Consider the following 57678-nt stretch of genomic DNA (forward strand, 5'->3'; position numbering starts at 1 on the left):
TATATATATATATATATCTTGACATTTCATCCTATGCAGTTTGTCACTGTTCCCTCTAAGTAAACTTCTTCTAGCTACTCTGTTGATAATAACAATTTTTAATAGTTTCCAATATCTTATTTTCTTCTATGGATACAAATCAATTGAACTTATTGGGTCCCTTAAAGAGAAATTTCCTCCCCCTCCCACCCCCTGGCTCTCTTAATTACCTTATGATAATTTTCTTTAATGCTGTGTTTGGGCAGCAAACTCTGTTTACGTCTATTTTTCTTCATGAATGCTTGGAAATCTTCAATTTTATTAAATTAACATACTTCCCTCTGCAAGAATATAGTCAGTTTTTCTGGATAGTTGATTCTTGTTTGTAGTCCCAGTTCTCTTGCTTTCTGGAATATTATATTCCATGCCATGTGGTCCTTCAGTGTAGATGCAGCCAGATCCTGTGTCATCCTACCTGTGATTTCCTGGTATCTGAATGACTTCTTAGCATCTTGTAATATTTTTTAGTTAGTCTGGTAGTTTTTGAATTTGGCTATAATATTCCTGGAAGTTGTCAGTTTTGGATTAAATTTGGAGGTGATCTGTGGATTCTTTTAATTTTCACTTTTCCCTCTTGTTCGAGAATGTCAGGGGAGTTTTCTTGGATAATTTCCTGTAGGATGATGTCTAGGCTTTTCCTTTTGTCATGATGTTCCAGTAGACCAATAATTCTTAAATTATCTCTTCAAGCTCTGTTTTCCAGATCTCTGGTTGTGTCAATGAGGTGTGTTTCATATTCTCCTCAAATTTTTCATTTTTAAAATTTTGTTTTATGTATTCTCGCTACCTTGTGAAGTCATTTCCTTCTAGTTGTTGAATTCTATTTTTTAAAGATTGAATTTCATCCCTGTCTTTTTGGTCATCCTTCTCCTTCTGGTCTGATTTTCTTTGTAGATCATCTTTCGCCTTCTTTGCTTCATTTTCGAGCTAGTCAATTTTGGTTTAAGACCTTATTTTCTTGTTTTAGTTCATGTATTTCCTTTTCCAATTGTCTTCAGACTCTCTTGATTGTTTTTTGAGTTCCTGAAGTACGTGAGTTAATTGAATTTTGAGGTAGTCCAAAGCCTATGTGCAATTAGCTGGAGCTTCCTGATAATGTATTTCATTTGCTCTTGTGTGTGCTGGTGTGTTCCCTTCCTGGAAAGAAACTGTCAATTGTAATTTCTTTTCTCTTTTTCTGTTGTTGACTCATATTTTTTCCTTCTCTATTCTTCTAGCTGTTTAAGTTAAGCTGATGGATTTAATGAGCTTTGATGAAAGATCTTCACCTAGATGGCAATGCAGGTTTGTGTTACTCTTATTACAGTCTCTGATGGAGGGGTATTGGAGTTTCTCTGCCCTCTGAAGACTTCTTGTCTCTCCAATTGATGGAATTAAGCATGGGCTGGGTTAATCTGTAGTGTTTCATGTGCCCTGAGGCTAAAACCTTGAGAGGAAAAGGGGAGGGCAAGATGGAGTGTTTTCACTGAGTTGTCCAGCAGTAGGGTCCCCAGGCTCTTTCCTGTTGTTAGATTTGGTTTTCTGTCCTCTTGAAGTGCTTTGCTTTTTATCTCAGTGTTGTAAAACACATAGGTCTGATGTTTTGCTCCATCTATGCCGCCATCTTTCAAGCAGTTTTGCTGTGTTTCTCTGCCTTTCTCCTATAGCCACCTCCCTGGCATCTGTGTTCAACTCCTTGAGTCCAGTGCCAGCAAGGCCCTATATCTGGGCTGGTGTGTTTGCCTGCCCGGAGATTTCAGGGGCTGCTGAAGACTCTGCATAGCCCATGGGGAAGGGGTCCTGGGATCCCCCTTCTATACCCTCAGACCCAAAAGTTCAAGAATTCAAGACTTTTTCTTGGGGTACCTTTTGAACTGTCCAGCAGTATGATCCCCCTGCTCTGTCCTGTTGTTAGATTTGGTTTTCTTTCTTCTTGAAGAGCTTTGTTTTTTATCTTTGTGTGGAAATGGTGTGGAGGGCTGAAGATTTGCTCCTTATAAGCTGCCATCTTCCCAGAATTACTCATGACCTCCTCTTAAGAGTTGATCTGTGGTGGCAGCTGGGTAGCTCAGTGGATTGAGAGCTAGGGCTAGAGACAGGAATTCCTGGGTTCAAATCTGGCCTCAGAAACTTTGAGAAATGGTATAGACTTGGAGGAAACAACGATCAAAAGGAGCGCACTTAGTCATTATGCTCTTCATTTAAAAATAAAGAAAGGGGGAATTGTTAGGAGCCAAGACTATAAAATAAAAATAGTAACCCTTCAAGAACGATATGGATTATGAGCCCCGCATGGGCGGAGGCATAGCTGCAAAACGTCCTCCAGACTTTCCACATAACTGCGTGTTCTTTTTCCATGTTCCTGCTTCGTAACTACTTGTTCCTTTCTCCTTTCATCCCGACCGCCAACCCCCTCACCCTGAACATATATATTCTTGTCCTTTACCAGCAATAAACGGGCCATGTTCCATTAGACTTCCTTGTCTTCTTGCGTGCATGGTTCCCCTCCCTCCCCCTATGGTCTCTCAGGTGGCTGTTTCCCGAACACCCCATAGTTGAATCCGGCTGGTTCCGGATAAATAGGTAAATTAATATAGGTAGAATTGTCATCTATAGTGCAGAGTGTCTACACTACACTACAGCAAATGTTTCATCCTTGACATGCAGCCCCATACTTCTCTGTATATGGCTGTATGTGGCCGCCTGTTATAAAAATGGCTACGCATACCAGTGCTGACACACGTGTCATAGGTTTGCCATCACCAATATGAGGTATGAGACATTAGTCTATATGTAATTCATACCGTACTATTTCCAGTTGAATGCCAGTTGAATAATTTTGACAATATTAAATTTAGAAGTTTTGTACAAACAAAATCAACATAGCACAAGGTCTCAAGTATTGCCAGTTTTGTGCTGTGTCTTGTGTTCTCATTGTGTCTGTGCATGCAGATACTCACCAAATGTTGATTGTAGGAAATTTCTTTTCTCAATTTGACTGTAAGATCTCTTTTTTCTTGATGCTATGTAATGTGAATGCATTTTTCCTAATGTGTGAAGTTAATTTGTGTTTGCGTTTATGCTGCACCAGTCTTATGTAATTCTTTCCTGACTATCGTCTTCTTGCAATATTCATGCTTTTTCACAGTTCTTTAGTGTCCAATTCCTTTTGCAGGCATCTCCTTAGTTGATCTTCTCTTGTAATCTTTTCCCCTTCTCTGTCATGCTGTTGGATGCTTATCTGTTTTCTAACTTTTTGACTGAAGGGTCTTTCTTCTGACTCTGGAATTGTTGTGATTTTGTTGTTTTATTATTTGTGTATTAGATTCTGTTATCTACAATTTTCTTATGTTTGTGTTTCATGGTCATTATTTTGATCTAGTTGTTCTTGTTATTTTGGGTGTTCTCTGTTTTGTTTCTGTTTCTTCACATGTGATGTGTAGTACCAAGAATCTTTGTCTTGGACTTTGATTGTGGTTGGGGAAGTGAGTAGGACCTCATTTGGTCCAGTCCATCTGACATCCAGTGCTGACCTTCTGTCAAAGTTCTTTATGTATACAGTATTTCAAGGCTTTATGTCATGGATTTTCAAATCCATGGGTACTCTCCTTTCCAAGATTCGCAGCTCATGCAACTCTTCTCAGTCTCTGTTGTAATGCAGATACATTTGTATAATTGACAATCTGCTCCCAACATTGATGTATATGCCAGTTTAAAAGATTTTCCTGCCCATACTCCATAGCAATAAAGCATTTCAATGGGTGAGACATGCAAATCAGTTCTTGTTTTAGTTCTGAACAGACCTTTCTTTTTAGTGATTTGATATCTTTATTATATCTTTCCACTTGCCCTGCACTTTCTGGGTGGTAATCAGAGTGGAATGATCCTTGTATTCCCAAATTTTTGTAAACTTCTTGTAAGATTTTGTGAGTGAAGTGAGAACTTTTTTTCTGAATCTATTCTTGTTGGAATTGAATATCTTGGGATGATTTCTTTCAATAGGGTCTTTATGACCAATGCAACATTGTTTTTCTTGGCAGGATAAACCTCAGGTCTTCTGGTCAAATGATCAATTATGACCAGATAGTATTTGAAAACTTTCTCACACAGCATGTTTTTATAATCAATCTGCAAACATTCAAATAGTATAAGCCAATGGTCTGCCCCAAAAACCCTTGCTCTGAAAATTCCCTTGTTTGAATTGCTGGAGATCTTACATTTCTAACAGATCCTTATGGCACATGAGGTGATTTCTGGGTCAGTCCAAAATTCCTTATTGAGTTAATGATGGCCTATGTGCCATAATGCTTCTTTTCATGGACTGAATTGCACACTGGGTAGTAGAGAGCCTTTGGCAGGATGCGTTTGCCTGACTCTGTGAACCATATTCCTCCCACTTGTTTGGCACCTAGATTTCGTTCCCATTCCTGAACTTCCCTGGGATTATAAACTTGTTTTAGAGTGTCTTCATCCATTAGGATGAAGTTCAGAATGTGGTTGGGACCAAATCTGGCTCCAAATTTTGCTGTAATATCTGTCCTATGTTCCCTAATGAAATTTTGTCTGTACCCAGTGTGTGGCCCCAGCAATGCATGACTGCCACTTCTCTAGGAAGATGTACTGCTTCGAGAAGCTGCAGAATGATGTCCCTGTATGCTATTGTCTTCCCTCCAGATGTTATGAAATGTCTTTGCCTCCCTATTTCTCCAGTGGCATGAAGGACAGTGAATGCATATTTGCTATCTGTGAATATGTTAACTTTTTTGTCCTTTCCTATTTGCAGGGCTCTCCAGAGCTCTTAACTCTATCCCTTGAGTGCTTATTGTATTGGCTAAAGAATAATACAAGCATACCACAAAGTAGCTGTCTGTGTCACTACTGCAGCTCCCACAAACTTTTTCCCTTGGTGCATGTATGTTGAACCATCAGTATAGAGTTCCATGTCTGGATTTGAAATTGGTGTATCTTTGAAATCTGTCATTGTCTTTTGTACTTTTTCTAAGGTGTCTTTGCAATCATGCAGTGGTTCTCCTGTCATTGGCAATCGTGAGATCAAAGTGGCTGGATTTAGTGACTGGCAATGCTTTAGAGTGATGTTCTCATTGCTCAAGAGTATGATTTTATACTGAGACAGACATTGTGAAGTGAATGCTTGCAAGTTGCTATTTTTGATAATGCTCTCTATTTGATATGGGGAATATACAATCAACTTGCTTCCTAATACCAAATCAGGTGGCTTTAAAAAAAAATCATTAATGCTGTAGCTGCGACCGCTCAAAGGCAATGTGTCATTCTTTTGGCAAAGACATCTCACTGGGAACTATAGTATGCCACTAGTCTGAATGTTTGTCCTAGGGTTTGTACTAACATTCCTGATGCTGTGCCTTTGTCCTCATGAACAAACAGGTGAAACTCTTTTGCATAGTCAGGGATTCTGTGGGTAGTCACTGTGACAAATGCATTTTTGAGCTTTGCTATTGCATTTCAATATTCTCTTGTGAGTTTCAAAGGCTCTGAGACAGAGTTCCTGGTCAAGTCAGTAAGACATCTGGATATTTGACTGTATCCAGGGATCCACTGCCTGCAGGAGTCTGTCACTCCCCAAAATGCATGCAGCTACCTCTTTATTGTTGGTAAAGTCAGCTTTTGGTTATCCTCAACCTTCTTTTGGAAAATTTTCTTTTGCCCTTTTCCAAGATGAACCCTAGGTATTTCACTCTTGGTATTACTAATTGAAATTTGGATCTTGACACTTTGTGACCTCTTTTGCATAGCTCTTGCAAAAGGGTAACACTGTCTCTTTGGCACACTTTTCCATTTGGGCTAGCCAACAAAATGTCATTGACATAGTAGAGCAGTTTGCTATCTCTAAATTTTATGCTCTCCAAGTCTCCTTTTAGGATTTGGCACAAGATTGAGCCAGCATCATAGAATCCTTTTGGCAATCTTCCCTAAGTGACTTGTGATTTTTTCCAGGTGAATGCAAAGATATTTTGGCTTTCTTTTGATATCAGAATGGTATAATATGAAGTATAGAAATAGATAACCAAAAACCAGCTTACATTGCTTGGAATCTCTGATATTATCTCATCTGGGCTTGGTATTACTGCATGACATTTCTTCACAAAGTTGTTTACAGCCCTCAGGTCCTGGATTAGTCTCCATTGGACTCTACCCTCTGAGTCCAGTTTGCTTTTCTTTATAACTATAATAGGGGTGTTTAAATCTGATATAGTTGGGACCAGAATTTTCTGCTCTAGAAGACTATTATTGGAGTTATGCCCTGGATTTCTTCCTTGCTTAGCCTGTACTCTGGTATTCTTGGTGGTATCCCTTTTTTGATTTCTATCTTTATAGGGTTAGCTGATTTCAAAATCCCTACATCATTGGAATGCTTTGCCCATGCTTCTTGTGGCACTGTATTTGGGATTTCAAAGATGGATCCTTCCATCTGAGCTTGATCATTGTCTGCTCTTTGCCCTAAGAACAGCAATGGGTGATGTTTGAGTGATGGCTTTGGCTAATGCAGATAGATTTTCCCTGATTGATCATACTGGATAGTTGCCCCAATTTTACCTAAAAAATCTCACCCTAAAAAATTTGAGGGGCATTCTGGGATTAAGAGGAATGTATGCTTGGTGCTAAGAGGTCCAAAATTTACCATTTTTGTTCTAAGTTTGGGTACCCTCTCTATTTGGCCTGTTTGCACGTTTTACTTGGATTGACCCTATGATCTTGCTATCTTTTGGATATGTTTTAAGGACACTTTGTGTTGCACCAGTATCAATCAGAGCATGATAAATTTCATTCCCCACTTTGATTGTTATTTGGGGTTTTGTTGTTTTGTGGTTTTTGATTCACTTGGACCATGGGTGCAGTTCTTTCTGTAATTCCCCAGTCTTCCTCTTGTGACATACTAATCCCAGTTTGTTTTCCACCTAGACTTTTTTATTCCCCTGTTATTTCAGTATGGCTTGAGTTCACTTCTCCTAGGCTTGTTTTGCTCTTGCCTGCATTTCTGTCTGACCACTGTTCTGTGTGATAGTGTGGATGGTTCCATGTTCTTGTTGCCAGGTGTTGTCATGATTGGATTTGATGTTATTCCATGGCTTTGTTATTAATTATAGGAAAAGTAAAGTCTTATTGGCTTCCTTGAACATTCTTTCCTGTGTTTTTTTGAAGTTTGATTCAAGGAAAGCTTGCATTTTGTTAAAGGTTTCATTCCAATCTGTTACTGTTAATTTGTATATTGCATTGACAAGATTGACTGGAATTTGGGTTTGTGATGGATGCATGATGTTATGGTTTTCATTAGTAGACAACAGAATTTTTGTATTGTTGTTTACTTCTGCTTCTGTTTCTCTGTTTGTTTGTTTTTTCCTTTTCTTCCTCCATTCTCTCTTGTTTTTGCATGAGTCTGATTGGATGCTTGCTTTTAGTTTTCTTTTAAGCTTTTAGGTCGTTCTATAGGCTCTTTTGTGTGCTTTGCAAGATTGATTGATTGGAACACGTGGCACTGAGTTTTTCCCTGGAGATGCTTTAGGTATAAACTCTTTGCTTCTTGGGTTTAACTTGGAAGTCTTTGTTATTTCCCAGTGACTCATTTCCTACTATAACTTTTCCCTGTACCAGTTCTTTTGGGGGCTTGCTTGTTTGCATGCCTAAAGTTCTTAATGCTTGTCTTTCCTTTCCAGCATCACATGTGATGATCTGTTTTGTATTATCTGTTTGCTTAGCAGTTCGTGTTTTAAGGTGATTAGAACACCCTAATGACCTTGTTTCTGTAACTTGTGGTTTTTTTCTTCTTGGATATTGCTCTTGTGATATGTTTTCCATTTCTATGATTTGATTTTGCATGTCTGTAAATTGTTTGTCAATGTGTTTTGAAGATTTAAGGTTTAAGTTTGCCTCTTCTTGTTCTTTGCATTGATTAGTTTCATTTTTTTGCTTGTTAGGTTAGCCCTTGTGTTTTCTTCCCATTCTTTTGTGAGTGCATTTATGTTTGTTTGTGTTTTGCTTCCATCATTATCTGTTATCCCATAGATTCTATTTTTAATTTACTCAATGTCTCTGTCCATCTGTATCTCCTCTTCTATCAGTTTTTCAGATTTATTCTTTGCTCTGCCATCCCCACCATCAATTTGTATGTCCCTCAGTTTCTCTTTTTGGTTTCCTTTTGCATTTGTCCTTTTTTACCCTTTTCCTATGGTTTTGAGTGCTAACACTGTTTCTTGGCTTCATAAGCTAACTTGGGTTCCAGAATAGTGAGGCCTGGCTACTTGTGAAATATACTTTTCCATTGTTTTGAGATTGGGAGTAACATTTGTATTTCATGAATTCCCACAATTGTGATCACACATCTATTATTCTTTCTTGCATAAGTGTTATTGTTGCTATTTTTGTTGTTATTGTATTTTGAATTTGTGTATGTGTTAGTATAGTTCTTTCTTCTCTTATTATTATTGTTATCAAAATTGATTTGTGACTTGTAATAACATTTCTGGACCATGTGACCAAATTTCCCACGCAAAAAACAATATCTATTGTTTGAGATTTGTCTTTGTTGGAATTGGTTTCTGGTGTTGTTTCTGGCTTGTAGGGTGGCTAAGTTTTTTATTTCTTCGATTTCTTTTTATCTTATTGTTGACTTAGCTTCCTTGAGTTGTCTTTTTAGGTCTTCAATGGTGTCATCTTTGCTTTCCCCTGCTTGTTGGTCCTCCCTCTCATTTGAACCATGCACATAGGAAGCTGTCTTTCAAAAGTCTTCCAAAGACAGACTTTCCCACCCAGGGAAATTCAGGTTTAAGTATGTATGAATTGGAAGATTGCTTCCCTTGATGAATTGTCTCCAGATGTGCTGGAGGTTAGGTTCTGACAAGTCCCTAAATCTGAATGCAGTCTCCCCAGTTTCAACCAGCCTATTAAGATAAGTGCTGGGATGCTCCACTGCCTCCTGCTTAAGTCTTTTGAATTTTCCCCAGGAATAGGGTGTTTTTCCATGAATTACCATCGCCTCTGCCAATCCTCCCTGCATCTTTTTAGGAATGATACTACCCTGGATTCAAAAGTTCCAGATCTGCAAATTCTGTGGGCCATGAGGTTAAATTAGGGTCTTCTCTGGTCTCCTGTATAAACTGTTTTAATTGGGATGGTGTGAAAAGCTCTGCAAGAAGAGTTTCAATGTCCCTAAAAGATGGCTCGTACAAGTAAAGGGCACACTTGAAGTCTTTGACCAATTTATGGGGATTTGAATAATACTCAGACATTCATTGTTTTAAGCTATCAAGATTTTCACTTATAAATGGTTTATGGCTTTTTATATGGACAATTCCAAAATCTGGAGAATTGCTCTTATGTACAGGGGAAAGATTGGGGTCACTGCCTCAGCTCCTAATATATTTTCTTTGCTTGTGGAATTGCTATCAACTCCTTGCTTGCTTGAACCCTCTTTCTCTGCTAATTGCATCACTGCTTCTATCTCTTACCTTTTCCCCCCATTAAGGTGTTTCTGTATTTCCTGCTCAATCATCTTTGTTAGCTTTTCTTTTAATGTTATCCGTGTTATCTTGTCTACAGGCTTGTGTTGCATAATCTGTCCCACTATTTTTTTTCACTGTCTAATAGAATTGCAGGAAAGATGCAATTACTGCCATGCCAGTGGGCAAGTAAGCACACTGGTTTTCCACTTCTATTTTCAACCATGGTATGCATCTATCATATGTATTATTTTTAGAATATGGGATATTGTTTGTACCCACAGATTATAAATCATAGCCCAGAATGAGTACAGGAGCAGGGAACAGCTAAGCAGAATAAAAACAGTGCTGCAATCTCCAATGCCAGATTTTGTTGGTATCTCTTTAAATCTCTCTACTTGACTTGTTTCTCAAGGGAGGTTTGTCCTTTGCGTCTTCCTGTACTATGCCACACAGAAGATGGCTGCCTTCTGTTTCTCTATAAGGTTTTTCTTGTTTGTCTTATTAAAATTGTTTTCCCTAGGTTCTGTAACCCTTGGCTCACCACTTGTAAAATGGGTGTGTGTTTAGGAGGATTGGGGGTGTAGCTGTGGACCAGCAAGTAAAGTGTGAATGACCCCTCCTCCCTCACAGACCCCCTATTACTGGGAGACAAAATGGTATCCCCTTGGAAAATGGGGGATCCTGGAAGGGCATGCTGGTATTGAGTGAGTTGAAGGAATGGTGACCCCTCAAGGAGAAGTGAGTGACACCCCAATTGGATGTTGCTGTCAGTTGGGGTACACAAAAACTTCCTTCTTCTCCCAGAAGGAGGTCAGGCTCGAAATGGAGTTCAGCCTCCATGTGCCTCTGCACTTCCTCCCAATCAAGTCTCCCTGCAACAGAAGGAATGCAGATCTGATCTTGAAGTTTTGGGCATTTAATCAGAAACAATAAGGCTATAGGGACAAAGGTAGGGTACCAGCAGGAAAGGAGGGGGTCCAGGTAATCCCTAAACCAAAGTCCTTCACTCTGGTGGGTCCTCACCAAGGCTCAGATCTGAAGGTGAGACAAGGTATCCCCCAACCAAAGCTTCACCTTCCCAAACTCCACTAATGATTTTCCTATAAGGTATATTGGCCATTAATCTAGGAGAGATACTGCTGGGGAAAGCTCAAGGCACGTGGGTTTCAGGGAACATCTCCCCTAAAGGAAGTTCAGTAACCTCAAACCCAGTAAATCTCTGTTGATCTGTTGAATTGCCAGGAAGACAAGATGTCACAGGTGCAGGTCTCCTTCATAAACCAGGGAAAACCCAATGGCCACTTCTGGGCATCTCAGAGCCAGATCTCACCACGCCTCGGCTCCAACTCCTAAAAGCTCCTGGTCAGGGTTTCCTCTCCCAGAGGTCTCTGTTCTTTCAAGGTCACTTGAATAATTGTCAATCCCCAATTAAAGAATAACCTCAAGTTAAAATGACTTTTATGGAAGTTTATTTACAAAATTTACAAAATATAGGAGAGAGTGGAAGTAGAGAGACGAGAAGAAGGTAGAGTAAGAGATTTGTATTCAAATCTGGGCTTTACTCGGGCAGAGCTCCAGAGGCCCAGACAGAGAGCCTAAAAGTTAATCCACAAAGGATTTAGCCACAAGGGCTTCTCCGAATCAAGGGAGCCTCCAAGAGGCTAATACCTCCTGGGAGGTTAAAGGAATTAGCCTTCTTCAGTCACCACGTGTAGTTCTAAGAGCGAGATTAAGAGCAGTCTCACCAAGGTCTCTGGGTCCCAGGTCCAGTACTCCATGTCCCAGTCACGAACCCCAAGCCCCCTGAGTTCACTCAAATCTCTTTTGAAAGAGGCCTCTTTTGCGTCACTTCCTGTATCTTCCTCTTAGTTTATGTGTCCAATCACAACAGATTCTTTTCTTAGGACTTCCCAGGAGGTAGTCAGTAAATTCTGATTTGTCACTCACTCTAGCATATGTGGGTTACAGACCTTCCAACTTGTGAGTTAGGTGGAGAAGTTTTCACCTTTGGTGACTAAATCTAAAGATGGCAGGGTAGATTTAATCTAATTATCACAGGAAGCAATAATATTATAAAATGAACAACATTGAAAGACTTAAGAACCCTGATTAATGCAATGTCCACCTAAGATTCCAGATAACTCATGATAAAAAAGGTACTTGTTCCTAAATAAGAGGTGAGGGAATCAAGGCACAGAGTGAAACACACAGTTTTACATGGCCAGGGATGAAATTTGTTTTACAGAACTATGTGTATTTGTTAAAAAGGGTTGTGGATTTTTTTCCATTTTGACACAGAAAGAAGAAGCAAGTGAATGCAAATAAGTGCTTGTTATTTGAATAAATAATTTTTTAAATAAAAAGAAAAGGTGGCTTATTGATATTGGTAGCATGAAGACAGTTTCTTTAAGAAAAAATGATAACAATGTATTACTCCTGGGGAGAGTTGGTGGAGAAGAGAAGAGGTCAGGAAGAAGGGACCCTAGGTAGGGTCTGGTCCTATTTCTAAGTACTCACAAGAGTGGCATAGCCTGGGGGAAGAGAGGGTGGGAATTGTAATAAATGTAAGGAGTGAGCTCCCCATCCTTAGAGGTCTTCTATGGCAGAAAGGATGGATTACATTAGAATGCAGATGTGTGACAATTAGATTAAGTCTACACTGCCCATCTTTAGATTTAATCACCAAAGGTGAGAGAACCTTCCAATTCTGGGAGGTCCTAACCCACGTGTGCTAGAGTGAGTAACAAATCAGAATCAACTGACCGCCCCCTACCCTTTCTATGAGAGTTGTCTATTGTGATTGGACACGCAGGCTAAGGGAAGGCACTAGAAGTGACGCATATGTGACCCCTTTACAAAGAGGGAGTTGAGTGAGTAAAGGGTCTTCTGATTTGGTGAAGGGGACCTGAGGGAGCTTTGCTGGTTCGTGACTGAGACTGTTCCATGTGGTGAGTTTAAAGACTGAATCTTCCTGAACTTCTATCAAGAAACTTCCTTTTATATACTCTGTGAATAAAGTTTGCTCCATTCGCCTCCAGGGCCTCAAGCCCTTTAACCCTTGACTGAGGGTTAAGATCTACCTGGACTAATCAGTGGGATAGATTCTTATTTCTGTGCTTCCTTTCTCTCTCTTCTCATGTAAATAAATTTCCATAAAAGCCAATTTTGATTTGAGATTACTCTTAATTGAGGATTGATAATAGTTCAATCCTCTGGCGACCATCTTCAATATATTGAACCCATAAAACTTCTTTTTTACCCTTACAGAATGCTAAAGTTCAGGGAGCCTATTATTTCTCTCTCCACTACCCCTTCAAAAATCCTCTGTTAAAAAGTTAGCTCAGCCAGCCAGCTCAGTGCTAGAGGAAAAGAAGGAAAAGGGGAACATACCTCTTCCATTTCCCTGACCAGGTTCTTACCTCTTCAAGGTTGGAGGGGTCTGGGTCACAGCTCTCCTGTCCCTTTTCCTTGCTCCTCTCAAAAACTGAACCTACAAGGAAGAGATGCTTTTACATGCTTAAAGAGAGTGAACAAGGAAAGAATTGAGGAATAAATATTCTGGAATATGAACTCAAAACTATAATTGAACATATCATGATGAATCTCTTTCAATCTTCCTATAAATAGTACCTCAAGCCATTTTTTGGTAGGGATATGTATATGAAGACTTGGGGAGACCATGCTAATTTGGACATTTCTCTTTCTCTTCCTCTATCTCAATTGGAATACTTTGATTTAAAAAATGTTATGTTAAATAAAATTGCTTCTGGAAGACTGTGGGCTAAAATTCTAGCACAATATGAATATTTTCCTTCAGTAGAAGAATTTTACTTTACAATAATGTAAGTTTAAAGGTAGAAAGGATGAGACAACAAGCATTTCTAAAATGGATAATTGTGTACGCTGTGCTTGACTCTGGAAGAGACACAAAGGTTGGATTAAAATCTCAGTTCTTGTCCTCAAGTAGTTTAAATTTGAATAGGGAATCCCATGCCAACACAACTGAAATACTCAGAACTGTCCTTCCAGAGTTACAAAGATATGTCCCAGGGAGAAAGTCACTCAGTCAATAAAGAAATGTTTAATAAATGAATGAATGCAGAATCATTTTAAATGCCTACTATGTGCAAAGCATTGTTCTAAGCACTGGATGGACAAATAAAGAACTTCATTAAAGGAGCTCATGTTCTAATTGGAGAAGAGAAGACATCTAGACACATAGGAAGTGTATTTCTAAGTATACACACATGCAATGTAATGTGTATAAATACCTGTATTCTATATAAGTTGAATATTCCTGTTCATGTACATGCCAGCTCCAGGTATCATGTGCAAAAAGCCACCAGCAAGATGCTAAAGAAGCAAAGATTTTTTTTAAGCCTCTGTTCTCAAGGAGCTTTTAACGGTGTAGGAGGTAAGTAAGAGAGCAAATTTCATGATTAGCTTTAAGAAGAAAGGAAGAGAATTTGGATAAATGCCCTGGGAAGGAAAAGATTCTGAGATAAGGATCTTGGGAGTATTTACTGGAAATTAGCTATCATTCTGGATCTGTCTTTGACTGAGCTAGGAAAGAGGAAGGATCTTTGCTCTGGCATTTTTACTAGTACTCATAATCTTGTGGAAAGGTTAGTAATTCCTGTGTTGGAGTATTTGTGTTGGAGTATACTGCTATTCCCCGAAATACAGAGACCATCTGCCTGAGATCCATCTGTTAGAAATCCAGTTGACTAAGGTAAAAGCTAGGCTTTGGTCATCTAAGACTCTAGAAGTTGGGTTGAGCCTAGATTTTTAATAGTGTTAGGATTGTGCCTTCCAGTTATCCTTACTCCAAATATCCAATAAAGTTGTTTTTCTGTAGTCCAAAGGTTTTGTGCTTTACTGGCCTAGATAGTTCCCTAGGTAAGTGGTTATCATCTCCTATCCATCTAGGAAGGATTTTTATTTCAACAGATTTAGGGGATACGATGTATACAAGAGTAACAGAAAAAGGAAGGCAGATAAGAAGCCTTCAGAGGGCAGGGAAGCTCAACGTCCAACACCTTTCCCCCACTGACTGCAATGAGTACCATTGTAAGAATCCTGCTGACTCACATCCCATGGTGAAGGCTGCAATCACTACAGAGTACATTGATAACAGCATGAGAAGCACAGCTTCTGCTGCCAGCTGGGGAAGATCTGACCTCAGGGTCAGTAATACTCCATCTGCCTAATCTAGTCAATCAGCAGAGCAGAGAAGAATCCACTTCACGACAGACTTGCATGTAGGTCTTCCTGATTCTAACCCAGGAATTTATTATAACAATTACGCATACTTTTGCCTAATAAAAGGCTATATTGAAATTGTTTTTACCAGGGAGGGAAGAAAGAATAAACTTCCTTATTTTTAATGGTGGAGAAACTGAAGCACAAGATGCTAGGCACCATGGAGCTTAAAAGTCAGAAGAAACCTTTAGATTTATTTAATATGAGAAACTAAGGTTCAGAAAGAGGCTAAAGTGAAAGACAGCAGAGAAGGCAGAAGTTCATACACTCAGAGGAGTCACATTCTACTATAAGGTCAAATGGAAAGTCCCAAATGCCCCCCCCCCCCCAAGGGTGCAGTGGAAACATGGATGGCTGGGTCTCAAGGTATGTAATAGGGTCCATAAGCAGGTGATTTTCAGTGGGGCTGGAAAGTAGAGGCATCAACCTGGAGAGGCTGAGGAGGCATCAGCAAAACAAGATGGCCTGGTAGTTCTCAGTGCCTGGAAAAGCAGCCCCTTCAATGCTGTCCCTCAGTTACTACTTTGTTCAAACACAACCTTTGGGAGAGGCGTCTTTTCCCCCCATTATTTCCCATCTTCTCATCTGCACCCCTTTTCCTCTCTCTGCCATCACTGAAGCTGCTGCTCTCCACCTCTGCTTTGCCACTGACATCACAAACCAGCCCTCTGCCTGGCTAACAATGGCCCCTAACTGTATGACTCAAAGTCTGTAGACATTGCTCTGGAAAAGCCAGACCAGACTAGACAGGGAGAGGAGGAAGGTGGCCCCTGACCTCCACGTGCGTTCATGGGTACCGAAGATGCAGGGGCTCCTTGAGGCTCAGACCCAGAAGAGAAACAAAAACAGACAACAGAGTCCAAGTTCAAGCTGCAGTGGAAGCCAAAGCTGGAGCCGCAGTCGAAGCCAGAGCCAAAGCTGCAGCCACACCCAAAGCCAAAGCCAAAGCTGGAGCCTCAGTCCAAGTGCCAGTCCGAGCCTTAGTCCACCCGGGACTCCTAACAAGATAGCACACTCACGTAATCATCACTCCTCATCCCATGCCCAACCCCACACTCACTCCCACTATTCCCGTCATTTCAACTGTCATCACTCCAACAGATGTCCTAAAAGAAGGAAGGTAACAGGGGTAGCAAAAAGAAAGGCCAAGAAAGGCGGGTCACCATACAGAAGGAAAAAACGAGCAGGTACTGGAGGGGCTGGTCCTTCCCTATATCCCCTCTTTGTCTCCCACCCCTCCACCCCATACCAAAGGGGGCTCAGCACTCTCTTCAGTAGGGTGTAAAGGATGTAGGGGGAAGATGGAAAATAACCCATCTTACTGGGTCTTAGACTATTTGGAGGAGAGCAGGGGAAGATGAGGCAGGAAAGATCAGCTGGTGCCAGATTGCAGGGGAGCCTTGAATGTCCCACGCCTTGAACAGGTAGAAGTTTTTTGATTAGACAGCATGACCCTCAATAGCAAAATCTCTAGTCTTGAAGTTCAAAAGAGTTGGGTTCAAAACTGTCCTAAAACATTTAGTAGCTGGGTAACTCTGGAAAAATCAGTTGACCTCTCCTGGTTCCAATTTTTTCATCTGTAAAATGGGAATGATAAGGCACATTTCACAGGATAGCTGTGAGGATCGATCCAATGAGAGGTTACATTGTTCGCAAACCTTTGCACCCCTGGAAATGTTGGTGGTTATTACTCCAAGGACAATAGCAAGGCCCTGTGAATTTTAGCAGATGATCTCAAAGGTCATTTTAGCACAATGCTCTGATCTTACTGATGAGGAAACTGAGACTCAGAGAGATCAAACAACATGTCTGAAGGCATAAAGGGAGTAAATTCCAGAGCCAGGACACTAGACCAGGCCTCTGCTGTCAAACATCTGTGCCCAGGAACAAGTCCACCTGTCCTCCCTTGGAAAAGCCCTTTGTGTAGTCAATTTTCCTGGGGCAGTGGGAGGAGGATTCTTTTTCTAAACCTGATTTTTGGAGCACTGAACTGTGCCAAGGGAGCCAGGCCCGTGTGCCCCTTGATGCCATATCCATATCCCAGGAAGAAGCCATATTCAGGAAACTCAAACAGTATCTGGCATATGTGTACACTGACTACCACCTGAGGGCAATGTAGAGGCACAGCAGACCAGAGAGAACTAGAATTACAGTATTGAAGGAACCAATCACTGAATGGATGAACCTTCCCTCTTAAATATTTCTCCAGTCTCTACTTGGATACTTCCAAATATGGAGAACTCTCTACTTCATAAAACAACTCAAACTGGACAGTTTATGGTTAGGAAGTTCGAGCTCTGAGTTTGAGTCATTGGGATTTTCTCTAACCTTTGCCTCTTGTTTTCCCTTCTGGGGCCAAAAAGAGCTAGTCTGATGGCCTCTTCCCCTGGATAGTTCCCCCACTCCTTTGTCATTTCAAGGCTTCATTTCATAAAGCCTGATGATTTCATGCCCCCTCCCATTCTGGGCCTCTCCTCAAGATGTGAAGCCTAGGGCTGGGCACAGGATTCCCTTGGAGAAGGAACAGAGTGGAGGAAATCTGTGGCTTCCATCCTGGGGACTGTGGGCACCCCCAGCAGCAGCCTGAGTTCCCCTCTGAAGATATGCCTGCAAAGCGGAGCCCAAGATCATTGTAACAGAGCAGAAGGGCTTAGATGAGGAGCCCAGGGACAGACTCCCAGGGCTTGTCTGAGAACCAGCTCTGCTACACCAAAGACAGCTGGCATCATATTCTGGCCCAGCAATGCTCAAAGACAGCCTGACAAGGTATGGAGAGAAGTGGGAAATATTTCCCTGTTAAGGAAGTTATGAATCTATAAATGAATGGAGCAAGATGGAGGTGGGGGCCAGAGTGGGTGGATTGGGCTCCCTCATTCCCTGAGTCTGGCCAGAGCTGAGCTTTCTCTGTACAAAGCTTCGGTCTGAAGAACAGAGCTCTGTAGAAAGTAGCCACTGGACTAGGGGTCGGCAACCTATGGCTCTCGAGCCATATCTGGCTCTTTTGAGGGCCAGATATGGCTCTTTCTGCAGGAGCCATAAAGTCAATTTTTTTTAGGTGCTATTACAGAAGTGCGCACTGTTACAGGAGCGTGCACTGTGAGCACTGTACGGCTGTCATGAATTACATTTTAAAAAATGTGGCATTTATGGCTGTCACGGCCAAAAAGGTTGCCAACCCCTGCACTGGACTGTCCTCAGTACCCAGGTTACATATTAATTGTTGCCTATTGGCCCTTCTTCCCTCTTGCCTGGAGAAGGGTTGGGAACCCTTTCCCAGGAGAGCAGCTCCTCCAGAAATGAGGTTCTCTCGTTCTATGGGCAGATACTCCCCAAAGGCAGCTTTGCTTCCAGCCCTTTCACTCTCCTCCAGCAGGAGAGTTTGGCTGTTAGCTGGCACAGGGGGCTGAGAAGGGTCATTTGTGAGGATGGGTCTCACGTCCTTCAGGCAAGGAAGAACCCAGGGCTCAGCTGCACAGAATCCAGAGACTCAGTCAGGAGACCTCAAGCAAGAGTCATCTAGTGGGCTCCTTCCTGCCTGCAGACTCACAGGACTCCCTCCCAAGGCAGCTCATGCCAGCCTGATTAACCAGCAATAAATAAATCTGAAATTGGAATGAGTCCAATGGCCTCTCTTTCCAGTCTTTGAGATTGGTCCTGTTTTGGGTCCAAGGTCTCCCTTGGGGAAGGTGGGTTCTCAGAGTCTCTCCCAGGACGTCTATCAGCAAGGACAGCCAAGACCAGGAAAGGGCAGAGTCTCATCTAAGGGTCCGGAGCAAATCCCTACCTGGGTGGGTGAAGACTTGGCCCCCATGGTGGCTGTTGGTTCCCAAGGGGCAATGACCCATGCTGGTTGGGATAGATGTCCCTGGGCTTCAGTTCTGCTCTAGGATAGCCTGATGGTCTGAACTGGATGGGGGGTCTCTCCCTGTGTCCTCCAGGTAGCACCAGCAGGACACAAATGGCTCTACTTGGATCCCATCAACCTGCTGCCTCCTAGCCAGAGGGAAGAAGATGCTCCTTGGGAAGATGCACCCACACCACACCTCTCTGGAGAGATCAGGAAATACACAAGGAGCCAGCCTAAGCTTCACAGATCAGAGGGGAGAGAAAAGAGGGGGCTCACCACAAAGTTACCCTCAATGGTGCTGCAACACATGGCCCCAAAGGCCCCAGACCCAAAGTTCCTGCCAACCTGGAATCCCCGTAGAAGCCTTTTCTATAGATAGAGCAGGGAGCTGTGCCCCTCCCCTTGATTAAACACTTCAAAAGTCCCATAGCTGAGCCTGGGCAGAGCCTGAGGCAGAGGAGGGCAGAGAGCTGATTTTGGGGTCAGAAGATCTGCCTTGGAATCCCTCACTTTGTGTCCCCCCTGTGTGACCCTGGCCGGGTCCCCTCTCTCTTTGAGGCTCTTTCTTCCTTTGCCAAACTAGATGGTTGTACCAGATCACGTCTAAGGTCGCCAAATCCAGGGATCTCAGGATTTCATCTTCCCTTCGTGGGGCAGAGATGTCCCTCTATCTGCACCCGACCCAGAATTCCTCATCCTGCCATCTACACCTCACTGATCTCCAGCCTTGCCTCTGTGCCCTGCTCCTTGGCTGCTTCATTCACACTTCCTCTCTGGGTGGGCAGCCAATGGTCACTTGACCACTCTGAGTGTCGGGTTCCTCCTTTTCCTGGAAGATGCTGGCTGGCCTGGCAGACTCAGGGCTGGCTGGAGGCAGAAGCTTTTCATTTCTTAATAGATTTTTCCTCTTTTGGTCCTCTGTTCAGGGTCTGCCTTAATGCCTGTGGAATCCATTGAGCTGGTGCCTCCCTCTTCTTCTTTGCCTCCCGCCTTCCTTGGAGGCCCAGTTAAGCTCCCACCTTCAGCCTAAGCCTTTCCTTCTCTCCCTCAAGGCTGCTGCCTTCCCTCTGCCATTGTCTCCAGGTTATCCTCCCCTGAGCTCCTTGTACAGAGCAGGCTCCCTGCGGGCTCCTTCCTTAGATGGGGAGCTCCTGGAGAGCAGGGAAGCTCCCTCTCCTTGTGGCCTCGCCCTTAGTGGGCCCTTACAAGGGGGCTTGATGGCTGACTAAGTGAATCAAAGGCTCCAGAGTTCAGAGACCTTCCTGACTCTCCCAATTTCAGGCCAAGTCCCATTCCTGGCTCTCTCAGGTGGCCCTAAAGCCTGGCCCTGAGGCCTCCTTCCTCCCCAAGGGGACAGACTGCTTACCCTGCTTTACTGTGCTAAACGCGTGACAAGGATTGTCCCCTTTGCTTCTCACAACCACTTGGGAGGCAGATCCTGTTATCATTCCCGTCTTACAGTGGAAGAAACTGAGGCAGAGAGAGTTTAAGGTCAGGGCACTGTGGCCTGGCTTGAGAGGGGAGGGCAGGGAGGCTCAGCAGTGAGGGTCCTAGAAGCCCCACACAGGGTGCAAGCACATGGCCTTTGCCCCTGCTCTTTCTGGGGTGCAAACAGTCCTCTGGGAGGGAAAGAGGGGAGGGGGGCAGCCTAAGGGGACTGTGGGTAATCCTGAGTGACCAGCCTTCCCCTGGGCACAAAAGCACTCCATGGACAGAGGGAGGGCTGGGCCTGCCTGGGAGAGGCAGGAAGTCAGAGATGCTGGGAGAGGCAGAAGGAGGAGGAGAGGGGAGGGGGGGACAAAGTCAGAGGCCAAGTCCCTGCCCTGCGGGGCCCCTGTGATCCTGGCAGAGAGAAGAGCTCCAGCCCCGAAGAGAAAGATCCCAGTTCTGTGGAGCAGAGCAAGCAGCTGCCACAGAGACAGAGCCAGGCTCTGGGACAGCCACACAGCCTGCAGCCTGAAGACCAGCAGGGACAGCTCCAGGGAGAGCCCCTCAGAGGAGACGCCTTTCTGTGGCGGAGAGCAGAGATTCCCGGGAAGGAGAGAGGTGGTGACACTCGGTGGGCAGCACAGACCAATGGAGAGGCCCTCAGAAGCCTCCCAGAGTCGGGGCAGCACCTGGAAGGGGCTCCTGATCATCACAGGTGAGGCACCTGCTGTGCTGGGGCCCAGAGGAGGAGGGGGAGCCTGGGAGCTTCTGGGCCACCTAGAGACAAGGGGAGCCACACAAGGACCAGCAGGGAGGCCATTCTGAGAACATGCTTTCTGCAGATGTGGCCAGGGAGGTATAGCAGAAAGTAAGAAGCCCCCCAGAACCTGGTAAACTCTGAAGAGGCCAAGGCTGTTTGCAGCTAGAGAAGGCAGTTCTGTTTCCTTGCTGTGTGACCCTGGATAGTCACTTTCCTCTCTTAGCTAATGTTTGCCTAGAGCATCACCTTCCTCTTAGCCAGGCTGGGGATCAAAACTTTGGGCCTTCAAATGCCCCCAGAGCTTAGTTGGAAATGCCCTCCCTGGGCTGGAGCCAGAAGATCCCGGGTCCAAGGCTACCTTTGCTATTTGCTGCTTAATACCCATCCTGTCTGTTATTTGTTTGCACCTCAATTCTTATTCTGTGAATTGGTCGAATTTGATTCATGGATCTGGAAGGTCCTGTCCAGCTGAGTCCTGATTCCCCTCTTTGGACGCACCAGTTTAGGGATTCGTTTCTGCCTTTGGTGTCAGCCACCCCCTGGCAGGGCTTTTCTTTTTTCTTTTCTTTTTTAAAATAATTTTTATTTTTTAGAAAAGTTAACATGATTACATGATTCATGCTCTTACTTTCCCCTTCACCCTCTCCACCTCCCCCCCCCCCCAATAGCCGATGTGCATTTCTACTGGTTTTAACATGTGTCATCCGTCAAGACCTATTTCTAAATTGTTGATAGTTGCATTGGTGTGGTCGTTTCAATTCTACATCCTCAGTCATGTCAGCCTGGCAGGGCCTTTCTGAATCAGGTCCCTTGGAGGGAGCCTAAAAAGGTTCCCAGGCCACCATCGGAGATCCTCTGCAGAGGCTGGGCCAGACAGATGGATGTGTGGTCATAGAAATTCCCAGACAGACTCTGGGGCAGGCTTGGCAGCCCCACCCTTAGCCTGGGGACAGCTGTGTGATCCGGGTCTCCCAGGAGGGCCGGCAGATGCTGCTGACTTCTGCCTCCTTCCTCCCCTCAGCCTCCATCCTCAGCTGCTGGATCCAGCCAACGTCTGCTGATGATTTCACTGTTGGTACCAGACCTGCCCTATGGGATAGAAGGTGACAATATCACCCTGATTATCCAGGGGTACACAGGGACGGTTGAATCCTATAAATGGCACTATAAGCCATCAACACAGGATCGCTACAAGAATTATTTAATCTCATACTTTGGCAGTAGTGCTCTTGAAAATGGGTGAACGATACTGGCTCCCTGGCCATCCCTCACCTCATTCCCCAGGACATTCATTACTACCTTGTAGTGATCATCAATAAATCTTCCAATATACATACAGGAGAAGCTGCAGTGATTGTGTATGGTAAGTGCTGCCCTGGCCAGGGGCCCTGCAGTTGCTCTAACAGCCTCTCTCTGTCTGGGGTCTGGTTCCTCCTCACATCCTTAGCCAGGGAGCGGGAAGAAGCCCCAGCATGACCCTCTCCCACAGGAAGGAGCCTGAGGAGCTGAGACTCCCCAAACTCTGGGCTTACTGCTTAGCAGCCACAGAGAGCCCAGGAGAGCTCAGAGGGCCCTGGCTGCAGAGGTAGCTGCTTTCTTCCTCCCGCCTCCCCCAGGGCACACTGGGAAACTTGGGTGAGGCCCCGAGGGCTCCCCTTGGGACTGAGGCCAACAACCTGTTCCCTAAGTTCACCTGCACCCAGACCTCTAAAAGTCCAGGAGGCCGGGGCAGCCCGGTGGGGCAGGGACAATCCCAGACGCCCCATGGCCTGCCCTGCCAGGCTCAGAGGGCAGCTCCAGACCACCTACTCCACAAGAGCCAGAGGACTGGCTGCTTTGGGGCCTGGGACCCCCTAGAGGCCAGTTGCCAGCCTGAGGCTCCCAGTGCTGTGAGAGGGACCCCAGAGGGAGAACACGTGTATGCCCTCCATTTTCTAGAGGAAAGGCCAAGCCAGGGGGCCCGGGCTTCTCTGAAGGGACAGACTGGGCAGAGGGTCACAGCTCCCACGGAGGGCTCAGCTGGAGGAAGAGACAAATGCCATGCAATTCGGGGAGCAAAGAGGTCAGTTAGGGCTCCAGAGGGGCAGCTTTTCTCCTTCAGAAAGCTGGCCACACTAGCTAACATTTCTGCAGTGCCTGAAGGCGGGCAAAGTACCTTCTGAAACAGATTTCATTTGATTCTCACAAAGACTCTGTGCTGTAGGTGCCATTTTTTATCATGGAGGAAAAGGGAGACCCAAAGGGATTAGGGGACTTGGCCAGAGGCCCAGAGCTAGGAAAGAGCTGAGGCAGAATTCAAATTCAGGCCTTCCTGACCTCCAAGTCCCAACATTTCACCCAGGCGTCACCAAATGCCTCCCCCCACTGAGGATTACCTCAGGAGATAGTGACAGCCCCAGCACTGGGAATCTTTAAGCAGAGACTAGCTGGCCATTGACCCAGAATGCTCCAGTGGGGATCTCTAGCCAGCTCTGGGTTGGAAAAAGGTAACCTCTGAGGCCCAGAAGCAAAGACTCCCAGAGGCCCCAGGGTGAGTCTTGCAGCCCTGAAGGGGGCATGGTCTGGGGAGCTCAGCGGGGTGGTGACCGGCTGTCTGGTCCATCCAGGGTTTTCTTTCATGGTTTGCCCATGGGAATTGTCCTGGGTATCTTCTGTGGTAGGAGCCAGTGTTTGGGGAGGGCCCTGCTGCTCATCCCCAGCTGCGTTCTGTCATTGCCCTCCTGAGCAGAGGAGATTGGGGGAGGAAGGACCTAGGAACATTCACAGGTCTAAGTCAAGAGCTCAGGGACAGTATCTGTGATGAGTGAGCTCCCAGGGAAATCTTCCCGCCATCTTCTCTTCCTCCTCTTCTCCAACTTGGTGATTCCTTTTGCCTGGCATTTTGGCCAGTGAAAGCACCAAGCGTGGGAAGCAGCCTCAGAGAGATTCCAGGAAAGCCCTGAGTTACAGGGGGTCTGACTGTGCTTTCTGCCTTGATCTTTCTAGCATTTATCCTTTAAATAATACATATTTCTCTGGTTTGATCATATGCAATTGTGGCTTTAAAAGGTGTGTTATAGAGTGAATGACGAAGGAATTCAGGCACAGGAAGTCTGGAGATCAAGTCCTGTCTCTGCCACTAGATCCGTAGCATTGGGCTAGTCACTTCAGGTCTGAACTTGGAGCAACTTTCTGAGGGGACAGAGCCATCTTGGAGTCAGGGGCCCCAAGTTCAAAGCCTGCTCTGCTTTGTTGTGTGATCACAGAGACGTCACAAGCCTAGGCCTTGACTGTCTCCTATGACAAGGGCATTAGGCTAGATCAGGACTTCTTAGATTTGGGGGATCCAGAAATGCAAATGGGGAAACGTAGCTTTCTTTCCACCAACTTCTTGTTTCCTCTAGAATCCTTTGTGTTTCATTTTGTGAATAAAAATAATGACCCAGAGAAGGCTTTGTCCATGGCCACTGGCTGCCCAAGGGGTCCATGAGACCAAAAAGGTGAAGAGCCAGCATAGTCCCTGAGGTCCATGTCAGCTCTGAGTCTGTTACCCTCTGATCCTAGGAGCCATGATCCAAGACCTGGAGGTGACAGGCCAGGGCCATGTCCCAGAGGCAGATGGATGTAAACTTTGGTCAGAGACTATGACATTGGTGGGAAGGAGTGGTCTTCCTCATAGGAAGGCTTCATGGTTAGGATGGCTCAAGGAGGTGGTGGAGGGGATTTTGAACATCAGTTAAAAGTCTCAGACTTTGATTGAGATGGGAAATATGAGTGAGTCCTTTAAGATCTTTTTATTTTCACAAGAGTATGAAGGGGGACGTTTGGAGGGTTACAATGGAATTGGTCATGCAATGATGATTGAATCTTGATTTAGCCTGGAAAAAGGACCTTAGGTATCTTGGAGTTCACACCCCTCATTTTACAGATGAGGAGATTGAGACATAGATAAGGAAAGAGACTTGGCCAAGGTCACATAGGTAGGAAGTGGCTGAGCCAGAATTTGAACTCAGGGTCTTTTGACCCCATATCCAGGGCTCTTTCCAATTTTCCCCAGAATATGTAATGGGTGATGTCTTCTCTACAGGTGACATGGTTCTTGCTCCACTTTCTCTGATCCATTCTCCATAGCTCCTTTCATCCCTGCTCAAGGCATCAGAGCATTACCTCAAGGTCTTGTCATCACTCTCTCTTCCTCCAGTCAAAGGCACTTAAGGGGGACCTACCTTCTACTAAAAATGTAATGGCTCACATAACATACACAATACTTGAGGTTTTATGAAGTGCTTTTATAGATGATCTCATTTGATCCAACAAAATGAGGGAGAGATTATCATTCCCATTTTACTGATGAGGAACCTGAGACACAAATAGGGACTTGCTAGTATGTCACACAGCCAGTAACATTTTGAGATAGGATTGAACTCAAGTCTTTCTCACTCTAAGTCCAACACTAGTCACTATGTCCAGGCATTGGATCCATTGGGTTTGCCAAGGCACCTTCCAAAAAGTCCTACCCATGGCCTTCTTGCCCAGGATCATGCTCACTGTTTCTTCATATTATCTCCCAACTTCAAAAAGTGGCTAGCTGACCTCAGATTTGTCACCTTCCTGACCAAGTCCCACTTGGCTTTACTGGATACAAGTGGGGAGGCTCACTCTTCCTCACCCTAAACTTCCCAACAGGGACCCAGGGAGGCAGTGCAAGCTTTACCAAAATAACAAGAAAGGTCCACAAATCTGAAATCTTTCTATTTCTAGTTTATCCATTCCACTTTGGAAATGAATCCTAAGAAAGCTGGCCAAGGATGACTCAAGAAGGAAGTCTGGTGAGCCTACTGGATGTGCCCCAGGGATCGTTCTGGGACAAACACCTCTCTCAGTGGCAAGGCCTCTACTGGCCAACTAGAAATAAGGGAAGGGCTCTCCTTGGGCCATCAAAGCTCAGTGAAAATTAGTCCCTATTAGCTTAGCTTCCCAGCATAAAACCATATCTGAGCTTGAAGATCACCTTCAACATTCTCATTCTCACTGTGTAGGGTAGGAAACTCATAATGGAAAGGGGAGAGACCAAATCAGGGACTTCCAGAATCTTCTGTAAATGGGTATGAACTGCCTCCTGGGGGGAAAACTCAGTCCTAGGCATGAGAGATGTTATTGTGGGTTCAAAATCTCTAGACTTGAACCAGGTCTCTCCTGACTCCCAGTCTGAGGCTCTTCCTTTTGTACCCTGCTACTAACTGATCTATTCCCACTCTCTGTCTTTCCTTTTCTTTCCTCTTTTGAGTTAAAGTAATGTTTCTCTTTCTGAGCACCATCTCCCTGTGGCCTGTCCCTAATCCATCCTCTCCAGCTTCCACCAATATCCTCAAAAAGGCATGGAGGTAAGTAACCCTGGGTTCTTGAAGGTCCAGGCCAAGGAAACATAAACTCTCAGTGGTCTTGTAAGACTAGAAAGTTCTCAAATCCAAACACAGGTGCTGCTTTGAAGAAGGGGTCTGTCATCCCTGGGACAGCTTGCCTCAGCTCAGAATGAATGAGCACCAGGGGCTTGGGCTACATGTGAATGTCTTTGTCATCAACAGGAACTGAAGATGAACTTTTCCTAAAGCCTAGAGAAGTTGTGGTCTGCACCAGAGAAAGAGGTATCCTTGCCATAGAAATCACAGCTTCTTGGTCTCTGGCCTCCAGCCTTGCCAAGGTCTTAGAGAGGCTACTTCCATACCAGTTATTTGGTTATAAGGTAAGAAAGAGGACCAACACAGTTATTTTCTATTTTCTGCACAGGGCCACTACCTAAACCTACCATCAGCAGCTCCAACATGGCACCAGTGGAGAACTAGGACACTTTCTCATGGACATGTCAGGCTGAGGGTGTTTTTGTCATGTACCAATTGTTTATAAACCAAATGGCCCCAGCTGGAGACAGTATACACCTGTCCTGGAATAAGAGGACACTCACTATACGCACTGCCATAAAGGCTTACGAAGGAGCCTATGTGTGTAAAATCAAGAATCCATTTCATAGCTATATGAGTGATCCATTAACAGTGAATGTTACCTGTGAGTAAACTTGTTCTTCCTATATGGTGCATTATTATAACCTGGTGGTATGTTCCCAGAGGTCAGGTTAATTCAGTCACTTCTCTTAGTGCTTAAGATCTAGGCTTTGATGTTCCCATCCCCCTTAATCTTTAGGGAGCCCAGATTGGCCTTGCTATGCTTTCTGGTGGAAAGTGGCCATCCGTGGTGCTGAGCTGGAGAAAGTTCTAAGACCTTTCAAGTTCAGATCCAAACTTGTAAAGTAGAGGAAAAGCTGTAAATTTCTGAGCTCAAAGGATGATCAGGGAGATACAGTGGTTCCTGTTGATGGGCTACAGAATAGGAAATGCCCCTTCTTTCTGCCATAATCTCAATATGGAATTCTTCTCTTTCCTCCAGATGGCCCAGATTCCCCCACGATTCTCCCGACAGTCGATCATAACATAACAATATCAGACCATATTGAGTTGATCTGTTCTGCTGAATCTAACCCACCTGCCCAATTTACTTGGTTCCTCAATGGAAAAAGTTCAGCAACTCAACCACACTGTCTACTACTGCGTCCCTGAATCACCCTGGAAACTATACCTGCCATGCATCATACACTGGCTTGAAGCGCACCAAAGAGAAGAATCTTATAATCTATGGTGAGTAGCTGGATTGAGGCCCAAACTTTTTGTTGGGCTCTCTCCTTCCCTGGCATGAGAGAAACAAAGATAAGTGACATTCTGCTCTCCTCGTACCATGGCACTATGTGTAAAAAGAAAGCTCTTTCGGTGGGGGATATGTGAGGGAGAGAGGCAGTTGGAATCCCACACAGATCAGCACTGGAGTCTACTTATTTCTTTGAGGAATATTAGGCTTCCCTATAAAGATTGGATTGATCCACTCCTGTCACCCTGGATTAGTTGAAGGATGTGTGAGATGTCTTTTGTCTGTCTGTGATGTCCACAGACTGAGATAGCCAGATAAACTTTCCCCAGAGCCCTTCCCTGTTACAACTGAAGTTCAGCTGAAGATGGTGGAAACTTCTCAGGTAATGTAGCAGCTGTTGTTTTCCCCTTGAATAATTTGTTAGCTGAACCAAAATGGTATTTGACTTGGTATGATGTCTTTAATAACAGTATAGATCTAAGGGAAAGGATGGAGGAATGAAGGGAAGAGGAAATAGGAGATAACTATCAATTATCTTTTAAAGTCTATGAAGTTCTTGATCCAGCCCAGGGCAAAAGACCCAAACTGAACTCCTTTCCCCCTTTATCCACTAAGTCATCTTTTCTAACTATTTCAAGGTAAATTAATGATCACTAGAGGGATTATTGAACAGTGAAAGATGATGGTATCTGTGATAGAGAATCGGGTTTTCAAATGAGTCACTACAATCTTTCAGCAGTTGTTGCTGACCAGGTCAATCTTGGCAGGTATTCCGAGATGGCCACAGGAGCAGTTGCCAAGGAACAGAAAAGGTTTGAGTATGTTTGGTTCAGGAGATTGCAGGCTTGTACCTCCCTCTTCTTCTAGCTCCCCCAAATCAACAACGTCTGCTTAGGGTTTTCCACCTTTTATAGCCTTGGCTCCAACTATCTTCAACTAACCCTGCCTCTCTGGGGTTCCGGTGCACCCCATTAAAATTCTACCTTACAGATAGATGTGTTGTGGTAGAAGTAGCCCTGAGCTCAGAATTATGACTCTTGGGTGGAATCCTTCCTTTCCTGTCTGCTATCTGTGTACTAAGTGTGTCTCCTCCTTTCCCAGCCTCAGTTTCCTCATCTGGTAAAATGGATAATCTTTTGCTCTGTATATAATAGGATTCTATGTGGAGAAAGTCTTTTTTAAATGGTAGGTACAAAAAGCTTTTGAGTTGTCATTGTTATCATTGTTATTGATATTGGATTGTTTGGATTGTTCTCTTCTGTCCCAGTGACATACAACCTTTTTGGTCTTCCAACTTTAGTACTGTAGCTTCAGTGACTGCCTAGTACTCTTTCCCTTGGTCTTTCCTTCAGTCCATTTCACTTGGTGCCATCGCCCCACAGGGTGATTCTAGTCTTGGTTGGAGGATAAGCTATGGCCATGCAATGGGGCTGGCCCTGATCCCATTTTGCAGAGAAATTCTGGAGATCAAAAGGAAAATTTCAACTTTGTCTCCGTTCACACACAGAGATTCACCATTGCACCTATATTTTTCCTGTTTTTGGTATAAAATGTCACATGGAAGCATGACTGCTATGAAACCTGGTTCCTACCCATGTAAAGGGATTATTGGCTTTAGCATCCAGTGGCTGGGTGCACTGTATAATCCCTGCTGTGCAATTAATTCACTTGTCTGGCTCTTCTATGTACAGATGACAGACCCTCCACAGCCCTAATCACACTAGTGTGCAGCAGGACTACAGAGAGATCATCTCTGGCCTTAGTTTCCTTTCATTTCATGGAACTTTATTTTCACAAACCTTTGGGGTATCCCAACTTCCTGTCCCTGACTCTGGGGACTTTCTGAATGGAGAGCAGGGGGAAGAGATAGAATCGTGAAATGGGGATGTGACCTTGGGAAAGTCAGACTCCCACAGTATATACCTTAGAGGAGGGATGACTTTTTGTTGCCCTAAATTTGTACTTAAGGATCCCTAAAGCCAACATTTTAATTTAGCATTTAAATTTAAATTAAGAAAAAGATCATTTAGGCCACATATGTCAAATACATAACCTGCAACACTCTTGCTGCAGTTTGAACCAGGTGAAAAGGTAATTGGGGAAGAGTTAACAAAGGAAAATACAGTAACACACAGATAATTTAAATGCTAAATTCCTTACAAACCCTAAGGTTTGTACCAATAAGTTGAGATCCAAAATGGTGAAGATTGGACCTTTAACTCTAGAACATACATTTCTGCTAATATTGGATGTCCCTCCATCCTGATCAGACAAGGCATTTTATGTAAACTTGGAGCTACTATACAGTGTGATCCCAGTGGTCAATTATTCCTATATCTGTCCAAGAGATCCCCAATACTGTTTTTAAATCAAGAATAAGAGGGAGAGGAAGAACATTGTAAGAGTTGCATCTATGAGATTCCTGATAACATCCCAGGTACTGTTTGGGCCCAAAATTCTACCGATGTGGGAATTTTGAGATCAGCTGTGCCTGTCAGAATAGAAGTCAAGGAGGGTATTCCACCTAAAACTCCTCAATTTAGATTGAGCAAAGAGGCAACAGAAGGGGTCAGGCCAATTATTCAGAGTCTCTTACAGCAAGGTATACTAGTCCATGGCATGTCAGAATATAATCCACCTATTATACCAATAAAGAAACCCAAACCTGATACACATGGAAGAACACAATGAAGACTAGTGCAGTATTTGAGGGCTGTCAACAATTTTGTGAAGAAGGGTCATGCAGTGGTACCCAGTCTAGCCAACATCATTGCTGAGATACCAAGTATAGCCAAATGGTTCACCATGATTGATCTGTGTTCAGCTTACTTCACCATATCCTTGCACAGAGACAGAAGATTTTTGCTTTCTCCTGGGAAGGAAAATAGATCTTCTGGACGCAAATTCCACAAGGATTCTCAGAGAGCACACATATCTTCTGCCAGATCCTGAAGAGAGAGACCTTGAATCAATCACCTTCACTGACAGCAAGTTGATACACTATGTGATCATCTTCTTATGTCACCAACCTCTAAGATCTGTCAGAGGGATAGTGCCCACTTGCTAAAAGAACTATGCAAGAGGGGTCACAAAGTTTACAGAGCTAAGCTACAATGGGTCATGCCTAGAGTAGAGTATCTTGGTTTCATCCTAGAGAAGGGCACAAGAAGGATCTCCCAGAAGAGAGTTGCAGACATTCAGAAGCTAAGCATGCCTAAGACCAAAAAACAACTGCATGCAGTGCTAGGAATAACGAGTTACTGCAGACAATGGATCCCAAGTTTCAGTCTAATTTCTAAGCCTTTGACTGAAATGACTAGGAATATTGTCTCAGAACCTCTGAAGCTGACAAGGGAGCATAAGCATGCCATTGAAAAGCTCAAGGCTGCTATTTTATCTCCTTCAGCTTTAGGGATTCACAACCATGACAAACTATTCCATCTGTTTGTACATGAAGATAAGGGAATAGCTTATAGTGTTGATGCAGTTGATGGTTATATAGTTATATAGTTGATGCAGTTGATGTTATATAGTTATGTAGTTGATGCAGACTCTGGGGGATAAACTAAGACCAACTGCTTATTATTGCTCACTCATGGATCCTGTGGTGAGAGGAATGCCAGTTTGTCTCAAGGCAATTGCAGCCACAACTCCGATGGTGAGAAAATCATCAAATCTAGTATTGAGATGCAGGCTTATGGTATATTCCCCACACCAGATTGAGACTGCTCTTAGGAATAATACCATGCAAGCTTTTACATCTCAATGCTTATCCAAATAAGAAGCCATGGTACTGGGTAATGAGAACTTACCATTCCATCATTGCAAGAACATTAACCCAGCTACCTTAATGCCTGATCTACCACTGGAAGGTGAAAGTATACATGACTGCAATGACATCTTGCATATAATGCAGAAGACCAGAGAGGATTTGACTGTCATTCCTCTAGTCAATGCTGATATGATATTATTCACAGATGGATCTTCCTACATGGTAGATGGGAAAAGGTAAATGGGAACTGCAGTAGTGACCCAAGACAAAACACTGTGATATGCAGCTCTTCCACACAGTGTCAGTCCTCAAGGTGCAGAAATCCCGAGTCTCAAAAAAGCACTCCAAATTGGCAAAGATAAGCATGTTAACATTCACACAGATTCAAAATATGCTTTTGGTTCATTGCACCGGTGAGATCTGGAAACATTGTAGATTTATTACATCTGGTGGCAAAGAAATTGCATATGGCAAATTAATCAGTGATCTCCTGGAAGCAGTCCAGTTACCTAAAAAAGTCTCGATATAATGCATTGCAGGAGTCACCAGAAGCTAATAGATATAGTGTCATTAGGCAACTACAGAGCTGATGTCACAGTCAAGTATGGGGCTATGTTTGGACCATCCTATGTCCTAAGCCTATCCTTCGTGGAAGAAGCAGATTTACAACAAGCCTATTCCCCAAGGGAGGTGGAGGACTGAAAGAAAAATCTTGGTGCCAGGCTTGTGAATGGCATATGGCTCTCAGCATCTGGTAAACCCATCTTGCAGAAATCATCGGACTATACTTTGTATAATGCATTACATGATCAAGGAAATTATGGTAATCATGGCTTGGTGGATCCTATTTGACAACACTGGATTGCAAGAGGCATTATAACCTATGCCATTAGAGTGTACCAGGTGTAAGATTTGCTTGCAGTTCGATCAGGGGATGTCTAGAGTCAAAAGTCTAGGTGGAAGAAAACTTGCCACACTCCACACTTCTTTTGAATGTTTTCAAATCGATTACATCTCCATGCCAAAGTTTCAGGGATAAAGTATGCCCTAGTCATCACTGATCATTTGACTAAATGGCCAGAAGTCTTCCCAGCCAAAAGGAACAATGCTGCTTTTGTGGTCAAAATCCTACTAAGAGATTCTTGTTTTTCCATCCCAGCATGCATTTATTCTGATTCTGGTTCACATTTTGCAAATAAGATTTTGCACAAAGTGTTTAAGAATTTTAGGATAAAAATACTTTTACATTCTGTTTATCATCCCCAGTCATTGGGCCAAGTTGAGAGATTTAATTGCTAAGTTAAGACTTTAATCAGTAAACTCTGCTCAGAAACATCTTAAATGGGTAGATGCTTTACCACTGGTTCTTTTCCAACTAAGAAGTCAGCTTAATGATGACACACATCTCTCACTGTTTGAACTTTTGTATGGTCATTCCCCATGGCATGGCAGTGCATGACAGAAAACAGCTTACCTATCACACCTGGGAGCTGAGTGCAAGCTCTGTGAGTACATCAAAGTACCGAAAGAGACGCTATGAACTACATAGTTTGAGTTTGATCCAGTAGAGAGGTCCACTTGACTTTTGTTTGTACTAATACAGACCGGGAGATATTGTCTACATCAGAAATTTCAGTAGAAAGTCCATTGTTGACCCAAAATGGACAGGTCCTCATGAAATTTTCTTCACTACTCCTACAAGTGTCAAAGTCAAGAGCAAAGATCCTGGTTTCACATCGCACGTGTGAAATCAGTAAGGGAAGAAGAGCCTTATCATGAAGACCCAGCCATGATCACATCTGATTTAGATGAACAGCAATCTAGAGAATACACAAGTGTACATCCAAGCAGTGACATTGATGAATTAAATGACAATTGAACCAACAAATTGAACCAACTGATTGAACCAACAAAAGAAAAATAATTTCACATAAAAGTCAAAAAATTTTTCCACTATACAAAATTTTTTACACAATTCAACACAGTCACAAGGTTTTACACCAATAATTCCTTAGTAAGATGATGACAAGTTTTTTTAGTCAAGTATTAACCCACAACACAATGTAGGCTGAGTCACAGGAAGTAAAGGAGAGAAACATCTGTATATCACGAGGAAATGGCAGCAGGAAGAACAGGACAAGAGTGAACTATTGGACACCTCTGTGAACTGAAATAACATCATGGCAAGGAGAGAGGACAATCTCATAATCTTCAATTAATTACTAGGTTTGGATTGTGTAAGGTTGACATATTCATTACACAGTCATATCATATGTTCATAGCATCCAACATAATAGAATGCATGCAACAGAACAAAGCTGACTGAAAGGAGAATTCTAAATGAAGGTAGTGAGTTTGTTCATACCACAGAAACACTAGTTGTGTTACATAAAACACACATACACATTTCAACATCACATGTACATAGTTGTAAATAATGCACATAGTTAAGAGTTTCAAGTACCTTAACCTATAACAAGGGATACATTGCTTCCTTGATCTGGTTAACAGTGCTTATGTTACTTACTCTCATCTGTAAAAAGTTTGCATTGTATATTGTAATGGATAAAAGGGGGTACACTAAAATTTGGGGGTGCAATCTGCTTCCCTTGCTGAGTGATGGAGGAGGGGTAAAGGTGATTGAGGTAATAGGGTAAAGGTGATTGAGGTAATAGGAGAGGAATGAAAGGGATGACTGGGTTTGGGGAGGAATGGACAAGGTGGAATTAGGATTGTAAGGGTACAGGGTGAGGTGTTCAGGAGAGGCAGCTGACATAGACTAGACACCCAGGCTAGAGACAGAGGATATTGGGGGTAATAGGCTAAAACCTTCCAGGCAGGAAAGATACTTTTACAGACACAAGGAATAGGGCCAGACAGAAGTGGTTTGAATCTGACTTGAGGGCTTTCTTGTCAGTTTCTCAAGTCCTCAAAGGAGGAATCACAAGGCTCCTCCCTGTCAGTGAAATTGAAGGGATTCAGGAGGAAGCGTTGGGCAACTACTTCCTCCCAAGATGGATGCCTCCAGTTTCCCTCAGGAAATAAAGAGAATTATTCCTCCTCCTTCACCCTTGCCTAATTCTTCAACACAAGATTCTCCAGAGGGTTTAATTAGGTAACCAAGGGTTTATTAATGTTTCAGGATTGGTCTGGAAGGAGAGAGGAAATTGGGGTTTCTGACAGCCACTAGGGAGAAACTCAAAATGGGGGAGGGTCTCAGGAATGGGTTAGACTGAGAGAGAACCTGCTCTCTCAGCCGAGGAAAATTTGGTTGCTTTAAAGTAGAGGGTGTACTAAAGGGACAGTTTGAATTCAAAGATGTCCTACTTGCCTATTGGGGAAAATTAAACCCACAAAGTCTTTACACTAAAAACCCAAAAGCCACCCTGCCTCCCAGAGCCCCAGGAAAATGGGCAGGTAAAACAGGGAAATAATATGGAGAAAGGTAAGGGAGAGGTCTAGAGAAATTAGGTTAAAATTGTCCAAAGACAAAGGCACAGGGCACAAGCAAAACTGAAAGCCAAGGAGTTCTAGTTAGTCCTTCCGCTCTGATCAAGCATCAGGGACTAACTGAACTTTCTCTTAGAATTCTAAGGCTCAACTGCCAGAAGTTTTCAGTTGGCCCTCTGCAAGAGCAAAAACCCCTCTTGCAACTTTTGCATTACAATATATGTATAATGTATACTAACAAGTTAGGGACAGATAGCTATGGAATTGATGTATAAAGATAACTTAGGGTCAGGAATATTAGTTATAAGTTTTAGTAAGGAAGTAATGTACATATATTAGTAATATTTAATCATTTAATGTTATAAATGACCTTGAGTATATTCTTGAGGTTACCAATCTATTAGTTTTTGAAAATTAATATTCTAACAGAGCATAAGATAGTTTACTTATAATACTAACACAGGTATTAACATTAAGAGTTGGTAAAGTTCATTGTTGAAAATATAGTATAGCTAAAGTTATATCATTAATGTTAAGTCAATAGGCTACAATAACCTACAATTGTAATTGTTTTGTGATTACTGTACTTGTTTCTAAGTAGGCTACATAGTAAGTCAAGCTTATGGCATTTGCACAGTTGCTATACATTTTATTTGTTACATTGTTATGTTATTAGTTATATGTTCATGTTCAGATTTTGCTTTATTGTTCTTGTTCATGTATTTTGTGTGTAAAACCCTTACTTACCCAGTTATTTCTTTCCTATACCCTGTCTTTGAGTGGAGGTAAGTTAGAATTTAGTTAGGGAATAGCGTTATAGGTAGTTTTATTATTTTGGAGGGTAAAAGACATAGGAGGTAGTAGTTTTAATTAGCATAGAATAGTGTGGAAACTTAGAAATGAATAGATATACAGAAATTTTTAGGTTAAAAATTCTGCCTAAACAAAATCAGCATAATTGTAAATAGTTTTGCAAGAAGCCATCTTGGGCTAGAACAGTTGCCAGTTGCTAGTTTGGGTTGTAGAATTCAGGGGTTGGCATGATCTGGCAAGAGACCAAAAAGACTGTTAAGAGCACCCTATAAATAGAAGCTGGATCTTAATCTCAGGGTCTCAGTTATGAGAAACAGTGGGAGGGTAGGCTCTTCAAATCATCTCATAGCTATTTCACAAGCTCAAGCTAGGGTTAACTTATACATTTTAGGGATAGTTACCTAGGCTCTTCTAGTGACATCAACATCTATCGGCAAAACATCATCATTGGTCTACAAACTTCTCATTACCAACAAAAAGATAATCAATAACAGTCCAATTGAGAGAAGCCAACTTGATGTGAGCTAAACCATCTATCAGTTTGAATTAGGCTCAGTGGCCTGGCTGAGGCTAACCAGCCTGTCAGGTTCAGTGTGTCAACATCATCTGAAATCTCCTGAAGATATATTATTAATTTATTTAGTTTAACAAGGATCCAGGATTCATTCCCAATCCTTCTTCCCTTTCCACTTTAACCCATCCATTACCCATCCTTGTTTTACTTTCATTAAATAAGTTTAAAAGAGAAACCTGTTACTGACCTGATCAGCTGCCAAGATTCTTAGGTGATAAGGTGACAGTTGAAGCTTAGCTTCTTCTATTTAAAAGTTCAATCAAGTGATCATTGATCTCTTATCAAGATCAATATTATAACCATCAAATCACAGTCAAATTAAAATCATCTTCAATAATTTAAGTTACCTATATTTTTAGATCAAAAAGAACTGGGTTTACTTTATTGGCAGTTGAGGAAGGATTATCCACTTCCTCTTTGGTCAGCTGTGAAGGAGGAACTAACCGAGAGCTGGGTTCTAAGAGTTGGTCCATTACTGACCTTATTCAGCAGCAGGGTTTTGTAACCCTGCTTTCAACACCACCACCTAGCTGTGTTATTCAATTTGGGAAATAGTCCCTAAACCCTCCTTTACACTACCCTGCTGTCCCACCCACTAATACCATCTTAAGAGAAGCATGTCCTCTTCCAAGAATAAGGAGATAACTGCCCTTCTGTACTATCAGATGGCACTTGGAGTATTGTATTTGGTTCTAGATGACACGATTTACAAGGGGCATCAGTAAACTGGAGAGTGTTCAACAAGATTAGGGAGGGGTTTGGAGTCCCTGAAGATCAATTGAGGGAACTCTTCATATTAGTCAAAGGAATAGAAAACTTTGAGGAGACACATGATAGTAATTTTATGGACCCTTATGGGGAATAGGAATTAAAATTGTTCTGTCTGGCCTCAGAGGGCTGAACTAGATTCATAGATGCAAATGATGATGGGGAAAAAACCCTTTAATGTGGGGAGAAATTCTTTAAGAAGTCATGATTAAGTCATGCCCAATTCTTCATGACACCATTTCAGAGCAGATACTGGAGGGGTTTGCCATTTCCTTCTCCAGTTCATTTTACAGATGAGGAAACTGAGGCAAACAGGGTGAAGTGACCTTCCCAGGGTCACACAGTTAGTGAGTGTTGGAGACCAGATTTGAACTCAGAAAGATGAATTTCTTGTCTCCAGGCTCCATCCACTATACCTCCTAGCTGTCATTTATTCATTCATTAGAGCAGTTCAGAGTAGCCTGGGCTGTAACAAAAAGTGTGAGGATCTCCATCCCTCATGAGATGCCTTTCAAATCAAAGGCAAATGATCAACTGTTCAGGATAATCCTAGTGGGGATTCCTTCAGTGGTTGTGTTGGACAAGATAGTCTCTGAGGTCTCTTACCAACTGTAAGTTCTGGACTTCAATGAAAACTCCCTAATACTTGAAGTTGTCCTGTCTGTAAAATGCTTAGCACACATGGTAGGCTCTTAAAGGCTTCTTTTCTCCCCTTCTATCTTCTCCTCCTCTGTGGAGGCTGAATGACCCTCTGTCACATCGAATGTCCTAAAGATTCTTTTTTAGACCAGGGCTGGACTTTTGACTGTCACCAGTATCTCTTCAATTCCAAAAGTCCATGGTTCTGCCTGCAAGTTCAATTGCTAGTTGTAGAGGGATTTGGCTAGTTCTCCTTGACCCAAGAGGAAAGATCTTAGAGCAGTGAGTCAAAGCTACAGAGACGAAGAGTTAGAATGATTGTCATGGCAAACTTCCTACCAATTACAGTGGTCCGAAATTGGAATAAGGTTACCTTAGCAAAGAGGTTTCCAAACAAAGGTTAGATTGGCTTGGGCTGGTTGACCTTCTCATCCAATCCTGAGCTGCTGTAGGATCCTTGGAATATAAAAGATGGAAGAAATGGCCAGATAGCAATTACTGGGGAAACAACTTTAGGCACTGATTAAACTAAAAGCCAGCTTGCTGTCTGGAGCCAGGGAAGTAGTAGGGGTCCTTCTGTGGTCCAGAAAGGCCAGGCCACCCCTGGAACTGATGCTATATTCACTTCTAGGCACCACATGTTAATATAGAGATGGGCAAGCTCCCATCCATGAGGCTGACCTTCAATGGGCTCAATCAGCTAGGAAGGTGACCTGGAGCTGTTATATACAAGCTATGGCAAGAGAGACCCCAGGAGGCTGGTGTATCCATCATTAAAGGGTGGCCCTTTGCAAAGTGAGCAGAGGGTCATCACCCCAGGCTTGGCCACAAGGAGATAAGATTTTTTTCAGGCTCACACATTGACAATGGCCATTTGGTAAAGGCAGAAGGGCAGAGAAATAGAGGATGGAGGAAAACCTACAAATCACAGCTATTGAAATATTTGAGTATCCTGTGGCAACTCACAGTTCTGGCTGAAGGAATTGATCAATTAAGGATTGAGACTGAACAGGAAAGAAGCCGTTTGGAAGAACCTGCAGGGCCCTTGGGTGGAAGCAGGTCAGCTTTGCTCTATGTGGCCTCAGGGGGGAGCTCTAGGACTGGGGGTGGGGTGGGAAGTTGGAGGGAAGCCAATGTCAGCACAGCCTAGGGAAGCCCTCAGAAGCAGAGCTGTCCAGTGGGGAAAAGAGGCCACATAAATGACAGTCATGGATAAGCGGAGGCTGAATGACCCTTTATTAGACATGCTGTGGTACCTTGGACCAGATATCCTCTACCATCTCTGGCACTTCGTTGCTGAGACAGTGCTAGTTGTTGGCCCACTTGGATCTCATTACAGCCAAGGCCACTTAGCCCTGAGAGGATGCTGCAAAATCTCTCCTGAAGAGAGTAAATCTCTTGACTTTTGTGTGCTCAGCTGGCCAAAGAAAGAATAAAAAGCTGCACTAGAGGGGAGGAGGAGGGATCGAGTGACTACTTTGTGCCAGATACCATGCTAAGCTCTTTACAACTATCCTCTCATTTTATCAGGGACAGTGGATAGAGTTAAAATGTTCAGGGACCCCCTGGAAGCACAAGGTCCTCCCACCCCAAGTAGGGTCCTGGTAAAGTCCTCAGTTTCCCCATGAGATACCTGTAATAAGAAGCTCCCCCAGGGGAGATTTTGGAAGGGATGCTGCCACTACCATCCAAAAGGGAACCCAACCTTTGGAGAGCCTTTTGTTTTGAAATAGGAAGACTGAGTCTGGCAGTGAAGCTCCTTGGGGGCCTGCAGGGTACCTCCTTGAAGTCATTTTGGGAAGGGGGAACCCAAAGGAAAGTAACTCTGTTCTGTCCCTCTGCCAATCACAGAGAGATGACTTCCTGTAGAGAGAGATCTTGGGATATGCTGAAGGGAGCCCGGCCTCAGTTATGGGATTTTGGGTATCCAGTGGACTTTGTTTGAGTCACTCAGCCCCTGGGAGTCTCCTATTTTTCTCATCAGGAAATAAGGGGGTGTGTTAGATAACGTTGAAGTCCCCTCTAGATGGAGATCTAGATCTAGATCTAGATCTAGGGCTCCTCTGGTCTCTGCCAGCCCTAAGCCTTCAGTGCCTGATTTTTTTAAAACCCTTAACTTCTGTGTATTGGCTCTTTGGTGGAATAGTGGTAAGGATGGGCAAAGGGGGTCAAGTGACTTGCTCTCAGGGTCACACAGCTAGGAAGTGTCTGAGGCCAGATTTGAACCCAAGATCTCACATCTCTAGGCCTGACTTTCAATCCACTGAGCTACCCAGCTGCCCCCTTCAGTGCCTGATTTGAGAAAGGCCCACAAGGACCATCAAGCAAAGAGTGAAAGAGCTCAGATCCTGGAACAAGAAAAGTCATTCCCTGACTGATCACTCACATCAGCCTCTTTGGGCCTCATTTTGTAAGTAGAATGGGAGCATCCTGCACAGTGTCACATGTTTGGAGATGAAAGGGACCTTGAATCCAGCTATTCCAGCTCCCTCATTTTACAGATGGGGAAACTGAGGCCCAGAGGAGGTGAGTGTCAGCATATGGAAGCAGAAACAAGGCCTTAGATAAGGATAATATGTGCATTAATTATTTCTTGGAATAATGGTTAGGGAGAAGCCATTTACATTTTGAAATGCTTGTTTAGGGGATAGGTGGGGAGCAAGAATGATGGGAGCAGAAGGGCTTTTTGTGCCAGAGAGTCCTCTGGCACTCAGTCTGTCATTGCCCAGGTACCTCTTCTCAGAAGAAGGATGCTTTAAGTACATACACAAAGTAAAATCCAGGGGACTTCTAAGAAAACCAATTCTATTGAAATAAAGTTACCAATCCTTTTTTTACAAAATAAATTCATTGATATCAGATTAAAGACTGCTGGATGCAAATGAGATTGTTGATGAGAGCCAACAAGAAGCCAAAGTAGATAGTGAGAACAAAGGGGTCTGGACTCAGGAAGATCTGATTTGATTCTGATCTGATCAAATTCTAATTTGATCTGAGACACTTAATTAGCTGTGTGATCCTGGACAAGTCACTTAACCTCTGTCTGCATCTGTTTCCTGAACTGTTAAGTGGAAAGAATAATAGCCCCTACTCCCACAGTAATAATACAGTGCCTGCCAGTATTAGTAATCATAATGATGAGAGGAAGGTAATAAAAATAATAGCATTGGTGTAACACATGCCATATGCTGGGTATATAGTAGATACTTAATGAATGCTCATTCCCTACTCCCCTCCCCAACTCAGTCACTAGATTGTGTACCTCCTGGGATCTCTCTGGAGGTGGGATAGTCCACGACACAGGACTCCCTCTCCAGTGCTTTCTGCTCATCTGCCCTATTGGCACAACTATTGAACCATGAGGCATCCTTTTCCCCAGAATGTCAGGACCCACCCCTGGATGCCTGTAATACAAACGTTTCAGGTTGGGCTTCTGGTGTTTTGTTTTTCCTGAAGACGTGGCCTGGTGAAGAAAATATAGGCCAGACATTCAGCCAACTCTGTCTCCTCTTTTTCTTTCTACAGAGAACCTGATGAAACCCAACATAACATAACTATCAATAGCACCAACATCATCATAAAGAATGACACCGTGGTCTTGACGAGTAACACAGAGAATGAATTTTTGCCAGGTATTCAGTGGTACTTCCAAAACAAGAAACTGATCCTCAATGACAGGATGACTCTATCTCCAAATAACCAGACCCTCACCATCATGCCTGTGAAGAAGGAAGACAATGGAGCTTATCAATGCGAAGTCTGGAATCCAATCAATGCCAGTAAAAGTGACTCATTCAACCTGACTGTTGTCTGTGAGTGACTCTGAATCTCCTCCCTCTCCCAATCCTTTCTCTAACATTGACTGACATCTCATCTTTTTCATCTTTTCATAGATGGACCAGAGCAAATCAGGATTCTTCCACATTCTGTTAATGGGCAGATTGAGGCCACATTCAATGAGAATCTGGCTTTAAAGTGTCAGGCTAGTTCTCTAACACTGACCTAATGTACATGGCAAGTCAATAGTTCTTCTATATCTGGAAATTCAGGAAACAATTACACTATCTCCCAAGTATCTTGGGAACATGCAGGAATGTATAAGTGCAAAGCAATGAACAATGTGGCCATTGCAAGAGTCTCTATAAACATCACAGTCAGGGTGATATGTAAGTCATTTCTCCCTTCCCTCAGAGAATAAGTTTCTTGGATTGTCTTAGGGGGAGATCCCAGGAGGAGGCATTCAGGTTCACTCAGGAGGGCAGCTTTTCATGGTGATTTGGGAAACGTCATTTAAAAAAAGAACCTGACTCTAGGGAATGTGGTCAGACTTACAGTGAATGCCAATCCATTTCCTGCTACCTTGTCCCTGGTAGAAATGGAGACTGACCTCTTTTTCTCCTATAATAATCTTAGAAACAGTCATGTACACATTCAAGATCATCCTCATTTTGCCAACATTGTGCAGAGCACAGTGCTAGGCACTGAGGGAAATACAGGTTTGGCTAAGACTCCATCCCTACTTTCAAGTACCTTAAGAGATAGTAGAAGGATGGGCCTCCAGCACAGGTAACCAATGCACAATATTATATGATATTGCATATTCAGATATTGCATGATCCAGCATATTTAAACCATGGCTGCAAATAAAGTATTGTGGGAGACCTTGGAAGAATCCATTGTACTTGGAGGGTGGGCAGAAGAAACAATGTCAGATTTCAAAGAACAGCTGTCTCTTGATCAACTCTTTTAAAGGATGGGTTTTAAAAAGGGGGGAAGAGTTCAATAGGTCAAAGGAGAGGAGAGAATATTGTGCTCCTCTGAAAAAGTAGCCCAAGCCAAAATGCAGATGTGGGAAAACGTAGTGTTTGTCCACGTGCAGAAAGTAGACCAATGCAACCTGAGGAGAGAGTGCAAGGCCAGGAGAGAAGTATTATAGAGGGAATCCACCATTTTGTGAAGGGATTTGGATGCCAGGCTAAGAATACCAAAGAGTAATTGGTAGATTATAGGAAGGCCCCAAAGCTTTATTAGCAGAGAAAGAGATGGTCATACACATCTGGTTGGCATATGTCATTCATCAACATTGGGTAGACCACTGAAACCAAACCTGACATTCAAGGGTGAGACTTTGGTTGAATGTGACCATCATCACATCTCTAATTCTGCTGTGGCTGGGTCCAAACTACCTGGATGGGTAAAATTCTGGGAAATCTAAAGTTCTTTTTTCCCACTCCTGAATTCCAGGCAAAACAAGGGGAATCCTGAAATAGTAACAGTAATGATCCCACAAAATCTAGCATCTATCACCATAAATGAGTGAAGATATTGGAATATGATATTCCAAAAGGCAAAAATATAAGCTTACAACCAAGAATACTATACCCATCTAAACATGGGTAAATTGGTGGTTAATGCAATGGAAGACTTTTTTTGAAATAGGTGACTGCCTTCACAGTGTAACACAAGGGTCACACACACAAGACACACCCACATACCCACAAATGACAGGATATACAGGATAACTAAGAAGCTACCCAAGGGATGTGTGAGTTGGGTAAAACCACATTGGTTGGTGAATGACAATTGGCAGTTTACTGGTCAGCCTAAGCCAAGGGAAAGACAAGGGTTGAATTCTCTCTTTCTGTGGGTTATTTCTTGGGTTTGGAGGAAGGCACAGGAAGTAAAGGAAAACTGTTTATTAACACTTAGGGGTTAGATAGTGTTGGAATGAACAGACTAAACTAATTTCTAATGGGTAAGCTCAGGGTTAAGGAGGGTGGGACAAAACTACACTAGTTCTAAGTTCAGGCTGACAGGTCCAGCCTGTAAGGTCAGAAGGAAATGTGAGTCTCACTGCAGAGGTCCACTTCTGTTCCAGCAATGTTCACAGCTTTCCAGCATCCACAGCAATTAATCCACAAATAGATGAAGACAGGGAGCTGAACCAGCTTGAAGGTCCACCCTTCAGAGCTAAGATCAATGATCAAACCTGAACTTCCTCACAGGACAGATGACTTCTTGTAAGTGACAAATCTACTTTCCTGGGCTCCTCACTGGAGACAGTTAAACAAGCATCTAACTGCTCTCAGCCATATCAGAGTCTCTCTCCAGGATTAGACTTCCTTCCTAGGCACTATTCCATCATTGGAATCTTCAGGTCTTGCATGACAGCTCGGCTGCTATCTTAAATGTCTAAAATCTTAGTCTATACATTTGCCTACAACATTATATAGGAGACAGTAAGGAAAGAGAGGAAAAATATGAGAGCAAGATGGAAGGAAATGCAGTTTTTTTATAATTAGAATGTAAATTAGATTATCTCAGCCATAAAAGGAAGACAGAAAAGTAGATTAAAAAAGCAATAGCCAAGGGGACAGCTAGACAGAATAGTACTGAGACTGCCTATTGATTCTATTCAGGAGGACTTGGGTTCAAGTGTGGCCTCAGATACTCCCTAATTGTGTGAACTTAGACAAGTCACTTAATCCCAATTGTGTAACCCTTATTACTCTTCTGCTCTGGAAAAATACTTAATATGTATTTTAAACAGAAGGTAAGGGTTTTGTGATTTTTTTAATAGAAAAATAATAGGCTAGCGCAAAATTTATTATGCATCAGTTGTACTAAAAAAGCAACAGGGTAGCAGCAATCTTGATCTGAGACAATCTTAACAGCAAAAATATATTTGATTTTTTAAAATAAGCAGAGAAAAACTACATTATGCTAAAAGAAATTTTAACAAGGAAGGCAAATTGAGGCAGGCTTCTCCAAACAAAGTTATTGTTTATTAGTTGGGATCTACAAACCAATAAAGCAGGCCTCTCAACACCTCAAATATTCAAAAGACTCTGAATTGAGGATTCAATACAATACAATTTTCTAAGCATAGAACAAAGAACAAAAACCATATCATTGGTTATGGAACTGATAACATCATACGACTGAGAACTCATGATGCTTACATTAAAGATAAGGCAGACAGCACATGTGGGACCAGAACCACTTCTTTCAGTCTCTAAGGAATGTTTTTGTGACTTTTCAGGGCCCAGCTGTCTCTGGAGGTCACTGATATCAGACAGGAGCTTCAGACTCAAAGGCGCCTGAGCATAAACTAAGGCCATCTGAAATTTAAAGGGATGAGGCTATGGTCAACTTAGTCTGAATTTTAAAGATGGCACACTGATATATCATTTCATTTCACAGAGTATGAAGTTACATGAGAAAACAAGTTTCCCTTTTCAGGAATGATATGCAAGTGTTGCTGACATAACAATTAGAATTGTACTTCTAAAGCCAAGCTCAAAGTTACTCTTTAATTAACAGCGATTATGGGAGAACTAAAACTTCTACATCTGGCCTCAGAGAAGAAGGCTGAATATTTTAACTTATTAGCTTCTCTCAGAGGCAAAGAAAAGAAGCAGCTTGGGTTGGTTACACAGAATAAAGAATATGATCATTGAATATAAGGACTTAAAGAGTGGAATAAAATATAAAATGCATGGTAGAGCCATAGGACGAAATATAAAATACTAAGTCAACATTTGCTTCTTTCAGTAACAAACAATAAATTATTGCAACCACATTACAATGAATATACACCACATGGTATTACAGTTCAATACTAAAGGAAAAGCTAAACAAATTCTGTGAGAGTAAAAGGACAATAACAAGGGACCTTTAAGTATACCAGTCAGACATGGACAAAATATTGTCCAAAAAAAGGAAAAAGAAGTTAACTATAGTAGAATTTTATAAAAGTTGGATTAAATGGATCTCTGGTGATTATTGAATAGAAAATTCTAAAGTACTGGTTCAAAGATCATTATATTATTTTTCCTCTTGTCCAGAGTAAATGGCCCAGGTTCCATTAGCAATCCTTAATCCAATCCATCCTATAACAGATTGTTATCATCATCAATAAACAATACAAGGACTTAGAACCAATATACAGTATTGATTCTAGGATGGAAGGTAGGGATTTAAAAAATAATAATACATGGAGCACTTGAAACACAAAGAGGAAGGATATGAATTAGAAGATTAGAGGCAGGAAGACCAATAAAGAGATTCTTCCAAAAATTCAGATAAAAAATTACAAGATTTGAATTTTGCCAGAATTGTGGGGAAGAAGAGAATGGTAAGCTCCTAGCATTTAAAGTTGAGATGAGTGTTACATATAGATGGTTTATCTAGTCCATACCACTTCATTTTCTAATTTGGACAATTGATATCCAAAGAAAAGAAGGAACTTGGCAAGATCCCACAACTAGCAAGTGACAAGGACAGGATTCCAGTCCACCTCTACAGATTTCAAATCCAGAGCTCTTTCTGCTACAATGCACTGCCTTTTAGGAATAGATGTGAGAAACTCATTTAAAGGATTTTGCAAAGAAAAATTTTATCATCAAAAAGGCATTTAAGGAAGGTTGGATTTAGACAGTGATATGAAGTATGAATCGAGATATGAGAGACCAGAGACAGGAACACTGGTTAGAAAATTATTGCTTTAATCTAGAGGAGATGAGAGGAGCTGGAGTAGAAACTGAGAAAAGGGGTTAAATATAAGCGATACTGTCCAGGTAGAATCAACACAAAATAACCCTAACATTAGGGAAAATATCATAGCAATTGATTAGATGTGAGGTTTGAAGGAAAAGGAAAATCAAAGGTGGTTCTCAATTTGAATCTGGGTGCCTGGGAGGTTGATACTGCTATTAACAGAAATAGAGAAGGGCAAGAGGGCACAGTGTGGGGAGGAAATCAAAAAGTTTGGATATTGAATTTTATGTGCTTGCCCAATATTCAGGTGTCTCCAAGAGGATACCTGGGCTCTGAGGAATAATGGCTGAGTCAGCTTCATTAATCAATGAGCATTATTTAAGTATTTATGGAGTGCCAGGAAAAGAACACAAGTGCTAGGCACTTTTCATGTCCAGAACCCCCTTAAGAACAGTCACAGTTTTTTTCTTTTCTCTGTCCACAACAGAGACTTCATGAGGCTCTGCACTCTCTGGAAGTGTCATTGCTGGTATTGTGATTGGAGTCCTAGCTGGAGTGGCTCTCACTTGGGCTCTCATCTATCGCTGGTTCTTCAGAAAAATCTGCCTGGTAGAACAAAGTTTCCAATCTGGTTTAATTCCCTCCTAATCTGTCTCCCTGAATGGGGAAGAGAAACCAAAATGGTTTTCTGCACCCTGTATCCAAATCTGGGACTTGGCCTTAGTCCCTTTGCCAAATTCCTCCTTTGCAGCACTAATTCCTTTGGTTGGCCTCCTTCTCTGGCCTTTTATTCTCCCCTATCCTTCACATTAATGGGAAGTATCTGGGACCAGAGGCCCTCTGCTATCTATCTCTGGTACTTTGTTGCTGAGACAGTGTTAGGTTGTTGGCCCACTTGGGTCTCATCACAGCCAAGGCGCTACTTAGCCCTCAGAGAATGCTTCAAAATCTCTCCTGCAACAGAGTACATCTATTGACTACCATGTCATCAGCTGGCCAAAATAAGAATAAAAAGGTGGATTAGAAGGGAGGAAGGGAACAAAAAAGAGAACCTATCCCACAGAATTCACAGCTGGAAGTGACTTCAGTAGTCCTCTAATCTGTAGATGGGAAACTAACGTCCAGCAAAAGGTCTCTGACCTCCAGCTCCATGGATAATGGCAGGATCTGGACTAGAAAACATTCCTCCATACTCCAAGGGCCTAGGCCAGTGATGGAGAACCTTTTTCTGAGTTTGATTGCCCAGAGGGCAAATTCAAACTGTCTGTGAGCCCCCACATTACAGGAGAGGTATAATTTCAGGAGAGTTATAATTAATCAAGCTAGCTTTCTGATGCTTTTTTCTTAGGGGTGGGGGAATGACCAACTGTAAGGTATCCTAGCAGTGTAAGTACACCCAGGAACAGTACTAAATGAAGTCATTCTGAAACTGTGAGCCTTGTGAACCCAGTAATACTCTCTGGGACCAGGAACCATTTTAGATAGGTGGGAAGCTGCACTTTCACAATGTGGGCCATGCTCTCTAGCACCATCCTTGGTCATTAAGCAGTGCTCTGCAAAGCACCAGCTTTGGGCAGGGTCCCCTGCTGGGATTTTTCCCTTAGTAGGCCCTGAAAGGCTTTGCAGGGTTAAGGGAGCAGTTTAGAGATCTTGGTGCTATTCTCCCCAACATCCCACTTCCCACTCAAGCTAATGCTGGAGGCTTGTGGGGGCTCAGAAAGGGCCTTAAAAAAGAGAAAAAAAAACAGACTCCCAGAACAAGATACTCTCCTTTAAAGGGCTAGAAACTGGAGATTTGGATTACAACTGGTTTTTGGGTTAGAAAATCAGAGCTTAATTCCCAAAACCTAGTTCTTTTTGGGGAAAAAAACTAAAATTAAGCTTGCTTCCTTCCCCTAATACTTAACCATTTCTCACCAATATGGAGTTATGGGTGGTGAGATAGTAGCTTTGATTAGTCTTGATTACCAGTCTGGTCAGCATCGTGGCATTTTTTATCCAAACTAACTTAGCTACTAACACACTTACTTAAGAATAATTTAGGGAGAATAAAAAGTGAAGAAACTTAAGAAAATGAGATTACTTGACAAACCTTTGTGGTCGCCAAATTGTAATAATTAAAATTGAATTATGAGGCTATTAGTACCTTTAGTAGTCTTATTACATGAAAGTAGTGATAGGAAAGTGAGGGAAATGTAGGAAAGAGGTGTAGAGAGTTGGTTAGCTGACTACCCTATTTTACTGTTTGATGTATTGAAGCTCACCACCAACAGTGATTCCTTCAGGTTCTAAACTCCAGCCAGAAGAGTGAGAGAGAGAGCATGAGCAATTCACTGGTCTCGAGTTATAGGCAGTTTTATCCACCCACTAGTTCTCCCCCTCACATCTCAGGAACCAATCACAGTTCCTTAATTTGTCTGGCACCTGCCAGGGGGGAAATGCCTGTGGGATCAGTTTCCTGTTTCATTGGTATCAACTTCCTTTTTCTGATGGTTTGTTTATACCTGTATGCCTTTTTTATTGTTTATTTGTTTAATCTGAAAAATGTATTTAATTTAGAATATTTTTCCATGGTTACATGATTCATGTTCTTTCCCTCCCCACCTTCTATCCCACTCCTTTAGCCAACAAGCAATTCCACTGGATTTTACATGTGTCATTGATCAAGACCTATTTCCATATTATGAATATTTGCATTAGGATGAATGCTTAGAGCCTACAATCCCCAATCATATTCCCATTGACCCGCATGGTCAAGCAGTTGTTTTTCTTCTGTGTTTCTTCTCCCACAGTCCTTTCTCTGGACATGAATAGCATTCTTTCTTGTAAGTCCCTCAGAATTGTCCTGGATCATTGCATTGCTGCTAGCAGAGAAGTCCATTACATTTGATTGTGCCTCTGTGTATCTGTGTATCTGGTTCTCCTGGTTCTACTCCTTTCACTCTGCATCAATTCCTGGAGGTTGTTCCAGTTCACATGGAATTCCTCCTGTTCATTATTCCTTTCAGCACAATAGTTTTTCATCACCAACAGATACCACAATGTGTCAGTCATTCCCCAATTGAAGGGCATCCCCTCATTTTCAATTTTTTTGCCACCAGAAAGAGCATGGTTATAAATATTTTCATACAAGTCTTTTTTGTATACCTGCATATCTCAGTGGTAAACAACCTCCAGGCCATTGATTGATGACATCAAACAAAGAGACATAATGGGGAGGGAAATTCCTTTTATACACTAAGTATCTCTACCTTTCTCTCCTACTTTCCCTTTCTTTACTACTACTACTACTACTACTACTACTACTACTACTACTACTACTACTACTACTACTACTACTACTAGGACTACTACCATTTAATAAAGTTATTAAGCTACAAACAGTCTCAAAATTTTAAATATTACACAACCTAGTGAGAAAGTAAGTGAGGGAAAAGACTACTGAGACAGATTCAAACTCCATAGACTAGCTGATTAGGAAAGTAATAGTGCCTATGGCTGAAGGACTAACATTGAAATGGTTGTATGTCAGAGATAAGGCTTGATGAGGGAGAGGGAAAGAAAACTAGATACCTAGGAGGAAATCTTCAAATTTAAGATGATCCAAAGACAAGTCTTTTTACCATTCTCTTAAGTATCTCTTCTTGCTCAGGGAGCTCAGTTGCTGTGATTGAGATTTCAGTCACATCATGTCTGAAATTTATTCAGGGTCAAATACCATAACCTTATAGAGCACAAATCCTCAGTATCCAGCCACTATTGTAAGTAAAGGCAGGGACCAAAAGATTTAGCAGCCAGTGGGTTCTCCTGGTGGCCCCATTGCTCTGAAAGATCCCTCCAATCTCCATTTCTGTGCCTTTCCCTTTTTGGAGCCTTGTAATGGGTAAAAAGCGGGTTTTGATTTGGTGAATATTAAAAGGTTTGGATGCCATGGAATTGAATAATTATCAATCCCCAATTGAAAATAACCTCAAGTCAAAATGACATTTATGGAAATCTATTTACAAATGAAAAGAGGAAGAGAAAATAAGAAAATCGGAGAGAGGATAGGATAGTATAAGTAATCTAACACACTAAGTAATTTGCTCGGGCCTCCTAGTTTGACCCAGGCAGATCTAATTAGTCCTCAACTGGAGGAGGCTCAGCCTTGAGCTCAAGGATGGAGGGCCAGAGGGGCCCGGAGGTGAATGAAGCTGAAGCTTCAGTCACAGAGTCTCTTTTGAAAGAGCAGTTTCTTTAGAGAAGTCCAGGAAGATTTACTTTTTACACTCACCATGTGTAGTTCTAAGGGAAAGATTTAAGAACAGTCTCACCAAGGTCTTAGGGTCCCAGGTCCAAAGCTTCTCCAGGTCTAAGTCATGAACAAGAAGAGTGCTGAACTCCCTGAAGTATCTTTTAAAGGGGCTTTTTTTGTGTCGCTTTCTGTGCCTTCCTCTTAGTTTACGTGTCCAATCACAACAGATGCTTTTCTTAGGACTGCGCAGGATGCAATCAGTTAATTCTGATTCCTCACTCACTCTAACACACGAGTCACAGACCTCCCAACTTGTGAATTAAGTGGAGTTGTTTACACTTTCGGTGATTAGATTTGAGAATGGGTAAGGTAGATTTAATCTTATTATCACAGCCTTTGACTTCTGAGGGTCAGGTTCCCCCTTTACCTAATTTACAAAAGGGACTTGAGATTATCTTTTGGCTGCTGAAGGGTCTTGCCTCAAGGTTGCTCACTGCTCACTACTCAGGGTGATGGCTGCTGTGTGTAGTACAGAAAGGGGGGACATAGCAGTTTTGCAGGCTTTGGCTGAGTTCTAATGTCAGTTAGGAGTTTAGAATCTTGGAAGAAAGTTTCAGTTGGACCTGGGAACTCGTGGAGAGAACCAGAGTCAGCTGAGCTGCTTCTTCTCCTGCTTGAGATTGAAAACCTAGCCTAGTTTTGGAGTGTTTTTTGAGATTTGTTAATTTAGATAAACCCTTTGAATCTTCATACCCTACTTCATTTCCCTATCTTCCTTTCCCTTACCTAAGTGTCTGATAGGAGTGAATAAGGAGTTTGAAATCAGAGAGTAGTTTCAAATATGTGAGAGTTCAGCTCTACTCTTGCAGTACTTTATATATAGAGGTTTGGTAGCCATCATCATAATCCCTTTTGATTTCAAAATCACCTTGAGAATTGGGTCAAGGCTCAAACTCCATTCCTGCTTTCCTTCCCCCACCTGAGATTTCTTTAAGCAACTGTTTGGGTTTCCTTTAATCCATTTACCTGACAATTTAACCTGAGAAGACAATAAACCCCTTTTTTGTTTAAAACAGACCCTTTAGTTACTTTGTCAGTTAATTAGTAAGAAAGGGAAGAAGAGGAATAGAATCAACATACTCTGGGTTTGAGGGAAGCCGGGGTATCCATCTTGAAGAAGGTGTAACTTCAAAACAAGTCCCTTCCTGTGAAATTAACTAAAGCCTGTAGTTAATTTCAATCAGTCTATTTCCCTTCAGTGTGTCTTTAGTCTAAGTCCTAGTCTGTATGCTGCTGCTGATTGCCTGTTTAGATTAATTCCTCCTCTCCCTGGAAATCTTTGTTACCTCAGTGTTATACTCCCTGACTTCAGCCTCATATTATATCCTGCATCTCACTATTACATCCTACCTGCAACCCATATTACCTACCTACCTAGCAAGTCCCTAACAACATCCCTTCCAAATTCCCTATAACAACATCTTTCCTAAAATTCACCTATAACATGTGACAATTTCTCAAAATAAGATGGTGGTAAAGTTTGCTGAATGGGTTGACTCTTCATGCTTTATAAGCTTTCTTTGTAATATTCAGTGCTCTTTGCTAACATTTACCTCACATTAGAGGTTTACTCAAAATTGGAGTCAATCCTGTCAAACCTGCTGTTACAGCTTTATTAACTAAGTTTACATAATATTCTTCAATATTGTTGTGATCCAGGGAATAGGGGATCCTAAGGAGAGGGGGAGAGATGGGGAAAGACCAATCGATAGAGCAGTCAGAACTTGCACAACATTTATTGATTCAGTTTTCTATCTCCTATGGCACAGTTCATAGCTCCCAAAACAACTGCAATAGTAACATCAAAGATCCTTGATTACACATCACCAAAACTGATATAAGAATAATAAAAATGATTACAGTATTAGAAGACTGAACCAAAATGTGACACTAAAACAAATGTAAGCACACAGGATTTTCCTATCCAATACATTATCTCACATCAAATGTGAGGGGCCTCTTTTTAGGGCCACTTAGGGAACAGTCAGAATTGAAATCCCACTTTTCAGCTTCACTCACCAAGACCTAAATCCTATACCTCCTCTCACACAGGAGAATTAATTCCATTTGGCCCAAAGAGACTTCTTTCTTTTATTGATGTTTATTTTGAAAACTTTTTGGCCTATTTATCAATTGGGGAATGGCTTGATTTTTTGTACAATTGATTTAGCTTCTTATACATTTGAGAAATTTGTTGCCTCCGTTCTGATTTTGGTTGTATTGGTTTTGTTTGTATAAAACCTTTGTAATTTAATGTAATCAAAATTATTCATTTTATATTTTGTAATGCTCTCTCTTACATGGTCTTAGATTCTTTCCTTTCCTATAGATCTGACAGTTATACTATTTTATGTTCACCCAATTTACTTATAGTTTCCTTCTTTATATTTAAGTCATTTACCTATTCTGATTTTGTCTTGGTATAGGGTGTGAGATGTTGATCTAAACCTAATATCTCCCATACTGTTTTCCAGTTTTCTCATCAGTTTTTGTCAAATAGTGGGTTTTTGTCTCAAAAGCTCTGGGATCTTTGGGTTTATTGTACACTATCTTGCTGAGGACATTTAACCCAAGTCTATTCCATTGATGCTTCCTTTTGTCTCTTAGCCAGTACCATATTTATTTGATGACTAGTGCTTTATAGTACAGTTTAAGATCTGGTACTATAGGCCCCCATCCTTCACACTTTGTTTTATTAGTTCCAGTGATATACTTGATCTTTTGTTCTTCCAAATGAACTTCGTTATAAAATTTTCTAATTCAGTAAAAAAGTTTCTTGGTAGTTTGATAGGTATGGCACTGAATAAGTAAATTAATTTGGGTAGGATTGTCATTTTTATTTTATTAGCTCATCCTGCCCATTGTAAGAAAATATAAGTAAGGTACTGGGGTCACCAGGGATATTACAATAACTAAGTGGTTTGTGGGAACACACTCTAGGATTTATGAGAGACTGGATCAAGGTGAAGAGACTAGAGTTTACTGGATTTCCACAAGAATGGCAGTTGATCTTAACTGTCACCCAGCTTCCACTAGACCAGAGTATAGTAACAGGCTAACAAGGTAAAAGGGACTTAACAGCTTTAATTATGTTAGACTAAAATGTGGGAAAGGATTTCTATACTTAAAATCTAAGGGATAAAACTACAGGGCAATGGGAGGACTTATTCTACTCTTATCTAAGTAATCTCAACCAACAGGGCCCAAGGAGCTGTAAATGGAATCTCTGGGTTTCTGCCTCAAACCTGGAACCTGCCAGGCTTGAGTACAGCTAGGGCTTTTGTGGCTTTGGGATTCTCACTGCAATCCACTGATGATCTCTGGATGCCAGGAGTCAAGATGATCTCAGGTACCAAGTAGAGAGGGTTCTGCTTGAAGCACTGTCCTCCAGTTTTCAAACTTCTCCTCCTCTCTTGGCTCTGTAGATTTGTCCTTTTGCTAGATGACACACCACACAGGATCCCAGGGGAAATCAGGAAGCAGGGTGTCCTTTGCTCTGAGGTCTCCCAGGCTGGCAACAGTTTTGCCCACCACTAATGGAGTCCACACTCAGAGCACAGACAGACTTCCTCCTCCTTCATTCCAACCTGGAATTCCCAGCTCCAGCTCCTTCCTGCTAGGTACTTCCTAATCAATATATAACCAATACCTAATAACCAGCTAATCTAATCTTACTCATAACACCATGAACAATCAATGTTTTTCCAATTATTTAGATCTAGTTTTAATTTTGTGGAATGTATTTTGTAGTTGTGTTCATACAATACCTATGACAGAGGGCTTAAAATTAAAATCCATCAGGAACATTCTGTTCAGTTCTATGTGTCATATTTTGGAATGGGGCTCTCTATGTGTGACCAGAGAACCAGGGTTATTGGAGGATTATAAACCAGAGAGTGTTTGGTTGAAAGAATTGGAAAAGAGAAGGGACATAATCAGTCTCTGAGGAAGAAACTGCCTTGAGAGATAGTGTGCTCCCCACACTCTAAGAGTATTCAAACAGCGGATGATGGATATTTGTCCATAAGGGCTCTAGAAAGGCAACACTTTCCTCTTCTTCCTCCTCCTCCTCAGGCTGCTGTTTCCCACTGAGGAATCTCTGGGGTGTCTGGGGAAGGTGAGCTTCCAGTGACCTTTTTTTTTTTTAATTTAAACATTTATTAATCAGTGACCTTTTGAGATACCTCATGCAAGTCATAAACCCAAAGCAGCACATTATTGCTCAATGAACTACATGACAGATTTTTTCCCCCAGAAGGAGCACAGAAAGAAGACCCTGGTTGGGGCTTCTGCTGGGAAAGAAATCACCCATAGGAGTTTGAAAGCAGAAAAGCCATTTGATAATTCACCTCTTCACTGGTTAGATTCCCTAAGTGAGAATCTTTGAAAACTGCTGCACATTGGACTTGAGGGAAAGGAAAACTGGGCCAGCAACATTTGAGGAGACAGACCCTTCTATTTGTTCATGGCCACAGTAAGCTCCAGTCCTTGTAGATTTTATTTTGAATGGTACTCTCATGTAAAAAGTTTCTACAACATGAATGCGATGCTTTTACAAAAGGATGTTCTAGTGATTTTTAAAGCAGTTGTTGTGCCATAAGCAGAGCAGGCAGGGAATACACAGCTTTTATATTTTGAATAGAGTTTTTGGAGAGGGGGTTGTCTTTTAGCCTGACCTGATCTCTTTTATTTGCGAATAGCTTTTATTTTTTACATTTTTGGGTGCCAAATATGGCCACCAAAAAGGCATCCAATTTCATCTTTTTTTCCACTGCTGAATGTGTGCACCAATAAAAGTTTGAGAGGGGAAAAAGCAGACTGGAGAAAGGATCCTGCTCATGTGTCACTTGCGCCCTCTGCCTCATGAGGTTCCTTATAACTGTGAGCTTCAGGGACCATATTTCAGCAAGATATCAAAAATTATTGTAGTGACAGATCAGTCAGCTCTAGAACCTTCCATTTGACAAACATTTCTCCCACACCTGCCATGTACGAGACATTATACAGAAGCAGGAACTAGTGTAAGTCAGAGGAAGGCAGCCTCTAGCTCACTGTCATGAAGAACTTCTAAACCTGAACTGTCCCCAAATGTAAGGAGTGAGCTCCCCATCCCTAGAGGTCTTCCATGGCAGAAAGGATGGATTAAATTAGAATGCAGATGTGTGACAATTAGATAAAGTCTACACTGCCCATCTTTAGTTTTAATCACCAAAGGTGAGAACATTTCCAATTTTGGGAGGTCTGTAGCCCAGGTGTGCTAGAGTGGGTGATGAATCAGAATTGACTGACTTCCCCCTAGGCAGTTCTAAGAGAAGCATCTGTTGTGATTGGACATGCAAACTAGGAGGGAGGCATAGGAAGTGACGCATAAGTGACCCCTTTAAAAAGAGACCTCAGTCAGCTGGGCTGAGTTTTCTAGCTTTCCTGGTTCATGGAGGAGTGCTGGCTAACACACTGAGACCCTGGTGAGACTCATAATATCTTCTTTGGAATTCCATGTGGTGAGTTTAAAGACTGAATCTTCCTGAAATTCTTAAGGAACTTCCCTTTAATAGAGCCTTTGTGACTGAAACTTTTGCCTCATTCGCCTCTGGGCCCCTATGGCCCTCAGGGCCCTGGCCCTCTGACTCTTGGCTTGGGTTAATTAGATCTACCTGGATTAATTAGAGGATTGTGGCAATTTACCTACTGTGTTAGATTCTTATTTCCTTATTTCTACCTCTTCTCAATTATAAATAAATTTCCAGAAAAGTCAATTTTGACTTGAGGTTATTCCTTAATTGGGGATTTTCCTCCTGGCAACCAAAACCCCTTTTCCCCCCTTATAGATGCAAATATAAGTAGCAGAATCACCATCACCATGGAACTGTTATAGCTAATCCATCAGATGACAGGGCTAGGACCCACAAAGTTCTTTATGAGCTAGAATGTAGGATGAGGATGTTCCACTAGAGGAGGAGTGTATATGTGATGGGTTAGAGTGTGGAAATGATCAGTGTCTTCAAACACTGAAAGAGCTGCCAACTAGAAGAGAGATGAGACTTGTTATTCTTGGTCCCAGAACTAGGCAGTGGATAGAAGACACAGAGAGGTAGTAGCCTTCCTAACAATTAAGAGTTGTCCAAAAGATAGTGTGGCAACCAGTATGATGACCCTGCATTAGAGTACCCCCATTCCAGGTAAGATGGCCACTTGTTAGGGGTAATATGGGGTAAGCATTCCTGAGCAGCCAAGATTGAACTAGAGAGCCCCAGAGGTCCTCTCCAACTGTGAAATTCTATAATGGGATTAATGGGAGAAAGGTGACTAGTGTCAGTTACAGTATTCTCCTAGATACCTGAATACCCCAGATTAGGGGCTAGCTCAGAGAGTACATGAAAGACTCATTTTTCCTTGCATTCCTGCAGTGCTAGGGAAGGAGACTTTGAGGCCTTCTGGCCTCTCCCTTCATTCTTGACGAGCACAGATAGGCACCTCCCAGCTTGCTTCTGAGAAATATCTACTTTATATCGCTGATATATGATTGTCCTCTAAACTGGACAGTCACCCCCTTTTGACTTTGAGGCATAGGACATAACCACATGACCCATCTTGGGTTCCAGAGACCCAGTAACATGCCCTTATCATTCTTTCTCTAGCCACCCAGTTCCTGTTATAAGGGTATAAAATCCCCAAAGTCCATCTCCTGGAGGAGGCAGTGTTCCACCTGCACCCCATCTCCCAGACTTTCCACATGACTTCCAAATTAATAACTTTTTTATTATAAGCTAAGTTGTGGAGTCTTGAAAAAGGGTAAGTTGTCCCAAATTGGTGGGGTTTCACCTCAAAGCTCTCCCACAACAGGACTCTGCTCTTGCCTTTGTTGTATTCCATCTTCTTATCAAGACCTTGGATCCAATGGATCCAATGCGATTATGTATGTGAAAAGATTTGTAAACATTGACTTAATATTAGTATTCTGCTAATTATTCAGACAGGCAGAAAGCATAAATTTGAAACTTGAGAAAGAAAAAAGTGACAGAAAAGGAGGAAGAAGCTGAGAAGACAATGATAAATCACTGGTTCTTAATTTTTTTTAACATTTATTAATATTCATTTTTAACATGGTTACATGATTCATGCTCCACCTTTCCCCTTCAACCCCCCCCCGCACCCCCCCCCCACCCTTGGCCGATGCGCGTTTCCAATAGTTTTGTCATGTGTCCTTGAACAAGACCAATTTCCAAATTGTTGGTAGTTGCATTGGTGTGGTAGTTTCGAGTCTACACCCTCAGTCATGTCCACCCTGACCCATGCGTTCAAGCAGTTGTTTTTCTTATATGTTTCCTCTCCTGCAGTCCTTCCTCTGAATGTGGGTAGCGTCTTTACCATAAATCCCTCAGAATTGTCCTGGGTCATTG

General features: G+C 42.4%; 1 protein-coding gene across 1 annotated transcript; it reads left to right on the forward strand.

Annotated features, from left to right (window-relative positions):
- Positions 1 to 15561: 15561 nt before the first annotated feature.
- Positions 15562 to 22037, forward strand: LOC123240809 (inactive protein tyrosine kinase pTKL-like). Its single transcript, XM_044668524.1, is given in 4 exon segments — positions 15562 to 15946; positions 20456 to 20749; positions 21816 to 21880; positions 21882 to 22037. Coding segments are annotated over 4 exon segments (900 nt in total).
- Positions 22038 to 57678: the final 35641 nt, after the last annotated feature.

The sequence above is a fragment of the Gracilinanus agilis genome, chromosome 3 (genome assembly GCF_016433145.1).
Source record: "Gracilinanus agilis isolate LMUSP501 chromosome 3, AgileGrace, whole genome shotgun sequence".
NCBI lineage: Eukaryota > Metazoa > Chordata > Mammalia > Didelphimorphia > Didelphidae > Gracilinanus > Gracilinanus agilis.